Source organism: Neophocaena asiaeorientalis, unplaced genomic scaffold (assembly GCF_003031525.2).
Source record: "Neophocaena asiaeorientalis asiaeorientalis breed wild unplaced genomic scaffold, Neophocaena_asiaeorientalis_V1.1 scaffold648, whole genome shotgun sequence".
NCBI lineage: Eukaryota > Metazoa > Chordata > Mammalia > Artiodactyla > Phocoenidae > Neophocaena > Neophocaena asiaeorientalis.
In genome coordinates this window covers 4176271-4245568 of record NW_020172781.1, presented here as the reverse complement: position 1 = coordinate 4245568, position 69298 = coordinate 4176271, and the positions used below count along the sequence as shown (strand labels likewise).

The window sequence follows — 69298 nt, the reverse complement described above, 5'->3', positions numbered from 1 at the left end:
ACTGCACCCCGCCCACCCCGCCCGCCCTGCAGCTGTGGCACCGAGCCTACCCCGCACCCGGGATCGGCTCCCCTGCGGGGAACAGAGGAGGGCCCTCAGTTTTCTCACCTGGAAAGTGGGCGTCATGATCCCTGGTAGAGGGCAGGCGCTCCGTGGAGGGGGCTCTGGCTGGAATCCTGAGATCATGGACTCCTGACCTCTCCAGCCTGGGACTCCTTCCTTATCTGTTAATGGGCATCTCGCTGATTGCTCACCGCTTTCGCTCGTTCATTCATTCAGCAGACAATTCAGAGACAGGTCTGCGGTAGGTCCCGGGCCTCAGGTAGCTCCACGTCCAGGAGGGGAGACACCTGTGTTACAGACAGTGCAGGTCCAGGACTAAATCAGTGTGAGCTCCTCTTAACTTCACCTCTACCCAGCGCCTAGCACGGAGCCTGGCACTGAGTAGGAGATCAACGAGTGCTTTTTCTTTTATCAGATGGCGAAGGTAAGCCCCACCACCCAGACACACCTTCTACCCCAGACACTTGAATACCTCCATGGGACGGGCAGCTCACTTTTGCCGGGACTGGTTGGAAGCCTCGAGCCAGACTCCCTGAGCCCAAGCCCTAGCTCTGTGACTCACTAACTGAACAGCTGGTCCCTTCTCTGTGCTCCAGTGTCCCCTCTGTAGAGCGCAGTGTAGATATGTCCCCACCTCACATCACAGTGAAGATGCTGGAAGCACCAGGTCTGTGCAGAGCCCAAGGAGCATTCTTAGCCCTTTTTATCGTTATTGTTTTTACTAAACTGAGCTAAATCTCCCACTGGGAAGACAGTGGGGTACGTCCTTCCTCATGAGCTTGCAAGTAGAAATAGCTCCCATGGGGTGTCGGTTCGGCAGCTAGAAAGTGGAATTTGAGAATCGCTGGAGACAGAGAACCTTAATGGAAGTGATGTGTTCAAACCACCAGTTTGAGGATTCCCCTGGTGGTCCAGCGGTTAAGACCCCGTGCTTCCACTGCAGGGGGCATGGTTTCGGTCCCTGGTCGTGAAACTAAAATCCTGCATGCCTTGCGGCCAAAACGAACAGACAAAAAATTAAAATAAAATTCAAACCACCAGTGTGAAACATTTACCAAAAAGAAACCTTAATAATGAACTCGCTGAGCAAGGGGTGGGGTGGGGGGGGGGGGTCATGTAAACCTTCCTCCCACCAGGCTATGAGGTAGGGATTGCTGTGCCCATTTTACAGATGGGAAACTGAGGCTTGGAAGGTAGTGTGGCCTCTCCAAAGCTCCCTCCATGAGGGGATGGGGAAGAGAAACTTTTTACTCTGGGTTTCCAGGATCTTAAACAGAGCAGACAGGCAGCTATCTGGCAGTGAGGAATGTAAACAGGGGGCCCCTCATACTTCCCTGATGGAAAGCCCATCTGTTGGGGGTCTTCTGGGCCGGGGCTGGGGCTGGGCCAGGTTGGGAAGCAGAGGACTCATGGGCATAACTAGTCTGGAGCCCATTTCTGCAGAAAGACCCTTCTCAAATGAAAAGAAAATGACAGGGATAATTCAGGTTAGTAGGAAGGTGATGGAGGGGATGAGAGAAGATAGGGTCGGGGGGGGGTGTCCGCTCTTCTCCAAAATTAGGGGGAAGAGGTATGAGCCCTCAGCATCTGTATGGTTAACCCAACTCCCTCCTGAACCCAATTTCATGGACGGGGCAACTGAGGCCCCATGCAAAAAAGTGACTCATCTTGGGCCAAGAAGCTGGATCTTGGCCCCTATGCCAGCCATGGGTTTAAACTCTGTTTTGCCACTGATGAGGTGGGAGTCGTGAGCAAGAGCCTCTCCCTCTCAGTGCCTCAGTCTTCTCATCTGAAAAATGGGTATCAGTTCCTACAAGACAAGGACCACGTCTGTCTCATTTGCAGCCACAGGACCAGCCCCTTGGCCCTTAGTAGGTGCTTTTAAAATACTGTTTGATTGAGACTTCCCTGGTGGTCCAGTGGTGAAGACTCTGTGCTCCCAATGCAGGGGTCCCAGGTTCGATCCCTGGTCAGGGAACTAGATCCCACATGCATGCCGCAACTAAAGATCCTGAATGCCGCAACTAAAGATCCTGAATGCCACAACAAAGATCTTGCGTGCCACAACTAAGACCTGGCGCAGCCAAATACGTTATAAAAAAAAATTATTTAAAAAAAAATACTGGTTGATTGAGCTGGAGGAAGGGGGGAATAGAGTTACAGTTTAATGGGTACAAGCTTCCAGTTTTGCAAGATGACAAAAGTTCTGGAGATGGATGGTGGTGATGGTTGCACAGCAACGTGAGTGTTCTTTGAGCCACTGTACTGTACACTTACAAATAGCTTAAGATGGCAAATTTTGTGATGTGTATTTTACCACAATAAAAGAAAAATTAGGGGATTGAAAGCATGCAGGCCTGCCTTGCAGGAAAGTGGGGAGTGGGAAGAGAAAGTGAGATGCTCGGGGCACCCAGCAAACACTCGGTGGTTTGACTAAATATGAACAAGGGCCACTGCTAGGATGTGACTGCCATTACTTCACTGTTTTTTGTCTCTGGTGAAACTCTCCAGCTCTGCCTTGGAAGAACAAGAGACTCTCAACAAAAGGAATTTTTCCTCTTAGGGAAGGAAAAATTTTCAAAGCCCTTAAAACAGGCAGAGAGTCCTGTAGAGGATATAGGCGGGCCCAGCACCTTGTCCCACATGGGTCCCAGAGTCCCTAGCAGGGGCACGGCCACTTCCACTAAGGGAGGTTCCTGGGCAGCATCGAGGGTCTACACTTAGCAAGCGCCTACTGTATGCCAGAATCAGTGCCAGGCACTGGGGAGAGATCGGGAGCCAGATGGGTCCACATCTCAGGGACTTTATACCTGGTACATCTGCCCCAACCCCCGGTTATAAAAACAAGACATACGCACCTCACTCTACAGTTAGCATAGCCCTGATGCTGCCAGTTCACCTCCTGACAACGAGGAAGGGAGAGATTCCTATGCCATCTTCTATAAAAGGACACAGAGAGCCCACGTGCCTGAGATCCTACAGCTGGTAGCATTTGAACCCAAGCTGGGCAGACTCTAGTATAGCAAGGTCAATGAGAATATGGTCTCAAAAAGACAGATCATAGGGCTTCCCTGGTGGCGCAGCGGTTGAGAGTCCGCCTGCCGATGCAGGGAACGCGGGTTTGTGCCCCGGTCCGGGAAGATCCCACATGCCGCGGAGCAGCTGGGCCCGTGAGCCATGGCCGCTGAGCCTGCGCGTCCGGAGCCTGTGCTCCGCAACGGGAGAGGCCGCAACAGTGAGAGGCCCGCGTACCGCAAAAAAAAAAAAGTTGAGTCCTTGGTAGCAACCTCAAGGACTTGATTTAAAAAAAAAAAGACATATGTGTCAGCAAAGATGTGGAGAAGCTGGGACCCTCATACACCGCTGGTAGGAATGTAAAATGGTGCAGCCACTGTGGAAAAGTTTGGAAGTTCCTCAAAAAGTTAAATACAGAGTTACCATATGACCCAGCAATTCCACTCCTAGGGATACAGCCAAGAGAAATGAAAACATATGAATACCAAAAAAACTCGTATACAAGTGTTCACAGCAGCACTATTCATACCAGCCAAAATAGAAACGACTCAAATGATGAACGGATAGATGAAATGTGCTATATCTATACTGTGGAATATTATTTGACAATAAAAAGAATGAAGTAATTCCCTGGCGGTGCAGTGGTTAGGACTCTGCACTTCCACTGCCGAGGGCCCAGGTTCGATCCCTGGTCGGGGAACTAAGATCCCACAAGCCACATGGAGCCGCCAAAAAAAAAAAAAAAAAAAAAAAAGAGAATGAAGTGTTCATGCCTGATACGAAGTGGATGGACCTTGAAGACATTAAACTGAGTGAAAAAAGCCAGACGTCAAAGACCATATACTGTATGATTCCATTTATATGAAATGTCCAGGAGAGGCAAATCCATAGAGACAGAGAGTAGACTAGGGACTTCCCTCGTGGCACAGGGGTTGAGAATCCACCTGCCAATGTAGGGGACATGGGTTCAAGCCCTGGTCTGGGAAGATCCCACATGCCGCGGAGCAACTAAGCCAACGTGTCGCAGCTACTGAGCCTGGCTCTAGAGCCTAAGTACCGCAACTACGGAAGCCCACACAGCTAGAGCCCGCACACCTCAACGAAGACCCAACGCATCCCAAAAAAACAGAAAAAAGAAAGAACGTAGACTAGTGTTTGCAAGGGGCTGGAGGGGCTTGGAGCGGTGATGGCTAAAGGGTATGGGGTTTCTTTCTAGGATGATGAAAATGTTCTAAAATTGACTGTGGTAAGAATTGCATCTATCTGTGAATATACTAAAAACCATTGAATAGTTCAAGTGAGTGCATTGCATGGTATGTGAATTGCATTTCAATAGAGCTGTTACAAAAGATTAAAAAAGAAGAAGAAGAAGAATGTGGTCTCTGGAGTCCAAAGTATCTGGGAGCGGCTGTACCATATTTCTAAGCTGTGTGACCTCAGGCAGGTGACCTTGCTTCTCTGAGCTTTACTTCTTTGTCTATAACATGGGGATAGCAACTGCCCCTACCCCTTCCCCTACCTGGGAAGATTAAACACGATCATGTTCGTGAGGGCCGGCAATGCCGGGACATAGTAACTCTCAGTAACTAGTCCTGTGAGGGCACCGTGCTTCCCCCACCAAGACCAACATCCCCTTCTGAGCGCTCTTATGTTTACCCTACACTCTCCCTTACACATCTTCCTTCCCGCATCTTGTGAGGTTGGCATTAGTGTCTCCATTTTACAGATGAGAACTACTGAGTCCAGCAGGCAGCAGGCATCCCTGGCATGGCTCTCCCCTACACTCCCAGGCAGAAACTTCCTTCCTCTCTGTTCCCACACCCCATGCTGTTCTGCCTCTGCCCTCTCCCCTCCTTCTCTCCCCTGGGCACCCCCTTAGCCCTGCTGGTGTCCTCACAGCTCCAGAGCTTGGTTTAGGCCAACAGTTGGTATCTAGGTTCCTGAGGGCCTGAAGCTCTCCTCAGAGTTAGGGATGCAGCCAAAATCACCACGTGGGGCTAGATTCCTGCAGACCCTGGCCATCTCATCCCCCCCTCCAAATATACCTCAGAGGGGTGGGTTTCTCCAGCCCTTTTCACAGATGGACAAACTGAGCCTCCATACAGTGCAAGCCCTTTGCCTGAGGTACCTGCTGGTGATGCAGTCAGGATCTGAACCCAGGACCGTCTGAATTCAGACGACACTCTCCAGCCCCTCTAGCAGCCACTTGGCACTGGCCCCTGTGCCTTAGTGCCCTCAACTCTGACATGGGAAGCCCTGCTCACATCCACCTGGGTGAGATCGGGGAACATGGGGTTGTAGGCGTAAGAATTCTGGTTGGCCTTTTGGCTTTTTCTCTGAGTGCCAGGGAAGGGCTCAAGTCATGATGTGGAGAAGAAACAACTGGGGACGAGGGTGGGGGAGAACCAGGGCTGGGCTGTGTGCATTTATGCAGCAACTGCTGTGTGCCAGGCACTGCATAGGGCTTGATCCTCACCAATCCCTCACAGCTACAGGACAGGAACATACTCAGAGAGGTGAAGGAACCTGCCCAAGGTCACAGAGCCAGGAGGGTGTGGGGTCTGATGGTCTTCCTCTGGGGGGCTGCCCCAATGGACAGCAGGCCCCCCATGAGATCACATCTCCCCACATTTACCTAGAAGCCGCAGAGACAGGATACCAAGAGGCTGGGGACACTCAGCTGGTTTGTCCACCTCGGTCCTACAAAGAGCGGGCTTTGTCCCAGAGACCATGAGGCTCTTCTGGAATTCTCCCTGGGGCAGAAACCTGAGGCCAGGTCGGGAGGAAGCCCTTCCCCTCAGACATCCGTTGCCATGGGAACAGCCACCCTCAGCCCTCAGCCACTGGCTGTGATTCCAGTCTGCTGCTGGGCAGCAGGCCTGGTGGCCTGTGGGTGTGGCCAAGCCACAGCTGGCCACGGGCATTTTGGAATTAGCCTTCATCTGGAGCTATGGCCTAGAGAGGGCGGGGAGCCTTGGCGCCAGTGGGGTTTGAGTAATTCCAGGCTTCCCAGCTGGGGCCCCTGGGTGGGCTACTGGGGACGCATGGAGGCCCTTGGGATGGTGACCAGAATTGTGAGGGGGAGTGAATGAACATGTTCCTGAGAGGTCCATGACTTTCACAGAGGCCTGGGAGCCCCTCCCCCACCACTCCTCCACCCCTGCCCCCTGGCACATAGGTGATGAAGGGCTCAATTCTCCCAGCCAGGAAGGGGCAGAGGTTGGGGCAGCGGAGGGAGCAGCCGGGACGGTTAAGATCCTAGCTAACAGCTTTTTTTTTTGTTTTTTTGTTTGTTTTTTGGCTAACAGTTTTTTAAACTGAGAATTGTCTTTGTCACCCTGTACTCACAGAGGCTTATGACTTCCCTTGCTCTAAAATAAAAACCAAACTCACACTAGCCTCAGCATCGCTAGGTTTCCTCCCTCACTCTCCTCCCCGCTTGATCACCAGGCTCCAGACACTTTGGCCTCTCTCTGTCCTTAGAACGTGGTGCTTTCTCTCCTGCCTCAAGGCCTTTGCATCAGCTGTAGCGGCTTCTTTTCTTGGTCTGCTCTTTCTCCCTCTTCAGATCTCAGCTCAAATGTCACCTCCTCAGAGGGGCTCTCCCTGCCCTCCTCCATCTAAATGTCTTCCCGTGGACCTTGAGCCCCTTGGAAGGTGCAGCCTTATCTGACTTGGGGCTCCCATATAGTAGGTGTTCAGCAAACAGGAGTTGAATGACTTGCCTTCCAGACACTCCTCTCTGGGCTAGGTGGACAGCTGATTGTCATCAGCAACATCATAGCTGCCCTTTATCAAGCACCTTATCAGCATCATCATAGCTGCCCTTTATCAAGCACCCTCTAGGTGCCAGGCCCTGTGCTAAGTGCTTTGCACATGTGGTCCCATTAGATGTCACAAGGAGAAACCGAAGTGCCCACTTGTGGATGGAGTGTTGATTTCCCTGGACTTACGAATACAAACCAGGGACTGGATGCAGTGACAGTCCACTGTAGATTGACAGAGCTAGAAAGGAGCTTTGAACTGTCCAATCCCCTGACTTTATAGATGGGGAAACTGAGGCCCAGAGGGGCGAAGGCACTTGCTCAGAGTCACACAGCAGATTGGGGCAGAGCGAGGAATCCCAGCCATATTGCACGATGTTTTCTGGGGTGTTCCTGTGGATGTGTTGCTGTGCACCCTGCTGTATCTTTCAAACCAAGAAGTGAACATGCTACGGTTTAACTGCACTAGGGGTCGGGTTGCCCCTCAGGAGCCCCTGGCAGGCCATAGCATCACAATAAAAATATTAATAAATGCCAACTATTGAACATTTTCTGTGGCAGGCATTTTACACACATTATCTTATGTAATCCTGCAAGGTAGAGGTGTTCCTGTCCCATTTTAGAGATGCAGAAACTGAGGCCCAGAGGGGTGAATTGACTTCCCTGGATCACACAGCTACAAAGTTATAGAACCTGGACTTGAACCCAGAAATTGTGAGGTGATGATGGTGATGGTGCTAGTGGTAGTAGTAGCAGCAGCAGCAGTAGTTAGTAGTAGTACTAGCAGTTAGTAGTAGCAGAAGTAATAGGACATACCTTCGACCCAGCGGCTGACATGAAGTCAGAATCCCAAAGCACCCACTTAAGAGGCTTCAAACTTTTCCAACAGTGTGCAAATAGGGCTCCTCACGTAGCCCTTGGAAACCACCCCGAACACGTTAGCGAGGCAAGGCACACACCCTGGGCTCGGGCTGCAGTTCCGGGAGGTGCGGACAGGCGGGGACTCCCAGCTCTGTCGCAGCGCCGCGGTGCTAACAGCGCCACCTACCGGAACCCGTGGGACCTGCAGGAGGTCAGCGCGCAGGCCCAAGGGCGGGTGGGGCGCGCAACCCGAAGATGCAACGGAATGAACCAAAGGAACCCATCAACCGGACAACTAAACCCAGGGAATGGAATCCTCCTCCGTTCTCCTATTAAGCTTCTGTAAATGATGATCATTGGGTCAACACTGAACGATTAGCAGCCAAGCGCCTGCCTGGGCAGTTTCATTGACTCTCAGCGAGCTAGGAACTGTTAGTATCCCCATTGTACGGATGAGGAAACTGAGACTCAGAGAGGTGAAGCGATTTGTCCAAGGTCACTCAGCTGATAAATAACAGAGCCAGGACTCCAACACTGGATGCATTGTCATACGCCCTTCATCACACACCAAACATATCCATGCAGTTTTACTTAACGCTTACGAAGACAGCTTGCTACGTTGCAGGCACTTCTAATTGCTTTACAAATAGTAACTTTTTTCCTTTTTTTTTCTTTCTTTTTTTTTTTTTTTTTGGCCATGCCACACAGCTTGTAGCATCTTAGTTCCCGGACCAGGATTGAACCTGGGTCCTCGGCAGTGAGAGCTTAGAGTCCTAAACACTGGACCACCAGGAAATTCCCTACAAATAGTAACATTTAATATAAGCCTCACAACCTGTGAGATGGGTGTTAGCGAGACCCCCATGGTACAGAAAAGGAAACGGAGGCTTTTTTATGGAGAACTGCGCTTCAGTTCCTTGTCTGTAATAGAGATGTATTAAGACGGATTTGAACTATTGCTCATGAGGTTTAACTGAATGCAGCAACGAGTAAAGAGTCAGCCGTTGTCAAACTTTGGGGCTCGCTCAGGTTTCTGTGCACCATGATGTTAACCTGGGTCACATCCGGGGCTTCCCACGGTGGGAGTGTCCTGGCAGGAGGTATGCTGGAAGGCGGGCTCACTCTGTCCGCTGGCACCGGAGTGGGCATGGCTGGGGGGAGATATGGAGTCAGATGTGAACTCCCAGTGCCCCCAGTCCTGGCAGGATCAACCTAGCCGAGTCCTCTTGAACCCCAGGGGGGTTCAGTTTCTTCATCTGATAAATGGTGCTCCTGATGCCCACATGTCAGGGCGCTTGTGAAATGATGTATATGAAGCACTTGTGCAGGGCCTCGTATACAGCTGGTGCTCAATGTGTTCCTTCCTCCCTGCCCCGGGCAGAACTCAGTCCCACTTCGACAAGGATGAAATGAGAAGGCATACATGCACTGCTGGCTTTGCCTCTGGGGTCAAAAACCCAAAGGGCTCCTGGGGCCAGGCAGGTACCAGGACTGAAGGAGGCTCTCCTGGGAATATTCTGACCTTCCACAAAGAAACTGCCTTCCTGGTCTCACTGTATTATGTTGAAAACACGAAGAAAAGCTCCTTTTTAAAAAGGAATACACAGAATTTTATAATTTTGTTGGCAGAATTTTCTATCCAGAGGGAAAAATCCTAAAAAGCAGTTAGAGTTTAGAAAGATCAGTGGCATTCCTACTATCAGCAACCTTAGAAAATATAATAAAATCAGAGACAGCAAAAAAACTTAGTTCAGGCATCCAACCTTTGGCCACATCAGAGGCAGCCTTCCAAACTGGATATCAAACTGACTGTGCACAAGACCCCTGAAGGTGTTCCATAATTTTCAGGGTCAAATTCAAATCCCTCAGTGGCATGATGTCTCATATACACACAGCCTGCTCTGGGTCAAGCCACCAGGACATTGCTGATGATTTGCAGTGTCCCCTCCTTCTCCTCCTCTACCGGGATCTTCCCAACCCCAACCCTTCCATCGAGGTTTAGTGTCATCCCAGGATGTGACCCACACACACACCTGTAGCCCCAGGCTCCCTCTGGGCACTGACCACTCTATATCATCACTGGTGATTTACTGGTCCATCTTGCCCACTAGACTATCAGTTCTGTAGGAGCAGGAATGAAGTAAAACATTTCCTTCTACATTTGACCCTAGGAACAGAAAAAGCATCAGCCCACGATAAACTCCAATAACCAATGGTCACAGGGTTGGGGAGGCAACAGGGATTGGTGGGGACTGAGGCAAAGTGGAAAATTTATTCACCCACTCCCCGCATCCAGCCAAGGGGGCAGTCATCTCTCAGCTCCTGACAGGCAGTCCGATTTTTCAAAAGAAGCTAGAAATCAAGATTTTTCTGTGACATGTCCCCAGTTTCTCAATGTGGCAACCAGTTCTATTTTTTTAAACCAGAAATAGGACCTGGAGGCCAGAAAACAGGTCCTTGGCTTATCCCCAGTTGTAACCTCTGATCCAGAAAGAACAGAAAAAAAAAAAAAAAATCAAGAACCGAAAGAGCACACCAATGTGATTCCAAAATAGAGATTTATTTATTAAGGATTATTTAGTTTCCACATAAAAATCACCAATTGTTCCTCACTGGGTTTTTAACACATATCAGTTCTTTGGGGATTGCTCTGTTCGCCCCAACACTTTCAAAGATACAGCTCTTTTTAGCGCCAGGAAGGACAGTTAAGGCAGCAAGGCGTGTTCTTGGGTTCATCCTCTCCCCCTTGAAAGAATACACATGGTAGGTAGTTTCTTAGGTTGGAAAAGCTGTCCCTGAAGAAGATAATTATGGAGAAGAATGCAAATACAGTCATCTATGGTCAATTATTTGTGCCTGATAGCTTTAAAATAACCCTCCCCTTGGTCATCAAAGGCTTGCTGGTTGGTTTCAGCTATAAAAACACTGTCTAGCAAAAGACAGTACGAAAGAGCAGGCTCTAATGACAGTGCTGTGAGGTTGGGCTGCGCAAACCACTGAGAACACACACCAGTCTACTTTAAAAAAATCCCACAACAGAGGCCCTGTATAATTTCAGATCAAACCCCCTCGTGGTCCTTAAAATACCCCAAACGTCATTCAGCCAGATCCTCAGAAGGACACATGCCTATTTTTAAAGTGAGGAGTCTGACACCAGTTCCCCCAGAGTCACGCTCCGCATGGGGTGGTGGTGGGAAACCATAAAAACCCTAGGACTTGATTTATTAGAAACATGAATCAATTTTTATCACACTGAAATGAAGGCATAAAGTCAGTCTGTGCTGTCATGAAGTTCAGAAGTGAGATCGTTATTTATTGCTCCAGGAGGATAGACCCCGAAAGTGACTTTTAAAAGAGCAGGGCCGGTCCCCTGCAGACCCTGGTCCGTCTCTGGGCTGCTCTGGGGGGCGCCTCAGGCTGGGGGTGGCCGGCCGGCTGGATTCACAGTGATTCGGGTTTGCCTGTTCCTGCGGGGGGCTGTGGTCAGGGGCATGTGGCCCGGGGTGCCCGCTGAGGGTCTGGCCTACACCTTGTAGTTGAGCTCAGCATTCATCTTGGTGTACATCTCGTAGATGACGTCGATGGTGGCCGTGTAGTTGACCAGGAAGAGGCGGATCTTCTCCAGGCATTCCTCTTCCGTCACGTTCTGGCCCTTGGAGAGTGCTTTGAGGAGGTCGGACTTATAGGGGGCCGCGCACAGTGCTGCCTTGAGACGGGTGAGAGGGGGGTTCTCAGTGTTAGCGGAGGGGGAGACCCTGAGCCACCGGGCCAGGCCCGTCGGGGTTCTGGGAGGGGACTCCCCAGAGGTCCGTGCTGGGCAGGGGTCTGTGCTATTCGTGGTGCTGGGCGGGAAAGGCCAAGGGGGATGTGTGTCCCCTTCTACTCCGGTGAGAGACAGCAGGAAGTTTTGGGGACAGACAGACCTGGGTTCAAATTCCAGCTTGTGCCGCTGACTAGCGGCGAGCCTTGAGCAAGTTACTTAGCCTCTCTGAGCCTCAGTTTCCTTATCTGTAAAATGGGGATAATAATGACACCCACCCAATCGGGCTGCCTTTGTGAGGATTAAGGAGGTCATGCAAAGTGCTCAGCACAGCACACCTGCTCACACAGCAGGTGCTCGGCGTGGATAAGCCTCTTCCCCCAGGGCTCCCTGCCCTGGAGAAAGTGAACAGCTTCCTCCTGAGACCCCACCTTTCTGAGCCGGGGAGAGGATGGCTGATCTGTGCTGTTCCTCTTTTGTCCTTCAGGGGGTGATACTTCCCTAAATTTCAGGGCTTCCCTGACAACTTGAAAAGTCCGGAGAACCGGACATAAACAGAATTTCAGAGCCAGAAGGAAAAGGATGCAACCGGATAAAAAGCTTAGGCTACAAGCCTTTTGAGAAGGTGAGGAAATTACAAATAATTACGTTATCATTAGGAATCAAAATAGAAATAGCTTCAATTTGCGGAGTGTAAACCACATGCCAAGAACTTTATACAGAGTAACACGCCGACTCTTCACAATGAGACTGTGAGGCAGGGCCTATTTTATACCCATCTGCAAGATAAGGATACTGAGGCTCGGGAGGTAGAATCCCAGCTGCCCATTTTTCTTACTGTGTGACCTCTAGCAAGATCCTAAACGTCTCTGGGCATCAGTTTCCTCATCGGTGAAATGGAGGCAAGGACAGTACCTCTCGGTGCATTTGTGAGGATCACCCTCCACCGGCAGCCCGCCAGGCCAGGCATCCAGCACACATGGTTATTACTGAGGTGGTGGTCGTGAGGCCTTCAAGGGGGAGGGGGTCTGCCGAGGATGGCGGGGGACAGGGCTCTTGCAGTGCCCACCCAGGATGAGCACTGTCCCCAGCCCTGCCAGGGCAGATGGCCCAGATGTGGCCCTATTTCCTGCCTGGATCCAGCAGATTCCCGACCCAGCCTACCCTCGATCTGTGCCACGTGGGACAGAGACCAGCCCTCAGGTGCCGGTTCTCACGGGAGTGAGGAAGAGCGGGTGGTGGGGGCTTCAGGAGGAAGGGCAGCCACGACAGTGTACAGGGCACCCCGAGGGCTCTCCACACGTCCAGTGGACCTCTCCCAAAGCCGGGCTGGTGCTGAAGGCCAGTGGTCATCATCACCCCAACACAAGTCACCAAGAGCCTCGTGGGCCAACGTTCTTTCAGCAGACGCCCCCGTGGGCACAGGGGCCCTTCCTCCCCTCCCCACCCCAGTGCGAGGGTCCCAGCTGAATCCAAGGGGCCAGTGAGGCCAGCCCACCATCATCCTGACAGCCTCAGTCTCTGCCCTGCTTCCTCCCATGGCCTCCCAATCAGGCCCCTCATCAGAACCACCACGGAGCATCTAGGAAAATGCCCACCACGCGGCAGGGGTCCCTCGGAGCACCAGCCTCACCCCAGATGGACAGGGGAGCCCTTCCTGAGCCGGGGTGGGAGGGGGGCGGGGACCGCAGCCACTGGGCGCGGAGCAGAGGGCGGGCCCCGCGAGCCGGTGGTCCTTCCGGGCCTGCGGCGCGGCTCACCTGGAAGATCTTCTGCACGATCCAGCCGTGGTACTTCTTGAGGGCCATCTCGTAGGCCTTGGTGGCGTTGACGCGGACGAGGCTGGGGTGGTTCTCATCGCGTTCGCCGTCGCAGATGCTCTGGAGGAACACTTGGATGAAGCGCAGGCCTCTGCAGCCGGAAGGGAGACTGCGCTTCAGGGCCCTGTACGCCCCCGTCGGCACCACCCACCAGCGCCGCACGCGGAGACCCGGATGCCCTCTGTATTAACCTCCTACAGTGAGCCGGGGCACGGACACCCCAAAGGGAGTGATGATTCCTCTGCTGTCATGTGTCTACAACAGCTTCCGTGTAACGTGACTCCCCGGCTCACATCACATGTCCCAAGTACCTCGTCTATACCAGGTCTGGGGCCAGTCCCCGTTGGGCTGTAAGGTCTATGAGGGCAGGGTCTGGGCCTGTCTTGCCTATTTCCATGGTCACATGGCCATCAGTGCTTGAGGAATGAAGCCAGTCAGTGCAGGGTTGAAGCTACAGCTCTGGTCCTCAAAGGGCTCAGGGACCATAAACCAGGGACATGCTGAGAACACAGGCGAGTTTGACCCTGTGGGTTCCCCGCCTCCATCACTGCCTGAGCCACGGTCTGCATCCTCCAATGGCCACTTGAGCCCTTCCTCTGGGGTAGGATGGTGCTTCAAGAGCCAGAAGAAGGGTGTGGGTCACGGCAGAGTGACCAAGTTGAAAATCAGATCAGTACTAGCCCTTTAATCCACATCATTTCACCTGCTCCCCTCAGCCCTGTGAGACTAAGTTCAGCATGACCTGCCCACTTCACAGAAGGGAACACAGAGGTACCCCAAAAGCTCAATCAAAGGCCGGGATGTGAACCCAGCCTGTCTCACTCCCCAGCTGGGGTCCTCTGCTCCCTCCCTGCAGGGCGGTAGGATTCAGGTTGGGGGGTTCTTAGGGGCAAGTGTTCTGGGCCCGAGGACTAAAGGAATAAAAGTTAAGCTTTATCACCTATGAGGTGAAGGGAAATACTCCATGCTTGGATCACAACCCTCAACCATTGGGGATCAGCCTGGGGTGTGGAAGCGAGCTCGGGGTCCAGTCCCAGCCCTGCCCTGGCTGACCACCTCTCCTGAGCCCCTGCCTCTCCCGGCCCAAATGATCCCCCTCTAACCAGCAGCTGGGACGATTCCTTCTCAAGCCCCATCTTACCCTGTTGCCAATGGACTTCATGCCCCTCAGTGGCTCCCTAGCACCCCTGAGGAGGCTGGAACTCATCCCTGTCCAATCCCATCTCATCTTTCCCTGCTCCTGCCTTGCATCCTGGGCCCTGGCTAGACCAGATCTTCCTGGAGGGGCAGATATGCTGTGTCTCTCCTGCCCTCCCAAGGCCTCTGCAAGGCCTCTTCCTCTTGGAACCCTCCTGTTCAGTCTTGGAGACCCTGCTTGGCGATTCTCCTCCGGGGAGCCCTCCCTGATTTCTCTCTGCTCCAGAGTCTGGTATCCAGCTGTCAGGATCTGCCCACCATCCTGACCCCTGGCCCAGGCTGTGGTACCCTAAGAGGGACCACGCCTCTCCAAGCACCATCCCATGCACCCGGCACCATGCACAGCACACAGCAGGTGCTTATTATGTGCTCGATTTGTTGACATCCACCGGCATGTGCTCTCCCAGTCACCTGGCTCTGCCCACGTCTGATCTGGACACAAACCATCTAACTGATCTGAACGTCACTCTCTGGCTTGCTCTTCCTGAGAAACCTATGGAACCTGCCAATGGATAGATCCAGGGGCGTTCCTTATTCCAGGTCTGTGAGTCTCTTGTTGACAGATAAGAGTTAGGTAGCTCAGTGGGGGCGAGTCATAAAATAGGCCATAAGGTTGTTAATTATAGCCCACTTACCCGCTGATGCCCACACAGGCCACACCCTCCAGGGAGCAGATTCTTCCTGTTCTGTTTCACCAAAGAAGTGCATGGGGGTGGGGGTGGGGTAGCTTCAGGGAATGGAGAGAGAGACAGGGGAAGAGCGCCTTTCCTGGCTCCTGACTCCAGGCCCCAGAGAAAGGGCAACATTGGGAACATCCGTGGGGCAGAGAATGGGTCCCTGGCTTCACAGTTGTTGCCAGGGACTGTGGAGTTTGCACAGCTAAAGGAGAATTCTGGAGCTGGTAGAGAGCAGGGTGATCTCAGCAAGCAAGCTGCCTGGCCTCTCTGAGCCTCAATGGCTTCATCTGTAAGATGGAACAATTGTATGCGGCTCCAAATATGTGCTATGAGGACCATATGTATCACAGTTACAAGCACTGTCAACTCTGGGGTAAGACTGTCTGAGTTCATATCCCATATCGGGGTACCCTGCCCCCAGGCCACAGGACGAATTTGTGCAAATTAGAGTTCTTTGTCCTCAAGATGCTGTATTTCTGTCAAGAAGCTGTCATAATATACAAATCTACCATGTGTGTGATGTGACCGGCCCTAGACAGAACATCTTGGTGCAGCGTACAACCTGCACAGCTGTGCTCAGCCACTCAGTCCCAGCACTGCCCCTGTGCCCTGGGCATGTGATTTGGCCTCCAGAAGCCCCAGTGGCCTCCTCTGGGAGATGGGGATAACCACACCTAACTCACAGCACATGAAATGCGATTGGGTGTCTAAACAGCTTAGCACAACGGCCAGAGTACCCGCCGGCTTGCTATGCCTCTGGTGGGGCTGGAACAAGCAAGGAAGCATCACCATCAGGCTGGCCTTGGCCCCCAGGGTGCTTTTTCTCTGTCACTAACTAGTTTTGCACAAGAAGAGCGCCTATGTGAAAGACAGGAAGTGCCCGTCCTGCCCCCGTGGGGCAGTGGCAGGGTTGGCCGTCCCTCCTCTGCAGAGCAGGACTCCGGGCCCACCAGCCACACACACCCAGCCACCTGAGCCCATCACCTCTTCAGCCACATCAGCGCCAGCGTGGCCCCCACTTTGGGCCACTCTGCTCCATACATTTCCTTCTCCACCTCCAGGATGTTCTGCAGGGTCCGGAACTTGGCCGGGTCGGTGTCATACACAGCTTTGATTTTCTGAAACGGAGCACACAGGGTTTCCCCCTTAGGAAGGCTGCCCCCATAGACGGCTGCCTGCGTGCTGGGTGGAGGGGCACCCCGCCAGAGCCTTGCTCTCCTGCCCCCCAGTGCCAGGACCTGCAGTGGGGCTTGTCAGAGGGGCTTGTCATAACAATAACCATGACTGTTCGCATTTGCAGGACTTGGGAAGTACTTTATGGGCACAGCCTCATTTGATCCTCACGGCAACCCTGATGCTGCTGTCATGATTCCCATTTGCAGATGAGGAAACTGAGGCTCAGAGAGGGGAAATGACGTGCACAAGGTCACATAGCTGGTGCAGGTGCGAGCGGGTTCCAGCACTGGCCAGGCCCCAGAGTCCACATTCTCCAACCACTACTGACAGCGCCTCAAACGCCAAGCATCTGAAGTTTCGCTTTTGTGGACAAATGGAAATAGGTTCTTCGGATTCTGAGATGTCCAGGAAGAAGGCTCCTGAGTTGGAGGCAGGCAGTTAGGATGTGAATTCCACCTCTGCCACTTCCGTGCTATGAGCCCCTCAACAGCTCTGAGCCTCAGCTTCCTCATCTATAAAATGGGGATAATGACACAGAACCAGCCTCAAAGTGGATCCTCATGGGGGGAGGGTCAGTGGCTAGGGGATGCCATCCGGAACTCTCAGGATTGGGGAAGGGAAGGGCAGGGTCAGTGCACCTGTGGACCTTGGAGTTTATTTTTTGTTTGGTAGAGTGAATACAAGAACCAGTAGTTTCCTTCTCAGGTCAACCCTCCAGACTGTGGTCCTAGTTTGGCTATGACTGGATGGCATGACCGCAAAGAGGACCAAGAACCTGGAGCTCCAAGTCAGAGAAGCTGGGGCCCAGGCCCATTTCCACATCTCCTTCCTGTTCCTCAGCCTGGGGAACTTGCGGCAGGGAGCAGGGCACTGGTGACCGGACGGGATTATAGAGTCCTGATCTGGGTACCGGGGCTGCAGGGCCAAGTACGTACTGTGATGTTGCCACTTATGTCCACCTTGATGGGAGTAAACACTGGGGAGCCGAGGCAATCTGGGGACAAAACAAGAAGAGAGATTTAGATTCCCAATGAGGGTGATATTCAGGACCCCCATGGGCCATGGGGACAGGAGGGGAGGTCACTTGGTGTGTTTAAGGAAAGGCAGAGCTGTTTGTTAAGTACTAAAATGGTTCATGGGCAATCTGGAGTGCTGGGCTCTGAGTGAGACCAGTTTCTTGCTGCAGGACTTGTCAGAGCCTTTAAAATACACCTGGACTAGGACTTCCCTGGTGATCCAGTGGTTAAGACTCCACACTCCCAATGCAGGGGGCCCGGGTTTGATCCCTGATCGGGGAACTAGATCCCGCATGCTGCAACTAAGAACCCACATGCCACGACTAAAAGAGGCCGCATGCCACAACTAAGACCTGGCGCAGCCAAATAAATAAATAAATACTAAAAAAAAAAATACAACTGGACTATCTAGGGGGCAAACCGTTTTGTCCACAGCACCGTCTCTTCCTAAGACAAAATGTTCTATATTTGCACCGTCTAACATGGGCCACATGTGGCCTTTGAGCACTTGAAATGTGCTGAGTGTGATCGAGGGACTGAATTTGTAATTTGATTTAACTTCCATTCATTTAAATAGCCACACGTGGCCAGTGGCTACCTAATTGGACAGCACAGTGTAGAGTATCTTGCAAAACTAACACTCTAAGAAACCATCTTGGCTGACAAGGCGGAGGCCACGAATGAACCAGCTGGCCAGGAGGCAGCTCAAGGAATCTTAAGAGCTGGAAGAAGAGCTCGTTCACCAGCTTCTTTTTTTTTTTTTTTAATTTTTATTGGAGTATAGCTGCTTTACAATGTTGTGTTAGTTTCTACCGTACAGCAAAGTGAATCAGCTATATGTATACACATATCCCCTCTTTTTCGGATTTCCTTCCCATTTAGGTCAGCACAGAGCACTGAGTAGAGTTCCCTGTGCTATACACTAGGTTCTCATTAGTTATCTTTTTTATACATAGTACCCATAGTGTATATATGTCAATTCCAATCTCCCAATTCATCCTACCCGACTCATTCACCAGCTTCTAAGGAGGAAGTGAGCTGGTGACCCAGAGGCCCCACCGTTCTGAGACTCTGCATAAGAGCCCAGGAAAACCCACCAGGAGTGGGACTCTGGTCACTTAGCAGAGCTCAATGAACTGGGGCTCCATACCCGCTCTGCACACACTGGCAGTGTGGGTTTGGTCATGTCCCCTCTGCTTTCTGAGCCTCAGCTTTCCCATCTAGCAAATGGGCCAACAGAACCTATCAGAGCTGCTGTGAGGATGATGTGAAACAACCCACTTCCAAGACACAAATTTTGTTCACCTCTGGAATCGGAATGTTCTTAACTGGAGGTGTTTTTCCTGTCTTGGTGGTTCATAAAACAACAGAGCATTTTAAAATAGGTGGCACCTTTGAGTTGATGAAATGTGGACCTAGAAACTGGCAGTGCCTGGAACTCAGGACTCCATGGGAAATGTGAGCTGACTGTGGACTGTCTCTCCTCCTTTCCCTCCTCTGTGATCCCCCAGCAGGCTGTCACAGGGACCAGAGACAGCCCACAGGTCAGAGCCCCCTGCTAAGGGCGGGGCACGGAGGAAACACATGGGGAAGGGCCAGTTCTCTCCTGAGCAGACTCAACAAGGACTTCACCTCAGAGCCTAAAGACAGCTGTGCTTCCCCAACACCTCTCACCATCCTCGATACAGAGCCCAGGGGGCAAAGCTGCCCAAGCAGGACGCAAGTGGGTACCAAACCCACGGTGGGGAAACACCAGCTCCAGCTTCCCCTTGTCCGCTGGCCAGGCTGGGGCCTCAGTGTGCGTGCCAACTGACCGCATGGGGCGGAGGACTGGGGGAGGGACACCTGTGGGCTGAATTCCACCCAAGGTGACCCAGCACACCTGGCCGGCCATCTGGAACATTCTAATCGCAGCTGTTACAAAAAAGGTGCATTGGGGAAACAGCATTGGACGTTATAAATGAAATACCCCAAAACCCAATGGAAAGAAGGTCGGGTAGATATCCAGACACCCTGGGTTTGAATCCAGTTAAGCAAGTCTCCTGTGCCTCAGTTTCCCCACATGTCAAATGGGGCAGCAGTGGTACTTATTTCATAGGGTTGACGTGGGGATTAAAATGCACGCACTGAATGCATTTAGCAGAGTGGCCAGCACGGGAACCCTCAGTGCACGAACTGTGACCATCTTTATGACTCTGTAGCATGACCAGGGTCAGGCTCCACGGTCCAGCAAATGTCACCCAGGCTTGGAAGGCACCAGGTCCGTCAGGACCTCTGCTGAGTGGGAACACTGGGCCTGTGCTCCCTGCCACCTCTACTTTCCTACCTCCCGACTGAGGCCCTCATGGGGCCCGGGGTGGCTGCCTTGCCCCACTGCAGGCTCCCGGGCACAGAATCCTCGGGCCGAGAGGTGAGCCCACTGCTCTCAGCTACCGGCCTCTCTCTCACGCCCGTGGGAGCACATCTCCATCCATGGGGTTACGCTGGACCTCCCCTGGGGTGGCCACAGGAGCTGCTCCGAGGTGCTGGGTGGGGGGATGCAGGCTGCCTGTCCCACCTGATCTTGGACCTGCCAAGGGCATTAATGAGGTAATGATTCCACCCACCCTTTCACCTTCCCTGATGTATCGCTGACCTCATCCTGCAAGGCCAACCTGGGAGTCTGTGCAATTTGCTAGCCCTGTAACGTGTTCTCTCCCGGGACATTTACCACCGACTCCCCCAAAGGACAACGCATTCCAGACTTAAAATAAGAATGCAGGGGGCTTCCCTGGTGGCGCAGTGGTTGAGAGTCTGCCTGCCGATGCAGGGGACACGGGTTCGTGCCCCGGTCCGGGAGGATCCCACATGCCACGGAGCAGCTGGGCCCGTGAGCCATGGCTGCTGGGCCTGCGCGTCCGGAGCTTGTGCTCCGCAGCGGGAGAGGCCACAGCAGTGAGAGGCCCACGTACCGCAAAAAAACAAAAAACAAAGAATGCAGGGAATTCCTGGCGGTCCAGTGGTTAGGACTCAGTGCTTTCACTGCTCAGGGTAAGGGTTCAATCCCTGGTCAGGGAACAAAGATCCCACATGCCGAGCGGCATGGCCAAAAAATAAATAAATAAAAAGAAAGCTCCTTTAAAAAAATAATAATAATGCAAGACAGCCAGGACTCTCCACCACTGGAGACTTCCCCTCTTGACTATGCAACCAAGGGTCACCAATTCCAAACCTCACAGGAGCCGGGCAGGTGCCACGGATGGGCAGCATAGGGACTGGTGAAACCCTTCCAAAGGGGGACTTTTCTGGTGGCGCAGTGGTTAAGAATCCACCTGCCAATGCAGGGGACACGGGTTTGATCCCTGGCCTGGGAAGATCCCAGATGCCGCAGAGCAGCTAAGTCCGTGCACCACAACTACTGAGGCTGCACTCTAGAGCCCTCGAGCCACAACTACTGAGCCCACACGCCACAACTACTAAAGCCAGCGCACCTAGAGCCCGTGCTGCGCAACAAGAGAAGCCACCACAATGAGAAGCCCGCGCGCCGCACAAAGAGTAGCCCCTGCTCGCCGCAGCTAGAGAAAGCCTGCATGCAGCAACGAAGACCTAGCTCAGCCAAAAAATAAAAAAAACAAAACCCTTCCAAAGGGATGGCCAATGGCTTCACCTCCACATCTTTCAAAATGTATGTTGTCCAAAGACATGAGGTGGATTGATGGATGGATGGAGAGGTGGATAGAGAGGTATGGTCAGGTATTAATGGTAGAATCTACGTGACAGATTCATGAATATTCACTGTAAAATTCTTTCAATTTTGCTGTACATTTTATTTTTTTTATGGGTATACTATTTTATTAACATTTAAATTTCACCAAGGGTTCACTAGCCATTTGTTCAGATTTTTAAAGACAAAATGGGCAAACAGCTTTAAGGCTGCGATATATTTAACACTGCACCATATATTCACCAACTAGTCAATCGAAGGGGTATGACTATACCCTTAGGAGCACCAAGTATAGGAACAAGCCCTGGAATTGGAAGACAAACTTGCCCCACCATTCAGGACTGAACAGAGGTCTTTGGTTGCTGACAGGATCTCCCCTTGACTTCAGACTTGAGACAAACCGAGGGAGTCTGTCAGTATACACAAACCACTGCCTTCAGTAACAGGATGGACTGGCCAGAGCCAGTTCAGATTGTGGAGGCCAGTCTGAAGTGAGCAGGGCTGGCTGGAGGCTGCAAATGTCGCAGCTGAAAGCCAGCATCGGCGGATGACAGCAGCCATCTTCTAAAAATTGCTGATTCGTACACAAGTTCCTAAGATGCTTTTCCCAAACAGGGTTGCTGTATGTATTAAATTTTTCATATATAAAGTTGGAAAAGAATGTCAGACTTGGGACTTCCCTGGTGGTCCAGCAGTTAAGATTCTGTGCTTCCACTGCAGGGGCATGGGTTCAATCCCTGGTGGGGGAACTAAAATCCCACATGCTGTGCGGCACAGCCAAAAAAAAAAAAAAAAAAGAACAAAAATGTCAGACACTTTTTTCTGCTCATAAAAGTCATACTTCTTCCTTCCACTTTTTCTCCAAGTCCACTGCACTGCTACTGTGATTGTGGTTCCACGTGTAACTCTGTTTTCCACCCACCCCTGCCATGGACTTGAGCTCAGAGAGGGCAGAGACCAGGGGGCCTCAGTCCGCCTCTGTGCCCCCAGCACCTGGCACGGAGCTGGACCCCAGCATGAGTGAGGGGGTAGATAATAGGAAACGTGAATCTAGAGGCACATTTCCTGCCAGGTTCTTTTTCTAGCCACTTTCTTATAGTGAAGATTGACCCAATGCACCGGGTCTGAGGACCCACGCGACTAACATGGCAGAGGCTATGAGAAGGGGCTTTGGCCTCAGTTTCCCCACCTGGAAAGGGACCACCCCTGTAGAGTTGCTGTGATGAAGCAGGCGCCATATGTGCCAAGTGAGGGCCCTGAGCCTGGCCGTGATTTGATTCCCACCACCGGCTGATGTTCAAGTAAAGCCATCCCACGTTGGAGATGCGGAACCAGAGCTTGGTGACAGACCATCATCAACCATGCGTGGGTGGCTTCCTAGCTTTTCCCAGCGACTCAGGTCACTGGGTGTGCATTTTAGACATGCACAGAATGTTATTCAGCTTCCCTGGCTCTAGAAACGGCTCTTGTGTGGTTCTGAGCGCCCGCCCCACCCTGCGATGGCGGGGAGAAAGGCTTTTTGTTTCGCCTCCTCCCGACAGCGGGTCATGAGACTGCCATGGTTGGCAGGAGCCGGGCCCCAAGGCAGCTGTTCTTGTGCGTCGTGGCTACCATGCAGGGACAGAGCTTCTGCTCTACTGTAGGGTAGGATGTGGGGTCTGGATGGACTTCTGGAGCCAATTGTAGAGCAGAAGCAAGAGAGGGGAGAGTCGAGGGCTGGGAGATGGACCCCAGCAGAGGGAGGTGGTGAGGCCGACCGACCCCAGAATCCACTTCCCCGCTGCATGGGGCCGGGGCGAGGGGGCAATTGCTGGCAGGAAAGGCATCACTGTGTACACGTAGATGGGCACACAGGAGTCGGGCTGGCAGCATCTGGGGGTGGGCCGCCTGTGATCAGGGGAGGAGCACGGTTGTGCTCCAGAGCCCCGGTCCTGGGTTCGGCTCTCAGATCTGGTGTCTGGACAAGTGCCTGAACCACGCTGGGCTCAGGCCCCTCCCTTTCCAGAGCCCTGAAGTGCTGGGCAAACAGGAGGCGCTCCAGGTAAGCTGAAGCCAGCTTCAACACGCCTCATGGAAGGCTCTGGGTTTATGTTTGCTTTGGCGCAGCCCGAGGCCACCAGGCCCAGAAGAGCCAAGTGACTGGCCCAGGGTCACATGGCGAGAGTCAGGCACGCAGACACAATTAGCCAAGGCTGGTGCCACGACTTCCTCTAGCCTTTCTTTCTAGGACATTTCTATCTGTGTGTGTGAACTCAACAAAAGCGAAAGGACTCTGACAGGAAAACCCTGAAATGATTTTAACCCCCAAGCACACTGTGGCCTAAGCCTTGAAACGCAAACTGGCCACTGCTCTGGATACGACACGACACAACATGCTTCTGGAGGGTTATCCAGCTTTACCTTTCCTACAGAATGCAGTCCTGCCTCAAAATTATTACCTTTCTTGTTTTACCTGTTTTGCAGTTAACTGAAACTTGTTTTTCATTGTTGTCAGCCAACAGGGTCTTTAGAATGACACCCAGAACCTGCCAGAAGGGAAGGGCAGGGGGTGGGGGGGGCCGGGGGGCACTCGGATGCTTTTCTCATTCATCAAAGGAAGTTGTCTCAAAAACAAAAGAAAAATCAGATACAATTTCACCATCTCACTGCATGGAACCAACTCTAATGGGCACGGATTCCAAACACAGTCAAGCCTTGGTTACCTGGAACGTGTTGGCAAATGGCCCCTTCTGTTTAGAAGACTTTTCTAAGCATGCTACTCAACCCAAAAGGCATAAGGAAAAGGCCAATAAGTCTGATTACAAAACCTAGAAACCTTCTATATGGGATGGGGTCAGGGTGGGGGGAAATCCCATCACCAATCTAAGCCAAAGAACAAACTGATTGGGGGAGGGGATGACCTGTGTAACAAATATCATAGACCAGACTATCATCCCTAATATGTAAAGAGCTCGAACAAATCAATAAGAAACAAACAACAACCACCTTATAGAAAAATGGACAATTAAAAGAAGAAAGGAAAAGACATTTAATCTCAATAATAAAAAGAAAATAAAGCAGTGAAATATTTTCCATCTACCAAATTTTATGAATGTACCAACTTTCACATGCAGCCATTCTGGATGGAACTTCTCAAAATGTAACTCAAATGTCCCTGCCTTTGTACAGCAAGCCATTTGCAGTTTTCTAAACAGGGCCATCATCAAAAACAGGAATTATGATAAAGGTGTGGCCCACTGACATCACAGGCCTCCTCAACTCTTCTCTAAATGGCTCTACATGGTATGTTTTCAGGGACTTAGGACAGTTTTGTGTAGTTTTTTAAATCTCTCTTGTTTTCTCTGCAGTGCTTTGATTCTGTAGGATACTTGGAAAACAAATAGCTAACTTTGTCACCATTGCCTGCAAAATAAGAGCAAACAGGCACCAAGTAAGCATTCTGTGCATGACCTCTGTGACAGTTCTGCCCGGGTCTCTGTCATAGCTCAGATGGTTGAGATTGCCCAGACAGCAGAATTCCCCGTAAGCCAGCAGTCACCATAGCCACACAGAATCACATTCACTTCCTCTTTTTCTGGCCTCAATGTAGTTGGAAAGCACCTGCCATCATGCTCTGAGCAAGCCCCCAGCACATATCTGGAAATTTCCATCCAAGCTGCTCCTCAACACCTGCCTCTTCAGACAACCACATCTTCCAACAGGTGATGTTCCCAACATTAGGCAAGAAGGTGAGAGAACCGCCCCCGCCCTGGCACGCCCTCTCATTTCATCTCAGGAATAATTTTCCTTCAAGAACAAAAAGCATTCCATTTTTAAGACGCACAGCTTCACTTTCAGCCTGTGTGATTCAGTGTGGGAATACCAGACCCAACCCATAAATACTTATTTGAAAAAGGATGAAGAGTGTACCTGTGTCATGACTCTAGGAGCCTGGTTTGGGGAGGTTCTATTTCAAATTCAATTTTTTTTTTCAATAGCTGGATAATAAGGTTTCGTTGTTAAACACATGGGGCAGATTAACTTTACAGATCCTGGGTTACGAGGATCATAATGGGAGGCACTCAAATTACAGCTGATGGAGATGAATCATTTATTAATCCATGGGTATGTGGTGTGTGTGTGTGTGTGTGTGTGTGTGTGTGGAGATGGCTCAGTCTGCAATAAGGCCTATTTTGAAGCATAAGAGCACTGAGAATGCCCACCTTCCTAAAACTAGTTCCCATTCTAAATTCTACTATCCTAATATCTAAGAGAAAAGAATGTTTACAAAATGATGCTTTTAAAAATTACCCCCATGACATGCCAACTCTCTTTATCCAAAATTGACCCCTTTGTCAAAAACCAGCCTTCAATCAGGAATGCAGATGGGAAAATGATTTCTCTTACTTGCTGTGTGGCCTGGGAGAATTTAGTTAAACTCTCTGAGCCGCAGTTTCCACATCTGTAAAATGAGGCTAATAACAGGCCTCACCTCATAGTTTCTGGCTAAATTTTTTAAAAAGTATTCTTTATGATTATGATTATAATAACTATTATTATACATTATATCATCATTCTTTAGAGAAGAAATCCAGAAAAGTGTAATTCCAATGATTAAGAAATCAAAAGAGAAAGAGAGGAAGGGAGGGAGGAGAGAGAGGTAGGGAAAGAAGGTATTATCAGTTGATTGATATGGTGGGTAAAATTAACAGGAGCCCTTCAGTTATAAAATAAGGACCATGTATTCCTGACCATTAATGTCTGAGATCAGAAGGGAGTGGAGAAAGGAACTTGGGGGAACAGCAGTGCAGAAAAGGAATCATTTCTGAGCCAGGGGAAGTGTGAGCTGACTGTGGAAGTGCAGGGACAGAAAGCAGAGGTTTTACAGGACTCTGGAGAGGGCAGATCCCTTGTAATGACCTCTTTTTTTTTTTTTTTTTTCATTTATTTAATTTTTGGTTGCATTGGGTCTTCGCTGCTGCACGTGGGCTTTCTCTAGTCGCAGCGAGCGGGGGCTACTCTTCGTTGCGGGGCACAGGCTTCTCATTGTGGTGGCTTCTCTTGTTGCAGAGCACAGGCTCTAGGCACACAGACTTCAGTAGTTGTGGCTCACGGGCTCTAGAGCGCAGGCTCAGTAGTTGTGGTGCACGCGGCATGTGGGAATCTTCCTGGACCAGGGCTCGAACCCATCTCCCCTGCATTGGCAGGCGGATTCTTAACCACTGCGCCACCAGGGAAGCCCCCATTGTGATGGCTTTTAAAAGCTCAGATACAGTTAACACTGTAACAATTAAAAACGAAACAAAACAAAACCCTGTTACAAGTAACTCTGTAAGAATGTAACACAAGGAGTTGACATCCATCCAGGCCATTTTAAAACTGAAACAATGCAACCTACATTTCCATTCTAATAAGCTCATTGAAATAAGCACACTGCCAGATGGGAACTTACTTCCTATCATTTCCCCTCCCCGACAAACAGCTCAAAAAGGCCCTTTCTGCTCTGGAAGACTTGTGGCAGGGCTGGCCCCCTACAAAGCCCTTACTAGCTGTGTGACCTGGTTAAATCCCTTCACCACTCGGAACCTTGGTCTCCTCTTCTGTAAAATGACACCAATTCCTCCTAATTCATAAGGTCATGATAAGGACTGGAAATGAGATATCGGCTAGTTCGATGCTTGGCACAGGGGAGTCACTCAAAACAGGAGTTATGCTAGCTTTGATGGGATCATGCATTATATTTTACATGCTAGCTATGATGGGGTCATGCATTATATTTTACAAAGCCCTTTGTCACGCATTCTTTCCATTCCCTTTCAAGTCCCATGTTGGCTGGGCACCTACGCTCTGCCAGGCACATTGCTGGGGCCTGGGAGGCGATTCACAATGGGGCACTGTTCCTCCAAGAAGCCCTATGCGACAGACACCCCACAGATGAGGAATGAAACGGGGGTTGGATGAGCTAGCAAGTGACAGAGTGGACGTTCAGGTCTTTTCCCTCTTTCTTCTCCATCCTCTTCCCTCCAGGAGCAGAGGCCAGACCTCAGTCCCTGACCTCAGGGCCGGACTTTTCTGAACCCAGAGGATCTCATCCTTATCACTGGGGGAACAGAGCAGGTGGGCACCATTTGTCCATGCTCTGCACTGGCCTTTGGATGTTATAAGTGAGAATTGCTTCAGTAGCCAGGCAGCTCAGCTGGCCCCAAGCCCTGGCAGCTGGTCACCAAGAGCCAGAGGCAGCTTGTTTTTGCAAGAACCTTGCTTCCCAAGGGCTGTGTGGCAAGAAGTGCAGAGTCTAAAGGTCTGAGGATGTCTGTCCCACCTGTGCAAAAAGATGGAGTGATTCTGGGCATTGGGTGCCAACATCATCTAGGGGAGGCCGCCTCCTTCGGCCCTCCTGGGATGCCCAGCTTCCGCCCTGTACAGTTGGGGCTGCAGGCTCAGAGAGGGGAAGCACTAGGGCATGGACACACAGCTGGGGCACCATGGAAGCAGCACTCAAGCTCAGGCTGGCTGCTTGATGCCAATATCCATCTATCTAGAGACTTCGATTCATGGACTTCAGTGGACAATAGACCCAGGTTCAAAGCAACTTCTTCCCTCTAAGCCTCCAAAGCAGCCAGCTCATGGGCTGTTACACAGACGGACGGGATAAGACAACAGGGCCAGCGGTAGCCCTCTATACAGGTGTTACTTGGCTCTAACTTGGGCCAGGTGAGCTCATGAGCATGTCCCACCAGCACGCAGTAGGTGTTCCTCAAGGCTAATGAATCCTCACTCACTACTTGCAAACACACTTCCGATGGATGAGAGGAGTCTGCAGGCCGGTTCAAACTTGCAAAACCCATTGCTGAAAGTGACTTACCCACCTCCCTCCGCAAAGTACATTGTTTCTTCCTCCTAGAAGCGGTCTACTTCCGGTTCCTATAGCATCCAGCTCTCAACAGACACTCAACCAAAATGATAACTAACCTGCTATTGGACGAGGGTTAATACAGTTTCTTGTTTCTCTTTCTTGGGATATTCTATACAAAACCAAAAATAAACATATATTTGTATCAACTTAAAAAACAAAAACCAAAAAAATTGTGGTCCCAAGTCCTGAAAGGTGCTTGTTGCAATGGTAGGAACAACTTCTTAGAGGCCAAGGGGGTGTGGGTGGGGCTGGTCCCCAGGCAGTTAACTCAATGTCCCAATTAAAGGAAAAACTGAGCTGTCTGGGGCCTCCCCACTGGATGACTTCCATGCCCGAGTAATCAAATCTGCGTTCAATTAGGCAAGAGATATGGTCCCAGCATAGCAAGATGATTATGAGGTACGCAGCTCCAAGGAAACCTGCATAGCTGGTCTGGGGTTCCCAGTGTCTTGGATAAGCCACAGTGGAGCCAGCAGAGCTCCTGGACTTCGGTGGCCAAACAGGCTGGCTCCACTGACCAGACAGGAAGCCAGGAAAGCAGGCAGGCACAACAGCAAAAGCACTGCATAAGCAGTCCAGAGGCCTGAGTTCTAGTCTGGCTCTGTGGTCAATTGCTGGCTGTGTGACCTTGGGCAAGTCACCTAACCTTTCTGGCCTTGGTTTCTTTGGCTGTAAAACAAGATAATTCTGTGCTTCTGGGCCTCCCATTTCCCCCCCCCCCCCCCCCCCCCCCCGTTTTGGTTTTAAAAAACATCAAGCCCCCTCTTTGCGTCAACGTTTTTCTCAACACTCCTAAATTTAGAGCTAGCATTGAACCAAAGTGATGCAAAACCACTCTTTCTGGGGCTACTCTAGGACTGTTTCGTGAGTATCAGATATCTGTAAGGCTCGATTCTATGCACATCCATTTAATTAAGCTAAGAAGCCTGAAGGAAGTAAAATCACCCCTGGAATCTGGATCTCAAGAACCAAGAGGTAGAAATCATTACTTTCAGCTCCTGCATCTTTGGTTGCTCCCTAAACAGTGAGAGCAAACAGGTGTCACCTCATGCATCAATTCTAATGGACCTCGGAGTGGCCGAAGCTGTGTTTAGACTTAAAGGGGAAAAAAACAGTATCATGATTGATTATTAACGTCTGCCATGGGTACAGGATATGAGTTATGTATCTTAAGTTGATTCTACACTTTAACTTAGAAAGAGAGAAGAAAGCAAAACACTTTTAGAAGAACCCAGAAAAATGGGAATGGAACCAAAAGCATTCACTCGACAAACATCACTAGCTCACCAAGTGCACTGAAATAACTCCAAGTGTCAGAATGGGGTAGATTCCATGGGAGTCAGGAAAGATTTTCCAGATGAGGTGACCCCTAAGCTGATTCCTTAAGGATAAGTGGAACCCAGCCAGGTGAAAGGAAGGTGGTGGGCCAGAGAGGAGTGGTACCCGAGGCAGAGAAACTGACGTGGGTAAAGTACCAGAGGCAGGTGATGGCATGGTACCCTCTGTGGGGCTGCAAGCCATTCAGAAAGGCTACAGCACAGATATCAAGGTGGGGTAACAGGGAGCCACTGAGGCTTCTAGGCAGGGAGTGACAAGACTAAATGACTAAGCCTCTCCCTCACCCTCCCTCCACCCCCCCCATCCTCCAATTGCAAATGTTCTAGAACAGCTGCATGTTTGACCATAAAAGATTAGAGAGCAGGGCCTCACAGAAGTCAGCTGCAAACTGATCAGTCAGAGGTGAGATCCAATTACTGGGTCAAGGTAAAGAAAGAAGATGGACAAAGGGCTGACCTCTAAGTGGACACAGCAAAACCTATACAGCTCGGGAGACTCAGGCTGGAGATATGGAAGGGTTAGCCCAGGATACAGATGTTCTGAGCTACATCTGACCTGCAGCCCAACCTATTAGCATTCATCAAGCCCAACCAATTCTGTCCCAAACCACCACCGATGATGGTTTAAGAAATGGGTTGTGCTAACAGGTTAAAAGCCTTCACACCCTTCGACCCGGCAATTTCCCTTCTAAACGTTAGAAATAACCAAAGAAGTATGCAAAGAAATATATACAAGAATGTTCACTGTAGCACAGTTTACAAGAGCAAAAAAACAAAAAGGAAGCAATGTAAATGTCCAACAGCAGGGGATTGGTTAAATAAATTATGGCCACATTCAAACAACGAAGTTCTAGGCAGCTATGAAAAATGCTGATTGATGGGTAAAGGTGGTTATGCTATATTGTTGGGTGTAAAAAAGCAGCTTATACATTTCCCCTTAAATATAGATAAAGATATAAATGGGTCTGGAATGAAAATACTCTGAAATGTCAGCATTGATTCTCTCAAATAACAACAACAACAAACTCTGCCTCAAAAGGTTGTGAGAGGATTAAGTGAATTAATCTACATGGAATGCTTAGCACACAGTAAATGCTCGATAAATGGCAGGGAGATTTTTAATTTATCATTTCTTCTTGTTCCATTTTCCTTTGAGAAACAGATCTTCCTTGCAGAGTTAAAATACTTTTTAAAAGCACAGCTTTCAAAAAATAAAAAACCAAAAACCAAAAAAAACACAGCTTTCAGCCCTCTGCCCTATTTATATCAAGAGTGGTAGCTCTCAACCAAGGGTAACTCAGTCTCCCTGCAGATATTTTTGGTTGTTACAACTTGCGGAGATGGGGTGCTACTGGCATCCGGTAGAGAAAGGCCAGAGATGCCACTAAACGTCTTACAAAGCACAGGACAGACTCCCACCCCAAAGAATGGCCCAGCCCCAAATGTCAGCAGTGTCACGGTGGAGAAACCCTGATTTGGAGGAAACTGGCACCGAATGCCTTTCAGACTTCTTGTGTCCATAATCCCAGGCCTGCTCCATTCCAGAAACACACCACCCAGATCATCCAGGGGACCAGACGTTCCCAAGACCTAGACAAAGCCCGTGTGTCAGAGCTGACGGCGGATCTCCACCGACCCCTGAGTGCCAGAGAAAAGCCACTGGTGGGAGCATCCTGCTGAAGCTTAAACCCTCAGGAGGAACTCTCCCCCAAGAAGAGCCTAAGGCTTCAAAATGGATCATCACGTTTTTTTAAATAGTGCTAAGAATTATCCTCTGTGGGCCAACCCACTGAGGCCTCTGTATAAATGGTGCTTCTGTCAACAGATGTGACGGCCCACAGCACCCGGCTCGCAGCAAAGACAAGGGTCTTTTGAGATCAGGGAAAGGAGGAGGGGGTGCTCTCCAGCAGGGGCCCCAGATCACCGCCAGCTCCAGCCGCCACCACCCCCCTTTCCTCTAAAACCGGCACGATAATCGCATCAAACGAAGGAGCCCCCAAATGCAGAACTGATGGGCAACCTTGCTGAAGATGAGGGAGGAAAGGGCCACAGAGCTTAACTCGGGGTTTCTCCACCTTGAGATCCAGCTAACATTTGGGGTTGGATCAGTTCTTTGTGGTGAGGGCTGTGTGTGCACTGGAGGATGTTTTGCAGCATCCCTGGCTTCTACCCACTAGGTGCCAGTAGCATCTCCCCGTGCCCCTCACCACCACGCCCCCCTCCCAGGTTGTGACAACCAAAAATGTCTCTAGATATTGCCAGATGTCCCCTGAGGAGGCGAAACCGCCCTCAGTTGAGAACGACTAGCTTAAACAGATTCTGAATCCTTGTTCAGGGCAAATGCTCATAGAACCAAGGAGGGGGGAAAAACCTGTCACAAAAATCAACAACTCCTCAATGCTCAAACCAGATAGCTCCCAAGCTCCTGCCTGGAGAGTCAGTGTTATCTCAACACTGAGATACAGAAAATAAGAATGTTTTATACATTTAACAAGTTCTGGCTGAGCACCTACTGTGTGCCAGGCACTGTTCTGGGTACCAGGGATGTAACAGTGGACGTAAAAGAGCCAGTCTGAGAATCGTACAAACCAGCCAATGGCACTCACTCAAACACTACTCATTAATCAATTATCCACTCTATGAAGGAACCAAAACTGAATCCAGGAACTTGTATAACAACCACACATCTCCCCTTGCCAATAGCTAAGACCTATTTGGCACTTAAGGCCTCAGAACTTCACACACACCACCTCATTTACTCTTTGCCGCTAGTCTAGGAGATCAGCATGCCCATTTCACAGATGGGGATGCTGAGGCTCAAGAGGTGGAGGAGGAGAGCTGGCACACGACTCCACGTAGTCACAACCACCCCAGAGCCCACGGCACTTCAGGGACTACTGCCCACCATGAGCCCTGGTCACCCACTAGGGGGGAAAGGGAGTGACTGCCCCAGGTGCCCCTTCCCTTCAGTTCAAGTCAGTGTCAAGGTTCTGTCAGTTTGCGGGTTTCAGCTAGACTCTGCCCTCCGGACTGGTCTCTTCCTGCAAGGCCACCAAATGAAACAGCAGGGTGGGGCGCTGGGCAAGCCCACATAGAAGAGGAAAAAGCAGAGCTCAGGTTTCAGCCTTTACTCAGGACCAGCAAAGCAAAGGGCAGGGGCCGATGGTACTGTCTTCAGTTTCCCATTTTCCATCCAGGGTGTGGGCTGGGCTGAGGGATGGGAGAAAGGAAGGTCTGCAACCAGCTCAGTGCTCCTATGACCTCCCAGGGCATGACATATGGAGGAGGAGTCTTTCCCTTTTGGACCCCATCCCAAGCATTCCATGTCTGATGTTGCCCCACATAGCAGCCCCCCTGTCCTGAGCCCTGTTCTAAATGGAGGGAAAGCTTTAGGTGGTTCTCCCTAGGAAGGGGCCCCAGAGTTTTGCGACTCCCTCCAAAAGGCCCCTCCTCACCCTGCCAGGCTTCCTGCCCTTGGAGTGGGGGTGGTGGGTGGTGTCTCTGATCTGAAATGAGGGAATTCTAAGGAAAGAAGTGTTCACAAGGTCCCATGAGGGAGAGGCTGGGAGAATTTACAGAAAAGAGGGGGTTTATGAAATGGGGGGGATTCATTTTAAGGGGAGGGAGTTGAGAGCCACTCTGAAAGGGAAGAGGGGGATGATAGGGTGAGAGATGTTTTCGGGGAGATGGGGGATTGGAGGATTGGGGATTTGGAAGAGTAGGGGTGTCTGTGGGCAGAGGACGACTGGGGTGCACCAGGGGACGGAGAACTGCCAGCATCTGAAGGACATGTTGGCATGTGAGGTGTCTGGGGAGACAAGAGGGTTGGGAGAGTCTGAGGGAGATGGAGGATATGGGGATGTCTGGGAAGAGATGAAGGATTGACATGTTCGGGGGAAAGAGGATTTGGGAGCGGGCAGGGATAGGGAAAATTTGGGGTGCTTGGAGAAAAAGGGCATCTTGGGTGCGTGGGGAATTAGGATTTGCGGTGTCTAGTTGAGGGATGGTTGGGGGATGCTCAGGAGAAGAAGGATGCGGGTGCGCTCTGGGTCAGGGCTGCGGGCCAGCTCCCCTCTTCACCCCGGCTCACCGAAGAAGGGCGGCAGGTGGGACACCGCCTCCAAGAAGGGCCCCGTCTCGATCTGCTTGTCCGCGGGCAGCGGCTTCAGCAGGTGCTCCGCCAGCAGCGCCATTTCGGGGTCGAGGCCCTTGGGGATGCCCCAGCCGGTGCCGCGGGCGTCCACGCCGCCCCCCGGGCCGCCGCCGTCAGCTCCGGGGCCGTCACTGCCGCCCGCAGCAGGATCAAGGGACGCCAGCGTCGCCACTTCCGCCCGCTCCGAGCCCGCGTAGACAATCACTCAGCGCCGCCCGCCGGCAGTGCGCCTAAGCTGCCGGACGCCCCGCCCCGCCCGTCCGCCCGTCCGCCCGCCCGCGCCCAATCCTCGCCCACGGCCGCGGACCTCCGCGTCACCATTGGCCGAGGGGCGGGGCTAGCCCGCCCGGCGCGAAAGCGCGCCGACTCGTGGATCCAGGTACGCCCAGGTGAGCCGCTCCCAGGTGACCCGTCCTCAGGTGTGTTACCTGCCGCCCCCGGCGTGGCACCCCCCCCAACCAGGCGGGCTGGCTTGGGCCGAGTCCTCGCCTGATGGACGAGGTCACAACTCACAACCCATCCACCAGCCCAGGTTACAGCCCAATCCAGCCAGCGTCCCTTAGGACATCTGTTTCCCCGCAAACAGAGCCTGTCTTCCAACAGCCCCCAGTGACTTTTTGGACACTGCTGTGGTCACAGTTCTCTTTGGCTACAACCACTGGGGACGCATAATTCTTCTCTGTGAGTGATCCTATGCCTGTTGGACACTGCTCAAGTCACAAGTTAACTCGGCCATGCCTAACTAGGACTCCTGTTACCTGAAATCTGGGGTCGAGTCTGACTTCAACAGTCTGATATTACCTGATGGATTCAGCCCAGTTTACAATCCAACTCAGTCAACACCTGACTGGTGCTTGTTTCCTCAAACCTGACCTCAGCCCACTAGCTCAGAGTACACGCCTGTCACAACCTGGAGCACAGCTCACCTCAGCCACAACCCACCTAGATGCTTGTGTCCTAAAATCTAGCACACAGTTGTTGACAGCTCATTCATTCCAGAATAAATAATTAACTGTGCCCCCACTATGTGCCATGCACTGTGCTAGGCATTGAGGATAAAGTGATGAAAAGTACAGCAAAATCCCTGCTCCTGTGAGGCTGACATTCTAGTTGGGGAGACAATACAACCCAACACAATACAATACATTATAACACAATACACAAATAAGACAACTTCAAATACTAAGTGTAAACAAAGAAACTAAAACAAGGTGGAGTGCCAGGGGATGACTGAGGACATGACTGGGATAGGATGTAGAGAGTTAGGGGCAGTAAGTACCTATGAAGTGGTGACATTTGATCCAAGACCTGAGGGAGAAGTAGGAGAGAGCCAGAGTGGCTGGGACATGTGCAAAAGCCTTAAGGTGGCAAAAAACTTGGTGTGTGCAAGCAGCCAGGGGGAACGGGGGAGGGAATGGGAGTGGAGCAAGTGCGAGGAAGAGGCAGAGGAGTGGAGGGATAGGAATTGAGCTCAGGGAGGTGAGCAGGGGCTTGTTGGGTTAGGTAGAGGGTGGTATAGTTTTGGATTTTATCCTAAGGGCAATGAGAAATCACCGGTGTCAGAAAAATAATTGCCGGACCTTATTCAATATTTTCAATTTAATCTTTCAGGGGGCAAATGGGAGAAGAGGCTGTTCCAAACCAAGGACACGACCCATGTACAGTCAGGAAATGAGAGGGTCTGGGGGAGACAAGGCTATCATCACTTTTCACCCATGACCCAAACCCTGACATGTCCCATAAAGTCAACTCACCCACTAATAGGAAGCCCAAGCCATCAACTTTGGCTTGTTCCCACCCCACCCAACCTCACCCCCTCAGGCATCCTAAGATACCATCTCCTTGAAGCCTCCCTCACCAGCCCTCCCAGCACTTTGACCCAGTGCCGGAACCCCACCTACATTTCAGACACTGCCATTAATTCCACAGAAAGATCACAACCCGCATGGGGACCTCCAGCCTCAGACAATGCCCTGATTTCTCAACTTGCCCCATTGCAGCCAAACCATCAGAGATTATGGCTGATATAAAAAATTCAAGTCTGGAAGAATTGTCTTGCCATGGAACATGGGTTTAAGATGCTGCGATAGGTTGTTGCTCTGGGTTAATGCGATGTCTTGAAATTTCGTCCATCCATCCGTCTACCCACCCATCCATCCAACGAATGTTTTAAGTGCCTGCTCTATGGATTCCCATAGCGTATGACAGGGGTTGGGCTGGTCCTAGGGGCCAGGCTGGAAGCATAGATGGATGCTGTGGGCTGAGGGTTACACAATGAGGAGTGGAGGGGACTGTGGAGAACTGGGGATCGCACAGACCATCTAAAGGGCACTGTGGCACAACTCATTCCCGGAGTTGCTAGCTTTTCAGATTTCTCAAGGGAAGTCAGAAACCTAGAGTTGAGGGCAAAATCTCTTGATTTTTAGATGTTGGCAACTAATTTTAAAAAACTTTTTTAATGCTATGTAAGCAACACAAAACATTTTTTTTCTTTTTTCTTTTGACATATCTCAAACTTACATAGAAGTTAGGTGGACAATTCAAATAGCTTTTTGTTCCTGAATCATTTGAGCCTAAGTTGCTGACACAATGCCCCATCACCCTAAATACTTTAATGTGTATTTCCTCCAAACAAGGATGTTCTCCTACAGAATCGCAATACATCCATCAATGCAGAAAATTAACACTGATGCATTTCTAATGTGTCTAATACTCAGAGCTCTAATACTCAGAGCTCATCAACTTTTGCCATTTGTCCAAAGGATGTCCTTTGTAGCAAAAGGGTCCAGTTCAGGATCTCATGTTGCATGTAATAGTCCTGTCTCTTGAGTCTCCTTCAGTCTGGAACATTCCCCAGTCTTTGTTTGGCTCTCGTGACCTGGACTCTTTTGAAGAGGCAGGGCAGGCGCTTTGGGGAATGTCCCTCAGTTTAGGTTTGTCTGATGTTTCCTCTCAATTAGGTTCAGACCATGCATCATAGATTAGATGCAAGTTGTGGATTCTGTATATCATGAAATATCACAGAAGTGATGCTGTGTCCTCATTGCATCATAACAGACGATATAGGTGGCTTCAATTTGTCCAATTATGGATGATGTTAATTGTGATCACTTGAACAAGATGGTGTCTTCCAGGCTTCTCACTCTGAATTTCTTCTTTTCCTCTTTGAAATTAATAAATATTTCATAGGGAGGTACTCTGAGACTAGGTAAATATTCCATCTCTCATCAAACTTTCCATTTATTTATTTCCATCAGTACAGGCTCTTGATTCCATGGGTTACAATCCATTACTGTTATTATTTATTTGGGTGCCCAGTGTATCCTAGATTTGGTCCATGATAGTCCCTTTAATCTGGCTTCTGTGTCCTTTTGACATGTCTCCATCATTCTTTAAACACTTCATTACTGTTTGACACAAGATATTCCAGGCTCATCTTGTACTTCCTCTGCCCTAGCTCTGAAATCAGCCGTTTCTCCGTAGAACCCAGGTTTCTTTTAGTAGAGAATGGTATTTAGAAACCAAGATCTAGATGTGCTTATGGTTTGGGGGGTGTCACTGCCCCTAGATCCTATCAGTGGACTGAGTTATACACACACGTGCGCACACACATTTATATCTATATTTATATCTATAGTCTTTTATCGATATTGAAAACCATGAGTTCTCCCTAATAGATCCAGTTCCAGCCTAACTCCACAGGGTTAATTCTAGTCTTTCCATACTGGTAACTCCCTGCTCAGACAGTGAGAAACCTAGTATTCTCACTGTTTTCAGTGTGTTCACTTATTTGACCAACTCCCCTTATGTAACAATTTCTTATTGTTGATGCTGCCTTCCCCCCAACAAGGATACCCTCTACACCTCACTCAAGTTCTGACACCACATACCAAGCTGCCTTTCCATGAGGATGACCTTCTCACTCATGCAAGCTCTGGCCCCCTGTGCTGGGCCACCCTCACCCCATGCAGACACTCTTCTTATCCCTTTTGAGCTATGACACCCCTCTTTGGACCGGCATGTACCCTCTCCCCCTCCCCCCATCGCTGATGTTTACCTTGCTGGGACCCACCTAGGGGATCAAATTGTTAAAGAACAGAAGGGAGGGGAAGGGAAGGGAAGGGAAGGGAAGGGAAAGGGAGGGGAGGGGAGGGGAGGGGAGGAAAAGGGGAGGAGCCACATAGAACTTTAGCCAGCTGGCTTTAGCTATAGGCCATCAATCCGTACCTTTAGCTTACTGTAATGGGGCAGACTTCACACACTCAGTACATATGTGTTGAGTGTTTACTCTGAACCAAAGAGGACAGAGGTTGTAATCAACAACAAATAAAGTGTCCTGGGGGAAATGCTGCCAGACACAGAGGAGCCACCTCTGTGGGCCATCACACTTGCTCCATTGGCAGCACACCTGCTCTGAAATCGATTTGTGGGACCAGCTTGGCCAGTGGAGTTAATCCTAGTGCTTGGCATTGACTCAGTGGGAGTGAGGTGTTCATGCTACAAAGTTGCATCATTTTCCTGAACCCGCTCCACCCAGTGTTAATAACTTCTTCCCAAACTGAATCATCAAATCCGGGTTACTCAGACTGACCCTTCCCAACAGAGTCTGTTGGGATGGATAAAGTAGACCATGTTGGTGGTCTTTTGGACATTTCATCCTATAAATCAGCCTCCCCACGTGCACCTGGTCATAATAATAATAACAGGTAACATTTATTGAGCACTTACTGTGTTTCAAGCCCAACACCTCCACTTTATAGCTATTTGGCCGTGGACAAGTCATTTTCTGTATGAGTTTCCTGTGGCTGCTGTAACAAATGATCACAAACCTCGTGGTTTAAAACAACCTAAATTTATGCTCCCACAGTCTGGAGGCTGAAACCTGTATCACTGGGGCAAAATCAAGGTGTCGGCAGCACTGCACCCCCTCGGAGGGCTCTAGAGGAGAATCTGTCTCTGGCCTCTTCCAGCTTCTGGTGCCTCCAGGTTCCCTTGGCTTGTGGCTGCATCACTCCAGTCTCTGCCTCTAGCTTCACATGGCCTTCTCCTCTGTGTGAAGTCTCTCTCTGTCTCTCTCTCTTTTTTTCCTTTTCTTTCATTTTTTACCTTTGGCCACACCACAAGGCTTGCGGGATCTTAGTTCCCTGACCAGGGATTGAACCCATGCCCCCTGCAGTGGAAGTGCGGAGTCTTAACCTCTGGACCACCAGAGAAGTCCCTCGTCTCTCTCTTATGACACCTGTGATGGCATTTAGGGCCCACTCAGATAATCCAGGATGATCTCTCCATCTCAAGGTCCTTAATCACATCTGCAAAGACCTCTCTTCCAAATTAGGTCACATTGAGGGCCTCCAGGGATTAGTGCCTGATCTCTTTGAGGGCCATTACTGAGCCTACCACACTTCCCGTCTCTGAGCCTCAGTTAGCCCACCTGTAAAATGAGGATAGTAATAATGGTAACTACCTCTCAGGGCTCATGTGGGGTTTAACGGGTTAATGTAAATCAGGCAGTTGGTGACTTGGCAGGCAGGCAGCCCTCAATGAATGGCGTGGTTATTACGAGTCGATTTCTTGAGTTATTTCTACCCAGCACTGGCAATTGTGGGGGTAATTGATTCCAGTGATGTCACATCCCCAACTGCCAGGTTTTCAGCAGGATGAAATGTGCCAAGTTGGCTTTGTTGAGCCAACTCCCCTGGGTGTGAAGAGCTGCCATGCCAACCCGCCTTGCTATTTCGCGGGGCCCGTCTGCCGCTTCTCCCTAATTAACGCAAAGGCGACACACACCAGCAGGCCCACTCCCTGCCATCCCAGGAAAACAGCACCGCATACTACAGCTAAATATTTGAACTTTTTTTTCAGTTGCTGCATGAACATAGTATTTGGGGCATGTAAACAGCACAGAGTAAAGGGAGAAATGCCACCTCATCTTCTACCTATAGGGGCAGCCTCAGGGGAAAAAATGCTATACGGAAACCCAACCATGTCACTGACAAAAGACAGTGTCACAACAAAGTACCATTGCTATTAGTAGCTCTACCACTTCCAGCTGTGTGACCTTGGGCAAAGAACATAATCTCTCTGAGCCTTGGTTTCCTCATCTGTGAAATGGGTATCCTAATAGCCCCTCCTTCAAAGTACTGAGAATATTCAAGGAGATGGCACCTAAGAATTTAAGGATCCACCTGGGACACAGGTTGGCACTCGGTATATGTCACGTGGGGATGCTGAAGGTGAGGATGTTGATGGTTCTAGAAATGCCCTCCCAAGCTCTCAGTAATTCTGAGTGGAAGTAGAGTGAAAGCACCCAGGCCCACCTCTCAGGGTACCCAGGATCTGGTCCTGACTCTTGTTGACTGGTTTCCAGACTCTACTTCCCTTTGTGAGCCTCAGTTTCCCCATGTGTTTAGTGAATGGGTCCAGCATGATGATTTCAAAAGCCCCCTTTGGTGGGGGGGAGGGATAAATTGGAAGATTGGGATTGACATACACACACTGCTATATATAAAATAGATAACTAATAGGAACCTGCTGTATAGCACAGGGAACTCTACTCAGTACTCTTTAATGGCTATATGGAAATAGAATCTAAAAAAGAGTGGATATATCTATATGTATAACTGATTCACTTTGCTGTACACCTGAAACTAACACAACGTTGTAAATCAACTATACTCCAATAAAAAATTTTAAAAATAAAATAAATAAGCTAAGCTGAGGCCATTAAAAAAAGTCCCTTCTACCTCCTAATTCCACTAGTGGCTCTTGGGGTGTGTCCCTCACTCCTACTACCCCCTGGCAGCTGGCTTGGCTGCAGGACCCAGGCCAGTAACTTTACTGTCCCAATGAGTGTGGAGTGGAGGCACACCTCGGTGGACAGGACGAGTGGCAAAGTTTTTCTCGGGGACAAAGGCTCCTGAAACTCAGTAGAGGAGTCTGGGAACATCCCAGGTGCCTGCTCAACAGAGGTCGCACTGAATTTTTAGGAACCCGTAGTGCACACTGTCCGGGTTCCACGGCAAACCTCTCCAGCAGAGGTGTTGGCCCTCTAGCCCATGTCCCCACTCCCCCCCGATTATGAGGACATACTGCTCCACCTGCCATAGTTTCATTCACCCACTCTCTAGGTATTTATTAAGCACCCACTGTGTACCAAGCAGTAGAGCAGAGGCTGGGACACACAGCAGGAACCAGATAGCCAGGTCCCTGGCTTTCATGAAGTTCACGGTCTAGTGTGGGCAGGATGTTAATTTTTAAAATTATTTCTTTAACACTGCAGTGAACACTATGGAGGAAAAATCCAGTGTGTTCTGAGGCCAGGTGACCTGACCCAGTCAGCAGGGCTGGGGGAGGGCTTCTCAGAGGAAGGGGTATTTACACCAAGACCTGAAGGATGAGGAGAAGTTAGAAGGGGAAACAGCCTTCTAGGCAGAGGGAACAGCACAGCAGAAACACTGGCCGTGAGACTTAAAGAAAAGGCTAGTGTGCTTGGTGGAATTGGCCAGGGCCCAGACCGTGCCAGGTCCAGCGGCTTGTTCATGGTGTGGCTTCACGTGGAAGGAGAGGGGGAGCTGAGGAAGCCTCAAGGTTAAGCACAGAAGGGAGCTGCCCGACACCATCCACCAGTCACCTTGAACTTAGGAAGTGGAGGCTCTCTGCCATCCAGGCATGGCCAGTGGGTGCCCATGTTTGGGAAAGGCATGGAAAACACAGGACTGGCTTGAGGCCCCATCTCGGTGGACTGTGCCCAGATCTGACAGCCCAGCAGGATGGAACCGGCATGGGCTCTGGGGTGGTGAGATCTGACTTACACCATACAGGCCAACCACACTAAGCCTCAGTTTCCCCATCTGAAAAGTGGAGTTGTGATAACCCATAATTCCTAGAGACACTGAGGACAAGGGGAAGTCACACAGGACAGTAGATGTTCAGTAAGTGCGAAGCAGGTGCTGGCCAAGTCTTCTCTTCTTTGCAGCTTCTGTTTCCACCTCCACATGCTGAGGCCACCAGCTGCTCTCACTAGAGACACTGGCTCTGTCACTTACCTCATTTGGGCATGACCTCTCCATCTCTGGGCCTCAGCCCCCCCGTATAAACAGAGGAGTTTGGATGGGGTGAGCTCCACCACACTGGCCCAGGTGGTTTTCCAGCTGCGGTGACGTCAGATCCAGCAGGGGGAACTTGTCACAGAGATGTGTTTTGGGGCCTCAGCCCCCAGAGGGAGCTAGGGAAGAACCTTTGACATCCCTTCCCCAGCTGTTGTCATGGTCCAAGAATTACACTTTGATCCTAAAAGCGAGGGTCTCATACACCACCTGTTTTCTAGAAAGTGTGCCATTTGCACGTGGTGAGGCCTGTCTTCAGAAGTTCAGCCGTGGGAAACCAGCCCAAGCGCTGAAAGATCAGAGTTACAACAACCACGTTAATCCATGCCCCTGACATACCGCCCAGAACAGCATTCTTTTGGAATTCTCTTGTGAAGGTGGGCCGCAGCTGACTGCCAACCTGCCTGGGGAAAGGAGTGTTTGAATAGTTATTTTGTTTTCTTGTGGTTTCTCTTGCCAATAACACATGGAAATATCCATACCCACAGTGTGACGTGTGCTGCAGAACAATGATGATGATGATTTATATTTCCACGACCTGACTTTTTACATTAAAAAGTTGAAACAGAAAAAAAAAATCCCACTTTGAGATGGTTGTACAATATTATGAATATACTTAATGCCACTGAATTGTACACTTAAAAATGGTTAAAATGTTGATTTTTATGTGTATTTTACCCCCCAAAAAGTCATGTATTAAAACAAAAGGAATTGTACTTTGAGCAATGCTGCTCTAGACAAGTCTGTGTATGGGAGTACTTCCTGCTGACTGAAAAATTATTTAAGCAACAAGACTCTATTTTACCTTCTAAAAAGGAATCCCATTGTATGTATAGATCACGTTTTCTGTATCCATTAACAACTCTGTACTGTACACGTAAAGATGTTTTAAGAGGGTAGATCTCAGGTTGTATGCTGTTTTACCATAAAAAGTAGTAAAAAGAAAAATCTCAAAAGAAAAAAAAAAGGAATCCCAAGCTATGGAGTGGGGGCCCACTTGGTGGGTTAATTCCATATTTGACATCACCATCAAGGACCAGATTCTTCTGTTCCTGCCCTGCGAAGGTCACGGTCAGCTGTGTCAGGGGCTTCCTCCCGGAGAGGAGGGCCGCAGCAGTACCACAGGTCTCCCACAGACCCAGCAAAACCACCCCTACCCCCAGGAGATGTGCCCTTAAATGTCATTGGGCAGGACTGGGCCCCAAGCCCACCGCCAACCCAGTCAAGGGCATGGTTCCATCATAGCTGACTTAGACAAATCAGGATTTACTCCTGAACCACACGCAGAGAGGAGTAGACACCCCACCCCAATCAATGTGCAGCTCAAGCAGGGAAACTGGGAGAATGGCTATGTGTTTATCAACTGGTGGTGAGCAAATTAGTACAGGCAGAGCTCACTCTATTGCACTTCACAGATACTGTGTTCTATACAAATGGAAGGTTTGTGGCAACCCTGTGTCAAGAGAGTCTGTCGGTGTCATTTTTCCAACAGACTTTGCTCATTTCATGTCTCTGTGTCACCAAGACACTGGTAATTCTCACAGTATTTCAAACTTCTCCATTATTATTATATTTGTTATGGTCATCTGTGATCGGTGATCTGTTTTTTGTTTCTCGGGGTTTCTTTTTTTGGCCGCACTTCGGCGAAGCATGTGGGATCTTAGTTCCCAACTAGGGATCAAACCCACGCCCCCAGCATTGGAAGTGCAGTCTTAACCACTGGACTGCCAGGGAAGTCCCTGATCGATGATTTTTGATGTGAGTATTGCAAAAAGATCATGACATGCTGAGGCTCAGATGATGGTTGGCATTTTTTTATCAATAAAGTATTTATTTTATTTTATTTATTTATTTTTTGGCTGTGTTGGGTTTCTTTGCTGCACGCCGGCTTTAGTTATGGCGAGCGGGGGCTACACTTCGTCACAGTGTGTGGGCTTCTCATGGCGGTGGCTTCTCTTGTTGCGGAGCACGGGCTCTAGGCGTGTGGGCTTCAGTAGTTGTGACTCGTGGGCTCAGCAGTTGTGGCTCTCGGGCTCTAGAGCACAGGCTCAGTAGTTGTGGCACAAGGGCTTAGTTGCTCCGTGGCACATGGGATTTTCCCGGACCAGGGCTCGAACCCGTGTCCCCTGCATTGGCAGGCGGATTCTTAACCACTGCGCCACCACGGAAGTCCCAATAAAGTTTTTTTGGTTTTTTGGTTTTTTAGCGGTATGCGGGCCTCTCACCATTGTGGCCTCTTCTGTTGCGGAGCACAGGCTCTGGATGCGCAGGCTCAGCGGCCATGGCTCACGGGCCCAGCCGCTCCGTGGCATGTGGGATCTTCCCAGACCGGGGCACGAACCCGCGTCCCCTGAATCGGCAGGCGGACTCTCAACCACTGCGCCACCAGGGAAGCCCCAATAAAGTACTTTTTAATTAAGGTATGTGTGTTGTTTGTTTAGACATAATGCTGTTGCACAATTAATAGACCACAGTATAGTATAAATGTAACTTACATATGCATGGAAACTAAGAAATCTGTGTGACTCATTTTATTGTGGTACTTGCTTTATTGTGGGGGTCTGGAACTGAACCTGACGTATCTCCAATGTCTGCCTGTAACAGTTTCTCAGCTCCTTCCCTTAGGAGAAAGGGAACTAAACCCAGCACTTGAGCAGGCGCTATGCAGAAAACTGTTGGCATTAAGGCAATTATAACACGAACAGGTATCACTTATCAAGTGCTAATCATGTGTCCAGCACTGGGTTGAGGCAGCTGTTAAACAAACCAGCAGTACTATCCCCATTTTACAGGTGAGAAAATTGAAGCTCAGAGATACGAAATAATTCAGTGCTAGTCAAACAATTGAGTGCTAATAAAACACAAAACTGGGGCTCTGAGAGGCAGCCCCATAGCCCCAGGGTCTTTGAGCTCACCTGTCTGCTTCTGCATCCTTGTCTTAGGGAGGGTAGGGAGCCCAGCTCAGGTATGAAGAGAGAAACCAGGGTGGTTGATGTTGAAACGCTGTGAAAACCCAGCGTAGGTAAATGTGTCTTGGCATCGCCACCTGCTGATTAAGTGAGGGCATTGCATGGCCCCCAGCACTTGTCACATTTCAGCTAATAGGGAGCTGCTCCCGTGTCATCATGCCACCTCCCCATTCCTGTTTTCTCCTCCCATGCCAGGACACCCAAAGACAAGTCCAAGAACAGCCCCAAGGAATGGTGCGCTGGCCCAGGGCCCAGTGTGTGCAGCGTCCACCTCGATGGTTGCCTGCCAGGGCTTTCTCTCCTAGTCCCTTGTGGGCCGTAGTCATCAAACTGTCACTAAATATTTAATATTGCTGAACTCTTTATATGGCCCAGCTGGCCCACATCTGCTGGCCTCTTTTAAGAGCTACATCTACAAGTCACAAGCTGCTGGAAAAGCAGACTGAAAAGAGATTTACAAGCTCTGGAGGTTGGGTGTAAATCCTGACGCTTGTCGTCCTTGCCGTGTGACCTCAAGAGAGTTGCTTGAGATCTCAGTCTCAGTTTCCTCATCTGCAAAATGCAGGCAGGAACCTCACATGTTAGAGGGAAGCTTAAACAAGAAACTACCTCTAAAAGCATCTGACACATGGTAGGTAATCAAACAATGTTAGTCCCTTTATGTCTTTCTTTTTGTTGTCTTTCAATACCATCTTTCCCTTTTTCTTTTGGAGAAAAAGAAGGACTCAAGTTGGGGGGAATCTACTCATTCATTCTCGACGAATATTTATTAAGTGCCTACATTGTGCCAGGCACTAGAACCACAGCACGGAAGGTAATGATCCCTACCCTCTTGGTGCTTCAGAGAGTGTTCAGGACCTGGAATCAGACAGAGCTGGGTTCAAGTCCTGGCTCTACCACCTATAAGCTGTGGTTCCTTGGGCAAGTGCCATCCCAGAAGAAGAGGCCCAGAGGCTATGCCCTGGGGCCTCAGGCTTCCAGGACCAGGCCAGTCAAGCCCTAGGCCCTTGATCCCAGTAGTGGAGCTTGTTTGGTCCTTTAAGGCCATTATACAGATGAGGCAACTGAGGCCCAGAGAGTGGAAGGCCCTTGCCCAAGAGGCACAAAATCAGGACCTGAAGGCAAGTCTCCCACAACACAATTCACATGTTTCTAAAGTTCCTACCACACTCAAGGAGGCCCATCAACAAGTATTTATTTATTGGGCTCTTTTGTTGTGTGGGCAGCTCTGGCTGGGTTGATCAGAGTGGGTGGCTGCTTCCCTTCTCCACTGGGGACACAATATGGAAGAGTGGCCATGACCTTGGCCAAAGGGGTTGGGACCAATCGGCGGCTGACCCTAGGGAATCTCACGCATGAGGCAGGGCTGAGTAAACATGTGTCAAGTAAAGGGGGATGTAAGAGACAGTGCTCACCCGAGTAAAGGGGGATGTGAGAGACAGTGCTCACCTGAGATGCTCACCTGAGCTCACCTGAGGTGCTCTGCTGTTGGGCCCTCTCCATGTAAACCTTCATTTCCTCTCACAAGGGCAACCCTAGAAAGCAGCCCTGATGGTATCCTTTTTAAAAGCTAAACTGAGGCACAGTAAAATTTTCAAGACTTACTGATTTGAATCAGGCAGCACCAAAGAAAAGGTGGTCAGGAGCGCTCCACCGGCAGAATCTAGGAGAGAGGTTTTTAGAAAGAAGATGTGAAAGCAAGGAAATCATTTGATTGGCTATTGCTTAAGGGGTTGCCTTGTTTGGGAACGCCTAGCTGGCTGTTGGTGATTGGTAAGTTTCATTTTCTCGGATTCAAGTGCATTGGCTCTGGCCTCGGTTTAGGTTGGCTTGCATAGGCTATGGAGGCATCAGGGCCTCCCCAGTCTCACGGCCTCCTTTTTCAATTACTTTAACATTCTCATTGTTTTCTCCTCCCATGCCAGGACACCCAATGAAACTTACCAATCACATGTTTAACATCCTCCTCTCACAGACGAGGACACTGAGGCTCAGAGTGATGAAGTGACCTGTCCAAGACCACATGACTAGCGTGGTGGAGGTTGCAGCAGAGGCCACACTGTTCAACCGGACATTATGCTGCATCCAGGAAAACAGAGAATGGAATAAAGGGAGGAAGGAATGAAGGAGAGAGTAAATGAAGACAAGAATGGGAAAATGAAAAGAGCATGAATCAAAGAGCGGATGTTTTCATTTTTTTAACGGAATAGTTGATACATAAGATAATACACGTAACACCTGCGAGTTATAAAACACACTAAGAGAATGAACAGACTTGAACCCACCACTATCCTAAGACAATAGAAAGTTACCAATAACTCGTCCCTACTGACGCCAGCAGTTCTGCGAGCTGGCTGCACGTCGAAAGCACCTGGGGGGCTTAGACAACCACTGATACCCTCAGGGAGCTTGATGGGATTTGTCTGGAGTTTGGTTTGGACATCTGGATTTTTAAGAGCTCCCGAGATGATTCTCATGCGCAGCCAGGTTTGAGAACCACTGGCTTATAATCACCTCCCCTATCATATCCCTCTGATTTCCCCCCATCCTCACCTTTATCCTAAATTTGGTGTAGTGAATGGATTCTTTTCCTCTTTCCTTGCCTGTTTCCAGGACTAGCGACGTTTGCGATTGAGCTCCCGCCCACCACGCGGGGGCACCAGAGAAAAACGCAGCCTTCTTTTTCCTCTCTGCGCGTCTAGTAATCGCGCTGCAGGAGGCTTGGCCCTCGCGGCGCTCCGTCGCCGACCCGTTGCCCCCGCAACGAGCGGGGAAACGGCCGGCGTAGGTGCAGTTCTGCCCGGAAGGGTTGCAGCGGGCCGGGCCGGGCTCGGTTGGGACATGCTGCAGCTCAGGCCGGGACAGCCTTTGAAGATTCCGGGGCGCAGAGAAACGTAAGTCGGGGGTTTGGGCTCGGCCGGGGGCCGGCTTTGGGGCCGGGACCCTCAGAGCCCCGCTGCAGTCGGCCCCGCGCTGGCGGGAAGCGCGTCCGCTGTCGCGGGACGCGATCGCAGGGAGCCCGGGGGTTCGGCTTCCCGTTCTCACTCTGCTCCCCGCGCGCTCTGGGTCCGACACTTCCCTCTGTAACCGCTTTTGTTACAGAGGGATGCGACTTTTTCAGGGAGCAGCCCAGCTTGTTGGTGGCAGATCCGGGACCGGAATCTTAAGTTTTCTGACTCCTGGTGCAAAGATTTATCCGCGGGCGGCTCACAGGGCAAGGAAAACAGTTTGTCAAGCCTGCCACAGTCTGAAGACAGATCATAAACTGGCAGCCTCAGGCTAAACTCGGCCCATAGACGCAGATCACTTTACTTCGGGATCGGAGGACTCTGAGCTTGCTTATTCAACAGAAGCTCCTTAAGTATTGTCACAGCCAAGCACTGTGTAGACCTTGCACATAGGGCAGCTTTTGGACCAGGGGAAAAGGTGTCCGGAGTGAGACTGGTTCTGCTTTCGAGTCTCCAGCTGTGTCCCCAGATTGCTTCTTGACCCATGCAAATTCATTCCTCTCTCTGGGTGGTGGTTTCTCCATCCGTAAGATGAGGGATCTCCCTCCATGCTAATCCAGAACACTTCCAGATGTGACACCTGGATTGGGCCACTCTCTGCGGGTTGCCGAAGCCAGGGCATGTTGGCCCCAACAGGCAGCCTCTTGCAGTCTACAGAGTCCGGGCACTCATCTCAGACTAACATGAATTAGGATCCCAGCTCTTTTATAAATTTCCTCCACTTCCTGCTTTTGTAATCTTGAGCAAGTCATTTTACCTCTTTGAACTTAAGTTTTCTCACCTGCCAAAAAAATGGGGCGATAGTAACAATGAAAAAGATCGTATATGTCAAGGGCTTGGCACACACAAGTATTCCTTAAATTATTATCTATGTTACCTTAGGCAGAGCACAGAAGTCCCCAGTGTGCTTGTCCAGCGTTGCCAGGACTGGTTCTCTGTCTCTGTCTGCAGTGCCCTTCATGATGTCTGGCTCACAGCCCGGTGCAGTCCACGCTTATTTAAGTAGATGATTTGCAGTCCTGATGACAAGTCATTTTTAAAATACTGGTGCCTGGGGGCCTACACTAAGACTGTTTGATTTAACTAGTCTGGAATGGGGCCCAGGCTCTACCAGGCGATTCCAGTGTTCAGCCAAGGGGTGAGGATCACACATTAAAGGGATGAGGGGTTGCAGCAGGCTCATTTTCTTACCACTGCTGTTCTCCTCAGATGGCACTCCCCACGCTGCCCTCCTCCGGGTGCAGCCGGAGGCTCCCGGATCAGCAGGCTGCACGACAGCAACGCCGGGAGCAGGAGGCCCAGCTTCGGCAGCAGTGGGATCAGAACAGCCGCTACTTCAAGGTGTCTGACATCTGCAGCTCCAAACAGGCAGAATGGAGCTCCAAGGCCTCCTACCAGAGGAGGTAATTGTGTGGTGACCGCCATCGTTTAGGGTTGAGGGCCACTTGCTGTCAGGAGATGTGACCTTAAGGACCTGGGGGAGTGTGGCTGGACAGCATGGATTACCTGCACAGTGATGTCTTTCCAACTGGAAATTGAAAAAAAGATCATCAGTGAAGTAACAAATTCGCACTGAAAAAGATAAAATGAGAAATGTATGTAGAATGTGGAAGTCTCCTTCGTAACCCCATACCCCCAGGAGAGAACCACAGTGAACTGTCTGGTGCATATCCTCCCATACTCTTCTCCATTTGTGTTTGTGTGTAAATATATATACACATATACACCCATTTTCTGTAGAAATGCATGTAAAAACATTGAAGTTAAAAGCATAGGTTTTAGGGGCTTCCCTGGTGGCACAGTGGTTGAGAGTCTGCCTGCCGATGCAGGGGACACGGGTTCGTGCCCCGGTCCAGGAAGATCCCACATGCCGCGGAGCCTGTGAGCCACATGCCGGCTGAGCCTGCGCGTCCGGAGCCTGTGTTCCGCGACGGGAGAGGCCACAACAGTGAGAGGCCCGCGTACCGCAAAAAAAAAAGCATAGGTTTTGGAGTCGGACAGACCTAGATAGAAACCCTGACTGTGTCACTTGCTGTATGAATGAGCTCAGTTTCCTCATCAGTGAAGTGGGGCTAAAACAGAACCTACTTTATAGGATTTATGTGATGATTAATATAAAACCGTCCAGGTATGTAGTACCTGGTACACAGTAACTGCTCAAATAATATTAGCTGGTACCATTAGTACGCGCATATATAAGCCCATTATACATTTTCTTCTTGCAAAAACAAGATTCTATTATGCGTAGTGGTTCTGTCACCTCTGTTCACTTTGGCTGGAAGAAACCTTCCCGGGTCACCACATTCTGTCTGCCTCAGCCTCTGTCACCCACACAACCAGCCACGTGTTCCCTGTGCGGCTGTAGCACATCTGGTTGATGGTGGCTCCTTCTTAACCAGCATGCACGCCTACCAGCGGGAGAAGATGAAGGAGGAGGGGAGGAAGCGTCTGGAGGCCCGACGGCAGAGACTCAGGCAGCTTCTGGCAGAGGAGCAGGACCTGCTGGCCAGAGAACTGGAGGAGCTGAGGCTGAGCATGAACTTGAGGGAAAGAAGAATCCGGGAGCAGCACAGGAATCTGAAGTCAGCCCGAGAGGAGCAAAGGAAACTGGTAAGTAGCTTTTTAGGAGGCTGCAGAGCGGGAGTCCCCAGCCTGTCAGTGATGCCACTTGGGGTCCCCTCGGGGGCTCTGACCTGTTGAGACGGCACTTCACTCCAGAGCCAGTCGGGAAAAGTGCTTACTCTGAGTTGTTCTTTATGTGTGTTTTCCATGAGTCATCTCTATTCTCTTTGGCCCCTTAATTATTACATCTGAGTCCTTTTTCTTTATTCTAGTTCTCTGGTCCCACAAAGGGCTGGGAGTGGTATATTTTATCTTCCAAAGTAGCTGTGTGCGATGGTGAGCCCCAGAACTCTGTTTTTAAGCCTGTTGTATATTTTGAAACAGATCTTTAGTATCTAGGACCCATCTGTAGCATCAGATTCGGGCCCCCTTTTGTCACCATTATAAGAGTCATTTGTCAGCACTGTGTGCTTCCAATCAGGTGTCTGGCTCCCAGCGCCGTGGGTGTGAGGCATGTGGGAGGTCTGAAGGGCAGGCACAGTGCCGGGTGCCAGTGGAGGAGCTCTTAGCCTGAGCTGACTTCTATTGTGGGTTATCCAAAATGTGGACAGATTGGAAAAGTGACATCAGGCTTCCCTCTTTGTGTTTTCTTGACAGATTGCTGAACAGCTTTTGTATGAACACTGGAAAAAGAACAACCCCAAACTTCGAGAGGTGAAAACCAAGGAGATCCTTCTGTTGATTTGCCTAAGTAGATGAAGTCATGTTTCCCGTCTTGTTTTTAAGCTTGCATCTTGTGCTGGGGTGAAACAGAGATCACTCCAGCCACCTTGAAAAGAAGCCCCACACAGAAGATCTGGGTCATTCGGTTAACAGCTACAAGTGGCTGTGAGGTTGGGACGTCTGATAGGGAGGGGGGACCCCAAGGGCAGAGGCTGGGTAGGCAGAAGGGGCCACCTTGGACGGCCTCATACGGTCTTCCCCTGGAAGTGCTGGGGAGCACCTGCGTGATTTTAAGCAGGGGTGCGACAGGGTCCCAGCTGCATTCTGGGGAGCAGCAGCTTTGGCAGTAATGTCGAGGTGGGGGGGAATGGGTGATGTCAATTGAGGGGTTGCTGCCGCAGCCCAGGCAAGTAATGGTAAAGGTCAGAACTGGGGTGGCAGGAGAAAGGGGGACAAATCCACAGGCTTCGGGGCAAGGAGAGAGCGGGGCGTCTTGGCTGGGGTGACATCATTCAGCAGAGATTGGGCTAGAGGGAGAGAATCCCATGAAGGTATAATTGATTAGTTTCAGTGTATAGTTTGTGTATCCACTTGGTGTGTTCACTTGTGTGCTCATAACTTCATGTAGAAATTGCCAGTCACAAGTACTAGAGCATCTGGCTGCTCTGCAGTGCTGTGCGGTTAGCGCTAAACCCAGGAGGACTCCTCTCCCCAGCCATTTGTAGATTTCAGTGGCTCCTCCAAAGTCATGTACTCAGATGTTTATTCAGAACATTCAAGTTAGTTGCAAAGGTTTACATGTGTGAGTTGAGGAAGAAATTTAAAACTTTTATAAACAATTTCCCAAACAAAAGCTTTTGGACAGTGGTACAATTCATTTTCTGATCCAAAAGATTGTTTAAACCCAAATCTCTTATTAATTACCCCAAATTTGTTGCATCTATTGATACAGGTAGTGCATGTTTTTACAGCTTCTCTGTTGCAGAGGGAGTACTGGGGAGCCAGGCCAAAGGTTGAGTCTGTTCCTCATCTAGCTTCTGCCCTGGGGCTTGGCAGGCTTTAGACCTACCAGGGTGGCCTTTGAGATTAGATTTCCATTTCAGGGTCTGCTGACCTGTTCTGGCTCAGCCCCAAGGGTACTGGAAGAAAAGTTTGTTACTTTTTTCCAATTCTTGACATGGTTTAGAATTGACTGGTCCTTTGGTTTTCTAAATGACTTGCAATCAGACTGTATATGTTGGGGTCACCATGCACTTACTTATAAGACACCTGGCCACATTCCAGGCCATGACACTGTACTCGGCAGTGAATATGTGTCCAATGAATCAGTTAGGAAGTTTATTCTCTGCCTTCTCGTCCTCAGATTGAATTGGAACTTCACAAGAAACATGTGATAAACTCTTGGGAAACACAGAAAGAGGAAAAAAAACAGGTGTGGTATGTGTTGGGAGACTGTCTCCATGTCTTTTTTTTTTTTTTTTTTGTGGTACGTGGGCCTCTCACTGTTGTGGCCTCTCCCGTGGCGGAGCACGGGCTCAGCGGCCATGCTCTGCGGCATGTGGGATCTTCCCGGACCAGGGCACGAACCCGTGTCCCCTGCATCGGCAGGCGGACTCTCAACCACTGCGCCACCAGGGAAGCCCTGTGTCCATGTCTTTGAATTTGTTTCTTGTTTTCAATGTTAATGACTCCAACACAGGAATAGACTTTTTCTCGGTTTACTTAACACATGTTAAAACTGAATGTTTGCTGCTCTTATGCAGACAAGAATCCTACGTGATCACTCCCAGGGGCAGAGAGTAAGACAAGGCGTCCAGGGCTGGTTGATGGTAGACGCAACATGCATCCTTAAAGGTTGTTTCTGTTGCAGCACCCTCTTTTGATGTAATTTACGTCATAAAGTCTCAACCTTGGTTTATAGCAGCAACTCTGGGGATAAAAGTCCACACCTCCGTGGACCCATTGCTTCACCTCTGGGTTCATTTTGGAAAGTGTTTTGTTGACTTGTGGAAGGGAAGGAACCCTGGTGTTCTTGAGCCCCTCCTCTGTACCAGGCACTGTGCTGAGAGCCTCCCCAGCTTCGTCTCTGAGGGCAGCACCACTCCCATGGTTCCCACAGTGAGAATCGAGCCCAGGAAGATGCACCTTTGCCTGGGCCACACAGCTGATAAGTGCGTGGCCTCCTCGGGTGCAGACGTGTTGGAATGAGGAACGGGCCCTGAGGCTTGCTGGCCGGTGGTGGGGAGCAGGGTCTTTGCCAGCTCCATGCTACAGATACTCACCCCCGGGTCCCTTTGGCTCCATGCAGCAAGAAGCCGCCGAAGAGGAAAAGGAAAAACGGTATGAAAATGAATATGAAACAGCCCGACGGGAAGCGCTGGAACGGATGAAAGCAGAAGAGGAGAGGAGGCAACTGGAGGGTAAACTGCAGGCAGACGCGCTGCGCCAGCAGATGGAGGAGCTGAAGGTGAAGGAGATGGAGGTGAGGGCGAGCCCCGGCGCCAGGGCCTCCTCGCTCGCAGCTCCTTCTTGTTAGGAAACGGGCGTTTAAAAAGCTGCGCTAAACAGAGACCATATCCGGGGGGGCGATTCTAAGAAGGGAAACAACGCTGGGCTCTCCTTCTGACATGTGCTCCCACCTGGGGTTCTTTCTGTGCCCAGATTCTAGAGTGTCAACCGTCAGGAGATAACACGCGTCCCCTCCGACGTGTGTAGAGAGGCCTGCTGTCCGAGAGCCTCCCGAGTACTTGGATTTCAAGTGCTCTTAGTAGACGTGACTTAGTCTGATGATCCAGCACACAGCGCTCGCGGGAGACTAGCAGTTTGGGGGTCTCGGCACAGACCATGAGGGTCTTTGGTCCTGGAAGCTGTTTTCAGAGTACTGCGCACAGTTGCTCTGAGGGGCTGGATCTTCTCATGCAGGCGAGGGGAGCACTCCCCCCTTCCCCAGGCCAGAATGAGTCAAGAACTAGATCCTTTGTGCCCACGGCGTATTCTAAGTGCCGAGCACTGGGCTGGCTGCTAGGGATACAGCTGGGAGCTGTATCGGGTCAGGGAGACAGATGTTCAGTTACAATAGGCTTGGAAAGTGCAGGGCCCTGTGGGAGCACGGGGCAGGGGTTCATCCTTGTTGGCAGGGTTGGGAAGGCCCAGCAAGATGAATGAGTGAGCTGGGCCAAGGGGCTCAGAGCCCCAGGGGTGGAAGGGGATCCTGGCACCAGGTGGCCAGGCCACCCTTGTTGTGTCGTGTCTGCTGAGGGATGAAGGAACTCTGATTCTCATGCACTTACCTGGGTTTACCGTCTTGTACCCATAGGCCACCAAACTAAAGAAGGAGCAGGAGAATCTGCTGAAGCAGCGCTGGGAGCTGGAGAGGCTGGAGGAAGAGCGGAAGCAGATGGCAGCCTTGTGGCAGAAGGCGGAGCTGGGGTACGTGTGAGAAGGACCCCCAACCCCTCGCCTGCCTTCCCCAAGCGGGCGAGCCTCTCACTTTCTCAGACGTGCAGTGGTAACCCTGAAACCGAACGGGATACAATCTGCAGAAAGCGGCTGTCTAACCTCTGCTTAATTCTTTAGGAAACACTGAAGGCAACCCATATTTTCTCATTTCTAGACGCTTTTTGAGACATCAGTATAACGTGCAGCTCAACAGACGTACACAGCAGATCCAAGAGGAACTGGTAAATCTGAAGGGACAGCCTGGAGTTTCTTTCACTTCCTTTTGAAAAGCATGTTTTCCATTGCTTAGTAATGGGTGCGTTCTCATAAGAAAACACCAAGTGAGATCCCCCCTTGACCAGCAGCCCCCGCAATCCCTGCTCCTCCCAGAGGTGTCTGTTTGGGTGTACATCTTTCTAGATATGCAGTTGACCCCTGAACCACGTGGGGGTTAGGGGTGCTGACCCCCACGGAGTTGAAAACCCACGTACTGCTCTCTCTGCCTCAAAAACGAATTGATAAATGACCCACTGAAGGGCAGGAAGCTAAAACAGTTTGGTTAGAATCAGGACTCAAACCCTAGTTCATTTCCGTCTACCTACTGTACTCTCTAGTCAAACACTTTTCCCACACTTAGTTAAAGATCTGTAAAATGAAAACACTAGTATATTTATTGAAAAAGATCTGTGTGTAAGTGGACTCACACAGTTCAAACCCATGTTGTTCAGGAATCAACTGTATTTACATACACACACATACAGGGAAGTGGTGAGTTTGGGGGGTTTTCAGTTTCATTTTTAAATGTACTTGAAGTGGCATTGCACAGCATAGTACCTAAGAGTACACCTCAGGCTTCCAGACCAGTGTTCTTAGACTGAGCTTGTTCTTTTTGACTAGCTGCTCGGTATTCCTTGCAAGTATTTTGATGGGCTCTCTCACTGAGACCAGACAGGAGAGTTGCTTTCCCACCCCAGTCGGCTTTCCTCTTACGGAACAGCTGCAGTGAGCACTTTGTGCATATATCTCTGTGCATTTGTGTCTCTGTAGCTTATATCCTGTGAAGTGGAATTGCTGGCAAATTGTGTTCTAAAAAGCTGTGCTACCAGATGTGTCCGAGGGCAGAGATGTGCGTGTGGTGGCAGAGGGTCTCTCCCTGTGGGCAGAGAAAAGCTCCTGGGCCTCTGTGGTGTCTAAATCATCCCTACGTGATCACAGCCTGCCTGCTCTGGAAACAGCCCATGTCTTCCCAGAACGCCTGCTTTCAGTGCCGAGGCGCTGGCAGAGCTGAGGCTGTTGCTACTGCAGGGCTGGGCACCGCGCCCACTGCGCTTCCTCGTCCTTCCTCTAGGAGGCAGACAGGCGCATCCTGCAGGCGCTGCTGGAGGAGGAGGACGAGAACCAGCGCGTGCACCTGGCCCGGAGGGAGCAGGCCCAGGCCGATGTGGCCTGGATGAAGCGGGTCATCGAGGAGCAGCTGCAACTGGAGAGGGCGCGGGAGGCGGAGCTGCAGATGCTGTTGAGGTGAGAGGTGGCATTCTGGCCTCTGCTTGCACCTCGATTCCCGCAGGTCAGCAGGTCGCTGTGAGGGTTGTCTGCTGTTGAAACTCCCATCCTTGTTCCTCTGTCCATCATTCGTGAGGAGCACATCTTTGCTAGTGGACCTGGCTTGTGGGGTGTTTCCCTCGGGTTATTTAAGGTGGAAGCCGTTAGGGTTTAGAGTAAGGATCTGTTCATCTGAGATCTTAGAAACTTGAAAGGAAATGGTTATAAATTATGGAGACATTGAATGCTTCTTAGGTCTATATGAATGGGTCTGGATCCTAAAACTTAATCTGGTAGATTGAAGTACTAGAATAACAGGTAACACTTATTGAGCACTTACCGTGCGCCAGACACTGTGCTCAGTGCTTTACGGTCCTCCTCCTGTTTAATCCTGACATCCAGCCCAGTGCTGGGGTCACAGAGTACTTGGGTCACGGGGAGTCGAGTCAGTCACTCACTTGCCCCAGGCCACAGGGCGAGCTAGAGTGACCGCAGGAACATGGTGACAGAGCTCAGGCACCGGCGTGCCCCTCCTCTTCTCCAGCCCCGATGGTTTCATTCACTTCAGTGTTTAAATGTCCTGGATGCACGTCTTCACCAGTGCTTTTTGTAAGGAGATGGAGGGTTAAAAAAGGGAACTTAAAGTGCTTACGATAGTAATACTTTCTGTGAAGTTGTCCTTCCCTGTAATCTGCTGGAAGTTTATTTGGAGGTCGGCTGCACAGAAGGTATGTGCTACCTGGTGCCTTGGAGCCCTGTTGGTTCTCTTCTACCACCGGTGGTGGTAAGGATCCAGCTGTCATCCTCTCTGTGTCTCCCTAGGGAGGAGGCTAAGGAAATGTGGGAAAAGAGAGAGGCAGAGTGGGCCCGCGAGAGGAGTGCTCGAGACCGGCTGATGAGCGAGGTAATCCGGGAGTGGGCGCAGGTGGCCGGGCGGGTGTCGGGTTGGTGACCACGTGCTGACCCTGCCAAATGTTCTGGGAACAGAGTCCCCTCTGGGCATTTTCAGTGGACTTTCAATATTATTATAAAAGTAATATACGCTTACTAGGAAAAAATTCAGTACAGAAAAGTAAAAAAACAGTCACCATCTACATCATCTACACAGCCACTATTTATTTCCTTCTACGCTTCTGTTTCTATGGATAATGTTTTTTCTACATACTATACTGAGCTATTTGATTTCAATCATTTTATTATACTATTATATCTTCTTTGTAAATGTCATTTTGATGGCTGTGTAATGTATCTTGTGGGTATACAGTAGTTTGTTTTTCCGTTTCCTTTTGTGGATCCATTTTTTTTCTGATTTTGAGCCGTTATATATTACTGCAGTGAACATCTTGGTGCAGAAGCCGTTTCCACATTTAGGATTTTTTTCTTGGAGTGCAAAACCAGAAGTAGACTAAGGAACATGACTTTTATTTGTCATATATAAGTAGTGCATTATAAAACACACCCCAATTCAAAGGAAATCTTTTGGGGGGAAAAGGTCTTTATTATCCATGTATTGGAAGTTATCTTAAAGTGGTTTAAAATGGAAATCATATTCTGTGCAGGCCAGCATGCTACATTTTAGAACCCATGGGAAATCCGGTCTCAACTGGTGCTTTTTCACTTTTGTGAATACCAGATACTCTCCAGCATCTTTTTATTTTTTTCCCCCATTTAAAATGTTCCTCCTCATTGCAGCCACTTTACATGTCCCCCCCAGAGAGCATGACTGTTGGGTATGGCAGGTGGCTTCCTGCTGGTCCTGGTTGCCAAGTCCCGACCATCATGTGGACATAATCCTGCTCTGGCCAAGAATCAAACACAGCAGGTTTCTGCTGCTTTGAGCAGTAAATTTAAATCCACAAGGTTGGTGGGATGACCCAGACCCTGCCTGTGGCCATCTACGTGGCTTGTGATTTCTTACGTTTTCTAGAACTCACTGATAGGGAGTGAGAGTCACCTTGTTGCTATGTGTCTGTGCCCTGGGGACGGAGCTCCATCCCTGCCTGCTTTGATCTCTGGTGCTCGGCTGTCTCCATACGCACAGTCCACGTGCACTCTGTGTGCGATGGAGACGCGTGGGAAACGTGGCCGATTGTTTGGACCGATCCCGTAGTCTGGGCTTGCCTTCATCCTGGTGTATTTGGGCCTGAGGCTGAGGATTAGGCTGGGTCTGGTCTCCATGTAGCTGCAGCTGCAGACTGTCCACGGCTGGTAGAACAGGCACCTGTTAAAGTCTAACCAAAATCTTCCCTCTTCCTTTCCGCTGAGGATAGGTTCTGACAGGAAGACAAAAACAAATACAGGAAAAGATTGAACAAAACCGACGGGAGCAAGAGGAATCCCTGAGACACAGAGAGCAACTTATTCGAGATCTTGAGGAGGCCAGAGAGTCAGCTCATCGTGAGAAAAAGGAGAGCGAAGAACTGAAATCGGCCAGGAAGCAGGAGCTGGAAGCCCAGGTGGGGCTGAGCCCTGGGATGAACGCACGGGCAGCAGGCCCTGCTGGGGTTCCTGTACCATCATGGCACAGGGTTCAGGGACCCTTGACTTATTTCCACAGCCTGGCCTGGACCTTGTCCAGGAAGCCCACGTTTGGGAGCTCAGAGCATCCCTTTTCATTTCCCGCTGGAACCCTGACCCTCCTGGTTGTAGCTCCAGCCCCGCTCCGGGTCCTCTGTCTCCCGTGGAAACAAGGCTGCTGTTACCATTCCTTGCCTCTTTCCTGGCTGCATCTGCAAGCACCTGGCTCACTGGCCACAAGTCTCTTTTTATTCAATTCAGTACCTAATAGTTAACACAGAAGGGTCTTCCCAACACGTGGCTACGTGCAGAGCTTTTTACAAGGTGCATTTTACCACACACATAACCTCTCCAGTACCATGGTACCATTCGGTACCATGAATGTCCTTCCCATGAGGGCACTGCCACCACTAGTGCTGAGCGCTGATGCTCCAGCGGGGGGACCTGAGCCTCTCCCTCTGGATCAGAGGCAGGGTTCTGCCCTGCGGCCCGTCCCGGGTGACTTTGCTCTCGGTGGCCAGGTTGCAGAGCGCCAGCTGCAGGCGTGGGAAGCGGACCAGCAGGAAGAGGAGGAGGAAGAAGAGGCGAGGCAGGCAGAGCAGCTCACAGACGCCCTGCTGCGGCAGGAGGCGAAGATGATGGCCGAGCAGGGCTACCGGCCCAAGGTAGGGAGCCGCAGCGGACGGCGCTGCTGCCGTGCTGCGCAGCCTGGCCCTGCTCTCCCAGGCTGGCTCACAGCCCAGGGCGCAGGGCTGCTTCCCAGCAGCTCAGATTCTTCCTTGCTCCTCTTCTTGTGTGTTTCTTCCTTTCTCGACTGGTAGGAACCTTGACACAGCGTCTGTTTCAGTCCTTCACTGGGCCTCAAACAGCCCTTGTGGCGACTTTGCTGTGGCTCCTGCCACTGCAGCCCAAGGACTGAGGTCCTGACTGCTAAGCTGCGTGCCTGGCCACCCTGTTCGGGATAGAGAACAATCCAAGAAGAGCTTTGCCGTGGCTGGTGAGAGGTGAAGGCACAGTGGTGCTGGGTCCTAACTGTCCAGACAGCAGAGCCCAGCTGACCGGGGTGACCAGGGGCTTGTTTCCCTTCCTCTCCTGCCCTCGGTACCTGCGGTTGCCCCCTCCCTATCATCTGATCCTCTCCTTCCTTCTTTCCCTGCCTCACGAACTACTTGAGTGACCCCCAATGCGGGGTATCGGGGGATCACAGACAAGCAGAGGCCGTCACCCCTGGGAGCTGATGACTAAAGCACCCAGGAACTGACTGAGGGCTCAGCAGGCGTGTCGCCTTTGTCCCTCCTTTAGCAGGGCCACTCTGGCGTTCTAACAGAGAGGCCAGCTTCTCTGTGGTCAGAAACTCTGGGAAGCTGATGAAACAGAGCAGGTACCACACCTGCTGCAGAACGTCAGTGTCCTAAGTGGCCAGGGATCTCAAGGCGCAGGGAACAGCATTTTCTAAACTTACTCCATCATGGATCAGTGAGTGTCTCAGATCGAGGTCTCAGAGAGCCACGTGAAATGTTACTTAGGGCTGGTACTTAAAAAAAAGAGGGCCTCATTTAGGGCCTAAGGTCAAAGACTTTTCATCTCTAAATGAAAATAGCCATTTATACTGTGCTTGTAGCTCTTTCTTAAAATGAGATTAATTTCCAGCGCTCCAAAGACTGCTGACCTAATCAGTCTTATGTTTTCTTTCTCTTCTCAGCCTTATGGACATCCCAGAATCGCTTGGAACTGACTCTGTTGGTACTGTAAGCACAGAGAGCAAGGTTGGTGAGGCCTCTGACATGCAGCCGCCAGACCGTCTTACGTGTTCTGTTCCAGCGTTCGGGTCACTGTAAAATAGTTCAGTGAGCCTGTTCAGTTCCACAATTAAACAGAGAGAGGATCTGGCCAGACTTTAAGCTGTGATGGATTTGCAGCATGCAGCAGGAGGCCCTTTCCTGCCTTTCTTATCCTAGAAAGGGGCTTCACAGTTAACACATTGACAGTGCTGTCACAGTCTTGTAATATGTTGATAAATAATATAGATTCTAAGTCAAAGCTAGGAGTTACACGTTGTGTTCCATGACAGGATACATGGTTTCCTGTTGTCTCACCCCTAATTGTCAACCTCCAGTGAGGACTCCAGCTAGAGATAGAGAAATTTTTCAGTTTTTAAAATTGCCATTTAAATTTAACTCTTCTATTGAAAACAAATTTGTGGGTCTTGGTACAGTTTATTAATTTCAGGATTTATTAATTTAGTTGTCCCAAAAGGATCACGTCCTGTTTTATGGAAGAAAAGAACTATGAACCCTGAGACAATCTGATGTCGTCCATGGATGCTTTCTAAAAAGGTGGTGATAAATGAGTCTTTCCTCCTTAAAGAAGCATTTTGGTAGAATTTCCATAGAGCATTGCATGGGGGCAGGGGTGATGATCCCAATGTATATGTAACTGAGCCTCAAAAAGGGACCTCAGAGGGGCTTCCCTGGTGGTGCAGTGGTTGAGAGTCTGCCTGCCGATGCAGGAGACATGGGTTCATGCCCCAGTCCAGTAAGATCCCACATGCTGCGGAGCAGCTAGGCCCGTGAGCCATGGCTGCAGAGCCTGTGCGTCCGGAGCCTGTGCTCCGCAACAGGAGAGGCCACAGCAGTGAAAGGCCCACGTACCGCAAAAAAAAAAGAAAAAAAAGGGGGACCTCAGAAGGTCACCTGGTTGGCTAACCTTTTGGCATGACACCTTGGACCTCTAGTGTCTTGGGAAGGGCTCAGCTGTATGCAGGCTTCTGGGATTTATGTGCCCAGAGGAAGGGGCACTGAACCTGAAAAAACGAAATCAGACTCAACCACAGATCGGCCAAAAATCTGTCTTCCCACTGTTCTATCAATGTGACATAGTCCTAGATTTATCTCTATAAATAGCTGTAAGTTCCTTGCAGCAATAATCGTATTTTTATGACTTGTATTTTTTTCATGTTCCTCCTCTGAGGTTTCAGTTTTCATTACATTGTGTTCAAGATTCCATATCTCAGTAAATTACAGCTAATTACAGGGCTGGGTTCCAGGTTATTAAAACAAAGTTTATTTAAAAATTCCGAGTCTAAGGGCTGCATTGCCTTTCACTTCCATTGTGCTGTAAAAACAAATTGAGCTGCGAACTGCGTCCTTAATCTGTTTTTCACTTTGTCTTACATTTCTTTGGATATGATCCCCTGAGCACCACTTTCATTATGTGTGCTCATATTTACTTCCCTTCTTTCATGTGTTCATTAGTTGTGAAATAAAGTTCTGGTTTGACAGCATTGCTTCCAAGCTTTGTCATTGTTGCTTTTATTAATTGCTGTAAAGTGGGTTGTATAGAATGATAGGTTTTTTTTGTTTTTGTTTTTTTTGTTTGTTTTTTTGTGGTACGCGGGCCTCTCACCGTTGTGGCCTCTCCCGCTGCGGAGCACAGGCTCCAGACGTGCAGGCTCAGCGGCCATGGCTCACGGGCCTAGCCGCTCCGCGGCACGTGGGATCTTCCCGGACCGGGGCATGAACCCGCGTCCCCTGCATCGGCAGGCGGACTCTCAACCACTGCGCCACCAGGAAAGCCCAGAATGATAGGTTTTTACTGATTTAATCCACATCTCTTACAGGTTTGAATATTTTCTATGGTCACATTTTCTAGGTTATATTCATTTTTCTTGTGAAAGTGGTATTGTCTCTCATTTCCATTGGAGCCTCTCCTAAGTAGACTACAGGGAATTATTAGCAGTCATACATTGTCCAAGCTCCAGGACAGAATCGATGTGGACAGAATTTTTTTTCTTCCGCCACGCCACGCGGCTTGTGGGATCTTAGTTCCCCGACCAGGGATTGAACCTGGGCCCTCAGCAGTGAAAGCGCAGAATCCTAATCACTGGACCACCAGGGAATTCCCCCAGATTATCTGTCTTTTTGTTTTTTTGGCCACGCTGCATGGTTTGTAGGTTTACTGAATATTTCTTATTTCTTTGAGTTTTTTGTTTTTGAAGCCTGGCAGGAATCTTATTAGCATTAAAGATTACATTATACTGGCTCTACACACTAATATATTTAACTGTTTCCATTCTAAACTGGGCCTCAATCTTTGTTTCCAGATTTAGAGATTCCACTGTCTTACTGTTTCTGGTATAGCACATACTCTTCTTAGCTCTTATCTGTTGATTGTGTTGTAGCTATATACATACACATATATTGGTTTTGTTGTTTTAAGCACCTTTTTCTACTTACTGTAAAATTAATAATTTATAGATCATTCTATAGCAGATTCTTCTACAAGGTTCAATTCCTTTAGAACAGATGGTGTTGAAGCCACTACTAACATGTTCTGTGTGTAAACGATTCTCACTCTTTTTGCTCCCTCAGCACATAACCTGTTTAGGGTGGATGCTCTGCGAGGCCTGGGGAAGTTAAAAAGCTGAACAAGAACAGGCACAGGAATCAAACAAGTGCATGGATAAGCAGGCGTCACTGGCGGGCACAGAGCCAGTTGTAACTCGTGGGACTGAAGGAACCATGTGTGCCATAAATATATTCAGTATATCAACATTTCCTTATGAATATAATGAATATTTTTTCACAATCTGGGTTTTTAGGTAGTTTTCAGTCTTCATAAAATATAAAGCATCATTATAATGCCTTCAAAAGTATTAACGTCAGCAGTGCCGGCTGACCTTGCCGAACTTCAGCCGTGAAGCCACCTGGAATTTTATTTTAGGGAGTTTGACATTGTCATGTCTTCACTTTAGAGGGTTATTTACTTTCTGACTTAATGTTATGATCACTCAGAAGTTCTAAAAGGTAGAAAAAAAAATCTACCTCAAAGGATATAAGCATGTGATTTTTTTTTTTTGGCGGTACGCAGGCCTCTCACTGTTGTGGCCTATCCCGTTGCGGAGCACAGGCTCCGGACGCACAGGCTCAGCGGCCATGGCTCACGGGCCTAGCCACTCCGCGGCATGTGGGATCTTCCTGGACCGGGGCACGAACCCGTGTCCCCTGCATCGGCAGGCGGACTCTCAACCACTGCGTCACCAGGGAAGCCCAGCATGTGATTTTTTAAGTTAATTTTTTATTAAGACTTTATACATAAGTGTTTCATTTTTTGGGTGCTAATATAAATGGTATTAATGATGGTAGTATTATTTATTCATTCTCATTTGGCTTCTAATTTTTTTCTTTAAAAAATGGTGTTTCTTGGACTTCCCTGGCAGTCCAGTGGCTAAGACTCAGTGCTTCCAATGCAGGGGGCACGGGTTCACTCCCTGGTCGGGGAACTAAGATCCCACATGCAGTGTGGCAAGGCCAGAAAGTAAATAAATAAATAAAAATAAAAATAGTGTTTCTATAAATATATGGATACATAACTTATGTTGCACACATTCAAGATTATCTCTGGCTAGATAGCTAGAAGAACTATTTCAGCCTTACAGTGATGATGATGAGAAAGCCTTGTTTTATGTTGTGACACTGTCCTTGTAGGGCTTTGGCACTCTTTTTCTCATTTTGGTTATTAGCTGACCTAAAAGACTTCTCTTTTGCTCATTTTTTTCCCCCAAACACCCAATCCTCCATTTCTATGCAGAAACAGTTATGGTAGAGAACATTGCTGTGTTGAGTTCCCCATGTGTGTGATTAGCCAAGCCGTGTGGCACTGTCATTCATGCTGCTGACTTGTCACTCCTGAGACAAACTGAACAGCCTGGCTTACAGTTACCATACACATTCTTGACGATACAAGCAGGGTTCTTTGGGCACCTGTGCAGAGTTACTTTGGCCTCTGCCAGCCTTTCAGGCCCAGGCACCACACAGGCCCTTCCTATATGATGTGAGCCAGGTCCCTGGCATCCAGTGCCATGTACACATCCATAACTCCTGGATCTGTATCTCTGGTCCTGACTCCTATATCTGCTAGCGCTCTGACATCTCCACTCTATGTCCCAAAGATGCCTCAAACTCAGCACAACAAGAATAATCAAAAGATCTCTCCTAAACTCCCATCATTAAACGAAACAACAGCAACAGCCATCTGGCCCTCCTGCAGCGTTCTCAGATAAGTGAATGGCACCACCATCCACCTGCCCGCTGCAGGAGCCATACCCCAGGGCACTGAGTCCTGCTACTTTGACCTGAAATCTCTGAGTCCATCCACTTTGCTCCCTCTCACCACCATCTATCTTTCATCCCTACCACTGACTTCTGCCTGAAGTCACCCATCCACCTCACTTTTCTCTCCATCCTGCAGATCTTTTACAAACACACACCTGAAATGAAAATCTTCCACTGTCTTCAATGGTGTCCCTCTGCATTTAGGACCAAAACCCAAATCCTCCCCTAGCCTACCAGGCCCCATAGTGGCTAGCCCTCCAGGAGCCCTCCCTAAATGCACCAAGCTGCCCCCTGGCCCAGGAACATAAGTAACAATCAGACTGGAACAAAGATGTTCCTCAGCATTAGTTAGAATAGCAAAAACTGATAACCTATATGTCCAACACGAGGAGGCTGTTTGAGTTTGGGGTATTATACAGTGAATTAAAATGAAATGGAATGCTTAAAATTTTCTGAAAATTCTGGAGAAATGTTCATGCTGTGTTAAAAAGCTGATCAAAAGCAATAGCTACGTAACTTCATTTTTAAGGAAACATAATATTACTTTGTGGGTATTTCTCAAAGTTGGGATAATGGGTATTTCTCGTTTTGGGTGCTTTTCTATATTTTCCACAGAGAACATTTATAACCTTTGAAATGAGGGGAAAATGTTATTAAAAAAACAAAGAAAAAGGCAAATACTAGATAATTAACAAAACTACAAGATAAACCCAAACTAAATAACCCAGCCTCTATTCCTTAAGGAGGTATTTCCTACCCTCTGGCAGGAAAAATTAAGGACCCATTTCCAAATATGGGTGTGGAAGGTTTCTGGTCAGGACACAGTCCTACGGTGGGTTCTGGGGCCCCTCCCCATGACCTCGGTCTCTGAACAACTTGGATGGGTATTACGCTGAGTGAAAAAGCCAATCTCAAAAGGTCACATGCTATATGGTTCCACATATATAACATTTTTGAAAGGAGAAAATGAGGGAGAACAGATTCATGGTTGCCAGGAGACAGGTATGACTCAAGGGGCAGCAGAAGGGAGGTGTCTGGTGATGCAGCAGGTCTGTATCTTCATGTGGTGACAGGAACCTACTTGCGTGGCAAAATGGCAAGAACTACACACACACAAATGTGTCTAAAATCTATGATATCTGAATGAGGTCTGTGATTGCACCAAAAGCAGTGTCCTGATTTTGATATTGTACTATAGTTACGTAAGATGTCACCACTGGGGGAAGCTGAGTGAAGGGCACAGGGTACAGTTTTTGCAATTATTTTGTGGGTCTACGATTATATCAAAATAAAACATAATAGTAATCTAGTGTAGGGAAGGTTTCTTAAGACCCAAGGCACACTAACCATAAGGAAAGGATTGATAAATCTGACTACATTAAAAAAGCTTATCTTCAAAAGACACCTGAGAGGGAGGCATGCCCACAGAATGGGCAAGGATGTTTGCAACACAGATAGCAACAAAATGTTCAGAACATTAAAAAAAAAAGAAAACCCTCCTATGAATAATTTAAAAAGAAAAAAAACAGCACCTAATGAAAAACAGGTAAACACTCAAACAGGCGCTTCACCAAACAGGAAATCTAAATGGCTATGATAAACATGGAAAAGCACGCAGCTGAATTATAGATCAGGAAATGCGAATTAAAACTACTAGATACAAGCCCACTGGATTGGCAACATTAAAACCGCCTATTACACCACTGTTGATGAAGATGTAGAACAAGGGGAAATCTCATCTTCTGCTGGTTCCACCCTTTGGAAGACAGCATGGAAACATCTTACAGTTTGGAGATGCACATCTCCATGACCCAGGAGTCCCATGCCTAGGTATACATATACCCTACAGAAACATACAATACATGTACCAGAAGATAGATTTTTCAAAGCAGTATTTTTCATAAGAGCCAAAAGCTAAACTCAAACGTCCATCCATAAAATACTAGATAGATAAATCATGGTGTATACGTTCAGTGAAGACTGCACAACATGGGGAATGTACTAAATAGAGCTACACACGCACGTTGACCTAGATGCATCTCAATGTGAAGGAAGAAAAGCATACATCAGTGGCTCCGGTTACAAGTTTGAAAACGGGCAAAAGAAAGCTCTTACTTAAAAAGGGGTACACACAGGTGTTCAACCAAAAGCAAGGAAGCAATTAGCACTGAAGTCTGGGGAAGGAAGGACCCATGGGGCCTTCTAATGAAAAGGCAATGCTCTGTTTCTTGACCTGGTGGCAGAGACACAGGGGGCCACATTATAATTCTGCATGGATGCGTTAGACATATTTCTGTACATAAGAGTCCAGGTTGGGGGAGGTAGGGTGAACAGAATGGAGGGGGAAGGGCAGAGGCTGTGGCCCAGGCTGGCCCGGGTTCCTGTCCTGATGCCCCACCACTTAGGGGCCAGGTGACCCCTCTTTGGGCCAGTTCTTCTTCATCCATGAAAAGTGGAGAATGGGGATGTGAGGATGGGTAAGATAGATACCGAAACCACCAAGCTCAAATGGACCTATTTTTCCTGCCAAGAGGATCCCTGCCTCCTCCCCTGCCCAGTAAACAACCTGCCAGTGGTGGAAGCACCCTCATCTCTGCTGCTGGACTCTGGCAGGATTTCCACCTTGCTTGAATAGCGCAGGCCGGATAGGCTGCGCTCCTCCACTGAGCCAGCTTCCTCCCTCCCTCCCTGAGTGCAGGGAGTCCCATCCAGTCCCCTGGAGGGAGCCCCCCTGGCTTCCAGCAGCAGGCACAGGGCTGATCCTTCCAGAAGGACCGACCTGGGTGCCTCTACCATGCCCTGTGGGATCTGTGAGGCCCTGAACTGTTGAAACAGCTGAGTTGGGCAACATCCTCCACTCACAGATCAGAGTCTGACTTTGAGTAGTGGTTACCAAATGTCTCAATTTGAAACAGACAGAAAAGACAAGAAATACTGTGGTAAACACGGAATTGGAAGACAAACCAAAAACCTGGTGTTCAACATTCCTTTAAATTCCCCCGGCACCCAGGGTGGGCAGAAGACCACACAGAGACCAGCATCCTGGCCTTCCTCTCTGATGCTCCCAGGCAAGAGGATTGCCGCTGAGTCTGCCCCAGACCTCCCTCCCACCTTACCTCTATCCAGGTCGTGGCCATTCCTCACCCTCTTCTGCTTCCAGAAGGTCTGCTGTCTGCCACATTCCTGCAGCCCTCATCCTGGAGGGTCCACTGTGCCAGGAAGAGCCCCATGGTTGAGCACAGGCCCTGTGCTCTGACTTGCTCCACCACCACTAACTGGGCCTCAGTTTCCTCATCTGCAAAATGGGGGGTTGTTTCAGTTGCTACCGTATAAAATTGCACTTAGCCCAGTGACCGCACACAACGAGTGCCAGTATGAACTCAGCCCTTCTGGTCTGAAAGGAACGGGGTGGGGTAGGGTGGGGAAGTATTGAAAGAGGGAGAGGTCCTGAGAGGGAGGGCTGGGAGAGGGAAGCAGATAGCAAGGTGTGGGGCGAGGGGGGCTAAGAGCCACTCTTAGGCCATCGTGTGGGTGGGGATGTGTGTGCAAATTTTAAGACCAGACTTCCTGTCCGTAATGTGTCCTGGGCTCCTGAGGAAAGGAGGACCTGGGAGAAAGATGGAGCTTACAGGACTAAGGCAAGAGAAGAGGCCAAGGCTGGGTGAGAGGTAATTACCTGGGGATCTGAAAGGGAAAGGAGGTGGAGAGAAGGCTGAGGGCAGGGGCAGGACACAGAGGGTGGTGCTACAAGGGCTGGAGAGGAAGGGTGGGGAGTGAGGGGCCTGAGAGGGAAGAGAGGGGAAGGTGTTGGGAAGGGGTGAGGGGTGAAAAGGGATTTGGGGGAGAAGATGCACTGGGGTGAGAAACGGGCTGGGAAGTTTGGGGAGCGTGGTCAGGGAAGCTGTACTTGTGAACAAGGACCTGGGTGTGGGGGAGGGAGGATGGTATGTTTTGGGGGGCAGGATGAAGCAGGGCTTCACTGTGCCTTTCCTTGTCCCAAGAGGCCCCTCCCCGGGGACCTGCTCTGTGGTGAGCTGCCACATGCCCCCGTAAAGCTATGAAGGAATCCGTCCCACCCGGTGTGGCTCTGGTTTCTGGTTTGGTGGCCACCTCTGCCCGGCGTCCGTGGGCCATGGGGGCCGGCTCCTGGACAGCCTCGCAGAGTGTCAACCTCAGATGGCCCCCGAGCTGTCCCTGTGGTGAGGCTGCCTCTGTGAAGCCCCATGGTTGGGAAAGCAATGCCCATGGTGCTTGGGAGCCAGTGGACAGTCCTGCCAGTCGGTCGCTCAACCAATGCTGGAGGGGTCCTGGTGCCTGGGGCTCAAGGGTGAGACACGTCTTATGGGCACAAGAAGACTGTGCCCTGGTTACTTACTAATGCCCTTTATTCACACATTACCTCTTATGCAGACGTTCAGGGATGCAGCCTCCCCGGGCTTCACCTCCGCACAGAGGCCATGTTCTCTGAGCTCCTTAGTCACAGACCCCTCTAGGGTCATGAAAACCCACCTTGGCTGATTACGAGGAAGACACACCGGACTGGCAGTAACTCACACGCTCTCCCTCATCTCTGGATGCAGGACGTAACCTCAAGTGTAACTTCCTCATCTGTAAAATGGGAACAACTCCTCCTGCTTCATAGGGCTGCAGATAGGATTCAACAAGTTAATATACATAAGGAACCCAGCACAGTGCCTGGCACAGAGTAAATAGTTGATAAATGTGAGCTTTAATTATAATTATTACAAAAACATGGCTAAGAGTGATACCGACCAGGGTTCTTGGCCTTCCCCAATCAAGAGAAATTGACTAGAGGCCAGACATGAAATTCAGGCAAGGCTTTATTGGGGCCCCTGCTGCAGCGGGGGGTGGGGGGGGTGTGGG

The 69298-nt window shown here is 49.9% G+C and overlaps 2 protein-coding genes and 1 non-coding gene across 5 annotated transcripts; 2 read left to right on the top strand and 1 right to left on the bottom strand.

The window, feature by feature from the left end:
* Positions 1 to 1968: 1968 nt before the first annotated feature.
* Positions 1969 to 2041, top strand: TRNAG-CCC (transfer RNA glycine (anticodon CCC)). Its single transcript has one exon. It is a non-coding gene; the product is annotated as a tRNA-Gly (tRNA).
* An 8201-nt stretch (positions 2042 to 10242) lies between these two features.
* On the bottom strand, positions 10243 to 33609 carry GLTP (glycolipid transfer protein). The gene is made up of 5 exons (XM_024741574.1): positions 33375 to 33609; positions 17269 to 17327; positions 16142 to 16275; positions 13224 to 13374; positions 10243 to 11409 (listed from the first exon to the last, which is right to left on the bottom strand). Exons 1-5 carry the CDS (start codon positions 33475 to 33477, stop codon positions 11227 to 11229), a joined length of 630 nt encoding a protein of 209 aa, XP_024597342.1. The 5' UTR covers positions 33478 to 33609; the 3' UTR covers positions 10243 to 11226.
* A 13656-nt stretch (positions 33610 to 47265) lies between these two features.
* On the top strand, positions 47266 to 63191 carry TCHP (trichoplein keratin filament binding). 3 transcript variants are annotated; one of them, XM_024741426.1, is made up of 14 exons: positions 47266 to 47405; positions 48729 to 48922; positions 49919 to 50129; positions 50739 to 50795; positions 52168 to 52236; positions 53113 to 53286; positions 54121 to 54233; positions 54418 to 54484; positions 55591 to 55763; positions 56607 to 56688; positions 58055 to 58240; positions 58823 to 58966; positions 60004 to 60067; positions 62672 to 63191. In XM_024741426.1, exons 2-13 carry the CDS (start codon positions 48729 to 48731, stop codon positions 60034 to 60036), a joined length of 1503 nt encoding a protein of 500 aa, XP_024597194.1. In that variant the 5' UTR covers positions 47266 to 47405; the 3' UTR covers positions 60037 to 60067; positions 62672 to 63191. The 3 variants fall into 3 exon arrangements, with proteins under 3 accessions (XP_024597194.1, XP_024597193.1, XP_024597192.1); XM_024741425.1 differs by lacking the exon at positions 62672 to 63191 and adding an exon at positions 60546 to 61584; XM_024741424.1 differs by lacking the exon at positions 62672 to 63191 and having other exon boundaries at positions 60004 to 61584.
* The last annotated feature ends 6107 nt before the right edge of the window (positions 63192 to 69298 follow it).

Coding starts and splice junctions, on each gene's coding strand:
- GLTP (XM_024741574.1), bottom strand. CDS start 33,477: ATGGCGCTGCTGGCGGAGCACCTGCTGAAGCCGCTGCCCGCGGACAAG. Junction 16,276..17,268: donor ACATAAGTGGCAACATCACA/GTACGTACTTGG, acceptor GCTCCGTTTCAG/AAAATCAAAGCTGTGTATGA. Junction 13,375..16,141: donor GCGCTGATGTGGCTGAAGAG/GTGATGGGCTCA, acceptor TTCCGGCTGCAG/AGGCCTGCGCTTCATCCAAG.
- TCHP (XM_024741426.1), top strand. CDS start 48,729: ATGGCACTCCCCACGCTGCCCTCCTCCGGGTGCAGCCGGAGGCTCCCG. Junction 53,287..54,120: donor TGAAGGTGAAGGAGATGGAG/GTGAGGGCGAGC, acceptor TTGTACCCATAG/GCCACCAAACTAAAGAAGGA. Junction 56,689..58,054: donor GAGACCGGCTGATGAGCGAG/GTAATCCGGGAG, acceptor CGCTGAGGATAG/GTTCTGACAGGAAGACAAAA.